The sequence below is a fragment of the Coregonus lavaretus genome (assembly GCF_964263955.1).
Source record: "Coregonus lavaretus genome assembly, chromosome: 6".
In the NCBI taxonomy this organism is placed as follows: Eukaryota; Metazoa; Chordata; class Actinopteri; order Salmoniformes; family Salmonidae; genus Coregonus; species Coregonus lavaretus.
The window spans coordinates 55,286,627-55,358,715 of record NC_139993.1 but is presented as its reverse complement, the minus strand read 5'-3'; the positions used below and the strand labels follow the sequence as shown (position 1 = coordinate 55,358,715).

The window sequence follows — 72,089 nt, the reverse complement described above, 5'->3', positions numbered from 1 at the left end:
TGCGGATGTTTCCTGTAATCCATGGCTTCTGGTTGGGGTATGTACGTACGGTCACTGTGGGGACGACATCATCGATGCACTTATTGATGAAGCCAGTGACTGATGTGGTGTACTCCTCAATGCTGTCTGAAGAATCCCGGAACATGTTCCAGTCTGTGCTAGCAAAACAGTCCTGTAGCTTAGCATCTGCGTCATCTGACCACTTTTTTATTAACCGAATCACTGGTGCTTCCTGCTTCAGTTTTTGCTTATAAGCAGGAATCAGGAGGATAGAGTTATGGTCAGATTTGCCAAATGGAGGGCGAGGGAGAGCTTTGTATGCGTCTCTGTGTGTGGAGTAAAGGTGGTCTAGAGTTTTTTTCCCTCTGGTTGCACATTTAACATGCTGGTAGAAATGAGGTAGAACGGATTTAAGTTTCCCTGCATTAAAGTCCCCGGCCACTAGGAGCGCTGCATCTGGATGAGCGTTTTCCTGTTGATTAATGGCCTTGTACAACTCATTCAGAGCAATCTTAATGCCAGCATTGGTTTGTGGTGGTAAATAGACAGCTATGAAAAATATAGATGAAAACTCTCTTGGTAAATAGTGTGGTCTACAGCTTATCATAAGATACTCTACCTCAGGCGAGCAAAACCTCGAGACTTCCTTAGTATTTGATTTTGTGCACCAGCTGTTGTTTACAAATATACACAGACCGCCGCCCCTTGTCTTACCAGAGTCAGACGTTCTGTCCTGCCGATGTAGCGTATAGCCTGCTAGCTGAATGTTATCATTGTTGTCGTTCAGCCACGACTCCGTGAAACATAAGATATTACAGTTTTTAATGTCCCGTTGGTAGGATAACCGTAATCTTAACTCGTCCATTTTATTCTCAAAAGATTGAACGTTGGCTAGTAGGATTGATGGGAGAGGCAGTTTACTCGCTCGCCGTCGGATCCTTACAAGGCACCCGGATCTGCGTCCGCGATATCTCCGTCTCTTCCTCACGCGAATGACGGGGATCTGGGCCTTGTCGGGTGTCTGTAGGATATCCTTCGCGACCGCCTCGTTGAAGAAAAAATCTTCGTCCAATGCGAGGTGAGTAATCGCTGTCCTGATATCCAGAAGCTCTTTTTGGTTATAAGAGACGATGGCAGAAACATTATGTACAAAATAAATTACAAATAACGCGGAAAAACACACATAATAGTACAATTGGTTAGAGGGCTGTAAAACGGCAGCCATCTTCCCCAGCGCTGTTCTCTGCAGTAATCCAGATGGGAGATGACAAGTGCCTGGATTAGGACCTGTGCCGCTTTCTGTGTAAGGTAGGGTCGTACTCTGCGAATGTTGTAGAGCATGAACCTGCAGGATCGGGTCACCGCTTTGATGTTAGCGGAGAATGACAGGGTGTTGTACAGGGTCACGCCAAGGTTCTTTGCACTCTGGGAGGAGGACACAATGGAGTTGTCAACCGTGATGGCGAGATCATGAAGCGGGCAGTCCTTCCCCGGGAGGAAGAGCAGCTCCGTCTTGCCGAGGTTCAGCTTGAGGTGGTGATCCGTCATCCACACTGGTATGTCTGCCAGACATGCAGAGATACGATTCGCCACCTGGTTATCAGAAGGTGGAAAGGAGAAAATTGTGTGTCGTCTGCGTAGCAATGATAGGATAGACCATGTGAGGATATGACAGAGCCAAGTGACTTGGTGTATAGAGAGAATAGGAGAGGGCCTAGAACTGAGCCCTGGGGGACACCAGTGGTGAGAGCACGTGGTGCGGAGACAGATTCTCGCCACGCCACCTGGTAGGAGCGACCTGTCAGGTAGGACGCAATCCAAGAGTGAGCAGCGCCGGAGATGCCCAACTCGGAGAGGGTGGAGAGGAGGATCTGATGGTTCACAGTATCAAAGGCAGCAGATAGGTCTAGAAGGATAAGAGCAGAGGAGAGAGAGTTAGCTTTAGCAGTGCGGAGAGCCTCCGTGACACAGAGAAGAGCAGTCTCAGTTGAATGATCAGTCTTGAAACCTGACTGGTTTGGATCAAGAAGGTCATTCTGAGAGAGATAGCAGGAGAGTTGGCTAGAGACGACACGCTCAAGAGTTTTGGAGAAAAGAAAGAAGGGATACTGGTCTGTAGTTGTTGACATCGGTCTCTGTCTCAACAACTGTCCTTAACAACAACCCCCCCTTCTCTCTTCCTCTATCCTCCCCCCCAGGTCCCTGTCCCCCCACCGAGGTCCAGACCTCTCTGCATTGTGAGAGTAACGTGGGTTCCGTGTCCTGGGTCGCCGCCCGTACCTCCCAGATGTACGTTGCCACGGCAACTGGCCAGGACGGCCACGCCCACACCTGCATCACCAATGGGACGGCGGGTTGCTCCTTCAGTGACCTGAAATGTGGCGAGACCTACACCGTCTCAGTGGTAACCATGGAGAGGGGATGCCAGAGCAAGCCCAGCGCACCATTCCCCCTCAAAGCAGGTGAGAGGAGAGAGTAAATCACTATACTAATGGCTGTACTCATTAGCATTAACTTAACGATAACGATCTGCTAACTGTATATCTCAGTTTAAGTCTCCATATAATCTTTTCATCAAACCTTGACACTGAATGCATTTAGCAAAGTAATGATAATTATTGGGTGGGTTTGATACAGTGAGGGGAAAAGAGTATTTGATCCCCTGCTGATTTTGTACGTTTGCCCACTGACAAAGACATGATCAGTCTATAATTTTAATGGTATGTTTATTTGAACAGTGAGAGACAGAATAACAACAAAAAAATCCAGAAAAACACATGTCAAAAATGTTATAAATTGATTTGCATTTTCATGAGGGAAATAAGTATTTGACCCCTCTGCAAAACATGACTTGGTGGCAAAACCCTTGTTGGCAATCACAGAGGTCAGACATTTCTTGTAGTTGGCCACCAGGTTTGCACACATCTCAGGAGGGATTTTGTCCCACTCCTCTTTGCAGATCTTCTCCAAGTCATTAAGGTTTCGAGGCTGACGTTTAGCAACTCGAACCTTCAGCTCCCTCCACAGATTTTCTATGGGATTAAGGTCTGGAGACTGGCAAGGCCACTCCAGGACCTTAATGTGCTTCTTCTTGAGCCACTCCTTTGTTGCCTTGGCCGTGTGTTTTGGGTCATTGTCATGCTGGAATACCCATCCACGACCCATTTTTTTCAATGCCCTGGCTGAGGGAAGGAGGTTCTCACCCAAGATTTGATGGTACATGGCCCCGTCCATCCTCCCTTTGATGCGGTGAAGTTGTCTTGTCCCCTTAGCAGAAAAACACCCCCAAAGCATAATGTTTCCACCTCCATGTTTGACGGTGGGGATGGTGTTCTTGGGGTCATAGGCAGCATTCCTCCTCCTCCAAACACGGCGAGTTGAGTTGATGCCAAAGAGCTCGATTTTGGTCTCATCTGACCACAACACTTTCACCCAGTTCTCCTCTGAATCATTCAGATGTTCATTGGCAAACTTCAGACGGGCCTGTATATGTGCTTTCTTGAGCAGGGGGACCTTGCGGGCGCTACAGGATTTCAGTCCTTCACGGCGTAGTGTGTTATCAATTGTTTTCTTGGTGACTATGGTCCCAGCTGCCTTGAGATCATTGACAAGATCCTCCCGTGTAGTTCTGGGGTGATTCCTCACCGTTCTCATGATCATTGCAACTCCACGAGGTGAGATCTTGCATGGAGCCCCAGGCCGAGGGAGATTGACATTTATTTTGTGTTTCTTCCATTTGCGAATAATCGCACCAACTGTTGTCACCTTCTCACCAAGCTGCTTGGCAATGGTCTTGTAGCCCATTCCAGCCTTGGCCATGGTGGAGAGTTTGGAATCTGATTGATTGATTGCTTCTGTGGACAGGTGTCTTTTATACAGGTAACAAACTGAGATTAGGAGCACTCCCTTTAAGACTGTGCTCCTAATCTCAGCTCGTTACCTGTATAAAAGACACCTGGGAGCCAGAAATCTTTCTGATTGAGAGGGGGTCAAATACTTATTTCCCTCATTAAAATGCAAATCAATTTATAACATTTTTGACATGCGTTATTCTGTCTCTCACTGTTCAAATAAACCTACCATTAAAATTATAGACTGATCATTTCTTTTTCAGTGGGCAAACGTACAAAATCAGCAGGGGATCAAATACTTTTTTCCCTCACTGTATGTGTGCGATTTCAAAACCAAAAAGCTCACACTCTTTCCCTCTTCCTGTTTTTTCCTCTCTTTCCCTCCCTCTCTCAGCCATCTGTCCTCCTACCAGGCTGGCTGGAGTGACGGCCTGTGGCACCAACGACCTGACCATCACCTGGGACCAGAACCCCGAGACCGGTGTCACCTATTTCCTGTATTCCCAGAAAGAGGGCGGAGCCAACACCAGCTACTCCACCGTAGACCCGTCCCATGTGATCTCAGGGCTGCAGTGTGGAGAACACTACAGCTTCAGGGTCATGGCCAAGGACTCTGTCTGCACCAGCAGCCTCAGCTCAACCATGGAGATAGACACAGGTACCAACCACAGGCAGGGTCTCTTTCCTACCTATTATCACATTAAAACAATGAGTCTTCATCCACTTTTTCTTATACAGTATTTGTATTTATTATGGATCCCCATGGCAGCAGCTACTCTTCCTGGGGTCCAGCAAAATTAAGGCAGTTATACATTTTAAAAACATTACAATACATTCATAACAGATTTCACAACATATTAAGTGAATGCCCTCAGGCCTCTACTCTACTACCACATATCTATAACACACAATCCATGTGTACATGTGTGTATAGTGCGTTTGTTATAGTGTGTGTGTATGCATGTGTCTGTTTGTGTTGCTTCACAGTCCCCGCTGTTCCATAAGGTGTATTTTTACCTGTTTTTTTAAAATCTGATTCTACTGCTTGCATCAGTTACCTGATGTGGAATAGAGTTCCATGTGTCATGGCTCTATGTAGTACTGTGTGCCTCCCATAGTCTGTTCTGGACTTGGGGACTGTGAAGAGACCTCTGGTGGCATGTCTTGTGGGGTATGCATGGGGGTCCGAGCTGTGTGCCAGTATTCCAAACAGACAACACGGTGCATTCAGCTTGTCGACACCTCTTACAAAAACAAGCAGTGATGAAGTCAATCTCTATTCCACTCTGAGCCAGGAGAGACTGACATGCATGTCATTAATGTTAGCTCTCCATGTACTTTTAAGGGCCAGCCGTGCTGCCCTGTTCTGAGCCAACTGCAATTTTCCCAAGTCCTTCTTTGTGGCACCTGACCACACTACTGAACAGTAGTCTAGGTGCGACAAAACTAGGGCCTGTAGGACCTGCCTTGTTGATAGTGTAGTTAAGAAGGCAGAGCAGCACTTAATTATGGACATACTTCTCCCCATCTTAGCTTCTGTAGCTCAATTGGTAGAGCATGGCGCTTGTAATGCCAGGGTAGTGGGTTCGATCCCCGGGACCACCCATACCTAAAAATGTATGCACGCATGACTGTAAGTCGCTTTGGATAAAAGTGTCTACTAAATGGCATATTAATATGCTTTGACCATGACAGTCTACAATCCAGGGTTACTCCAAGCAGTTTATTCACCTCAACTTGCTCAATTTCCACATTATTCATTACGACATGTAGTTGAGGTTTAGGGTTTAGTGAATGATTTGACCCAAATACAATGCTTTTAGTTTTGGAAATATTCAGGACTAACTTATTCCTTGCCACCCATTCCGAAACTAACTGCAACTCTTTGTTAAGCGTTGCAGTTATTTCAGTTGCTGTAGTAGCTGACGTGTATAGTGTTGAGTCTTCCGCATACATAGACACACTGGCTTTACTCAAAGCCAGTGGTATGTCGTTAGTAAAGATGGAAAAAAGCAAGGGGCCTAGGCAGCTGCCTGGGGAATTCCTGATTCTACCTGGATTATGTTTGAGAGGCTTCCATTAAAGAACACCCTCTGTGCTCTGTTAGACAGGTAACTCTTTATCCACATGGGGTGTAAAGCCATAACACATACATTTTTCCAGCAGCAGACTATGATCGATAATGTCAAAAGCCACACTGAAGTCTAACAAAACAGTATGTCACTCAAAGTCACCAAATACTGTGAATGTGTATAACAGGCATACAGTTGCTACTTACTTAAACCTTTTACCGTTTTCTCCTGGAGCATAGGCCATCGACAACCGTTCCACCATTGTATAATCTATAAAGAACTTGTTTTGTACTGATTCACAACGTCCTTCCTTGTTCTGAAACTGATTTCCAATGCTCTTTCTGGTTCCCGTCCACAGCTCCTTGCCCGCCCACCAACCTAACAGCCCAGGCAAACTGTAGCACCAATGGGGGCATCATCACCTGGGACTTGAGTGCAGGTGGCGTCACCTACACTGCCACGGTAACCGGTACCACCCACAGCCTCACAGCTTCCTGTACTTCCAACACCACTTCCTGTTATGTGAAGCTGGACTGCGGACACCCTTACTCAGCCTCCGTGGTCGCCTCCACTGGGACCTGCAACAGCACCATGGACACCATCCAGTTCGACTCAGGTAGTTAACAAAATAATGAACTAACTAACTAACCAACCAACTGACTGACTGACTGTCTAACTGACTGACTGACTAACTGACTAACCAACTGACTGACTAACCAACTAACAGACTGACTGACTGACTAGAATTGAAGAGAATCGAATGGAATCTAACTTTTATTATAATTATAAACTACAGGTGAAATGTTCAATTAGTGAACAGATTAAATGTTATAAAGCTATTACTATCCTTCAGTGTAGACCTTCACTTGTAGTTGTCTTACATTAGATGACCATACTGTTACTCGACCCTGTTTTGATTCACTACAGATAATGCACCATGCACTATGCTACAGTAGCACCAGTCCCACGGTTATGTCTCTCTCCCACCTCCACCCCGGTCCCCCTCCACAGCCCCCTGTCTACCCGGCAACATAGCAGCAGCCCTGGACTGCAGTGCCAACACGTTTGCAGTGCAGTGGTCAGAGAGTGAGGGGAAACGTGACTCCTACACGGCCCTGGCCATCGGCAGCGACGGGTCTAATCTGAGCTGTGGCACCAGCTCTACAACCTGCACCATCAACAGCCTGGCCTGTGGCATCATATACAGCATCACTGTCAGCACCGCCAATGTCAACTGTGCCACCATCGAGGGATCAGACTACCAGATCCAGTCAGGTAAGGCGCTGGTTCAGAGTCAGACAACCACCCATCTTACTGTACACCTCAACTGCCTAGACCCAAGATCAATCAATCTATCCAAATTCTCAAGGAGTTCTGGTATTAAACCCTCATAAAGTTAATGTATTTTACTTCCTGTATGTATACTCTTTCTCCCCTCCTGTCCTCTCTCCACCCTTCCATCCCTCTCTCCACCCCTCTCTCCACCCTTCCATCCCTCTCTCCACCCTTCCATCCCTCTCTCCACCTTCCATCCCTCTCTCCATCCTTCCATCCCTCTCTCCGTTCTTACATCCCTTTCTCCATCCTTCCATCCCTCTCTCTCCATCCTTCCATCCCTCTCTCTCCATCCTTCCATCCCTCTCTCTCTCTCCATCCTTCCATCCCTCTCTCTCTCTCTCTCTCAATCCTTCCATCCCTCTCTCCATCCGTACATCCCTCTCTCATCCTTCCATCCCTCTCTCTCTCTCTCCATCCCTCTCTCTCTCCATCTCTCTCTCCATCCTTCCATCCCTCTCTCTCACCATCCTTCCATCCCTCTCTCTCCATCCTTCCCCCTCTCTCGCTCCATCCTTCCCCCTCTCTCGCTCCATCCTTCCCCCTCTCTCGCTCCATCCTTCCCCCTCTCGCTCCATCCTTCCCCCTCTCGCTCCATCCTTCCCCCTCTCTCGCTCCATCCTTCCCTCTCTCTCACTCCATCCTTCCATCCATCTTTCCATTCTTCCATCCCTCTCTCTCTCCATCCTTCCCTCTCTCTCCATCCTTGCATCCCTCTCGCTCTCCATCTTTACATCCCTCTCTCTCTCTCTCTCCATCCTTCCATCCCTGTCTCCATCCTTACATCCATCTCTCTCCATCCATCCTTCCATCCCTCTCTCTCTCTCTCCATCCTTCTCTCCTCCTCTCCCCTCAGCTCCCTGTAAACCAGAGAGCCCTGCGGTGAGCCTGGAGTGCAGTACTAACGTAGCCGAGGTGACTTGGGACAACGCTGGACCTGACCAAATCCACATGGTGTCAGCAGTGGACTTGCAGGGAGTGAAGAGCTCCTGTAACAGCACTGGCTCCAACTGCACCTTCAGCTCTCTGAGTTGTGGACAGGCCTATACACTCACTGTACAGGGCCTCACCGACACCTGCAAGAGCGAACGCAGCACCAGCATGAACCTGCTCACAGGTGACACACAGACAGATATGGTAGAGAGAAACTTTACAATGGAATGCCGTTCATTGGGTCCTACCATGTATATAAATAAATGTGTCATACTTAACAGTAGTGTAGTGACTCTAGGTTGAATATGCTTTGTATAAGAAAACATGCTTCATTTTGTATAGCATATGGTGTAAGCAGCATGTAGGCTACTCTCCTTGGATGTCACAGTGTAATCTTAGTTAAGTAGGGCATGGATCCATCTTTGGTTTTCCAGTCATTGGTCACACCTCTTTAATCCTCGTAACCCTGGACACAATGGAAGTGTGCTCATAGAAATAGAATCAAGTCAATAGGTCTGTGACGGGTGGATGGGTAGAATTCTCTCTCACTGTATCAGTATTAAAACCCAACACACACCCAGATCCAACACACACCTCTCTGTCCCACTGAGTGTGTATATTAACAGATATTAATCAAATATAATAGTGTTGCAATCATGTCAGTTGGTCTTTAAAGCCCAACACACGCACCCTCCTGATCAACACATCCCTCTGTCCCCTTTCCAGCCCCCTGCGTCCCCACCCACTTGACAGCCGATGTGAACTGTGAAGCCGGCATCACGTCTGTGACCTGGGACTCAGCCCGCGGTGCCACCGGCTACACAGTACATGCAGAGGGAAGCGGTGGGCACAATGCCACCTGTACCAGCTCAGACACCAACTGTGCCTTCCTTGATCTGATGTGTGGACAGGACTACACTATGGTGGTGCTGGCTAACCACGACAGCTGTGTCAGCCTGGCCAGCGAGTCCATCACCACTACCACTTGTAAGAACACCAGCACACTGGTAACCTTGAAAAACGATCTCGATCTCTCAGATCAACCAACCAAGAACCTTTTATCAGACAGTTATGAAGCCTCATTCACTGTAATTCACTAATAATGGTTAACTAAACCCATCTCTCTCTCTCTAAAACATATACACAACAACGTGTTTCTCTCTCTCCTCTCCCTCCAGTCCCCTGCCGTCACACTGGCCTGCAGGCCTCTCTGGACTGCAGCACCAACACAGCTCAGATCTCTTGGACGTCTGGTAATGGCATTCTGATCTACAAAGCCTTGGCCGAGGGCTTTGACATCAAACACCAGCTCACCTGCTCCAGCCCCGGCTCCGGCTGCAATATCAGCAAGCTGCAGTGTGGAGAGAGCTACAGGGTCAGCGTCAGGGGAGAGGGACGCACTTGCCCCAGCCCCGCCCGCGACTGGGTCATAGTCAACACAGGTAAAATACAGTCCTACCATCATACCAACAGTCCTACCATCATACCAACAGTCCTACCATCATACCAACAGTCCTACCATCATACCAACAGTCCTACCATCATACCAACAGTCCTACCATCATACCAACAGTCCTACCATCAAACATCTACACACACCTACATACATGCATAACCCAATACTGTACATCCAAAGACCAACTCAATCGCACACAAAAGCCTGGCAAACTACTTGAGTAAACCCCTAAACTCAGATCGTGAAATCCTTCACACACTCCGTACTGACACATCCTCGTCTCCCCTCTCCCTTCTCTCCTCAGCTCCCTGCCCCCCTACGGCCCTCAGCGTTCAGTCCTCCTGCAGCTCCGACAACATCTCTGTTTCCTGGGCAGCATCCCATGGTTCCGTCTCCTACACGGCTGTCGCCGAGAGCAATGAGGGCCACTGGTTGTCATGTAACACCAGCACAACAGCGTGTGATATCTCAGGACTGTTGTGTGGACAGGAGTACGAGGTCTACGCTGCCGGAGTGGATGACAGCTGTGTAGGAGCCAAGAGCAACATCCACATTGTCCATACTGGTGGGTGTTTTTCTGAAGACTGGGACAAGATCTTGGGATACAAAAATCCCACCACTTGTCACTGTCCACTTCTTACTGTTAAGAACACATCATAACACAGCTATATTATTGGAACAGATACTGTACAGCTCTTTCAAATAAACTTTGGATCCAACATACAATTCAATAGACAATCCCTTTGGTGATCCCCCTCTCTGACCTCTGACCCTCCTCTTTCTCCTCCCAGCTCCCTGTGTTCCCACGGATGTCCAGAACGACCTGGACTGTCTATCAGGTGTCCTCACCATCACCTGGCAACAAAGCGGCGACACCCCCAACCACTACCACGCCGAACTGACGAGCGGCGAGGGTTTGCTGACCGTGTGCGACACGAATGTGACCACGTGCGTGGTTCCCAGAATGCAGTGCGGTCTGACCTACAGTGTTGTGGTGGTGGCTCACGACAATGCGTGCAACAGCTCCTACAGCCCCGCACAGCAAGTCACAGCAGGTAGGACTCACCTCTGGTCAATACTTATTGGCCATACATAGAAATAGTGGCATTCAAGAATATAATGATGATGACTAGATAAATTGATATTTCCTTGAGATGCATCATAAAGTACTTATAATAATCCTTCTACACTACATTACCAAAAGTATGTGGACACCTGCTCATCAAACATCTTATTCCAAAATCATGGGCATTAATATGGAGTTGGTCCACCCTTTGCTGCTATAACAGCCTCCACACAGCTTTCCACTAGATGTTGGAACATTGCTGCAGAGACTTACTTCCATGCAGCCACAAGGGCATTAGTGAGGTTGGGCACTGATGTTGGGCGATTAGGCCAGGCTCGCAGTCGGCGTTCCAATTCATCCCAAAGGCGTTCAATGGGGTTCTGGGTTCTGTGCAGGCCAGTGAAGTTATTCCATACCGAACTCGACAAACCATTGCCACAAAGTTGGAAGCACAGAATCATCTAGAATGTAATTGTATGCTGTAGTGTTAAGATTTCCCTTCACTGGAACTAAGGGGCCTAGACCAAATCATGAAAAAAAAACACCCCAGACCATTATTCCTCCTCCACCAAACTTTACAGTTGGCACTATGCAATCGGGCAGGTAGCGTTCTCCTGGCATCCTCCAAACCCAGATTTGACTGTCGGACTGCCAGATGGTGAAGCGTGATTCATCACTCCAGAGAATGCGTTTCCACTGCTCCAGTGTCCAATGGCGGCGAGCTTTACACCACTCCAGCCAACGCTTGGCATTGCGCATGGTGATCGCGCATGGTGATCTTAGGCTTGTGTGCGGCTGCTCGGCCATGGAAACCCATTTCATGAAGCTCCCGACAAACAGTTATTGTGCTGACGTTGCTTCCGGAGGCAGTTTGTAACTCGGTAGTGAGTTTTGAAACCGAGGACAGACGACTTTTATGCGCTACGCACTTCAGCACTCGGCAGTGCCGTTCTGTGAGCTTGTGTGGCCTACCATTTCACGGCTGAGCCATTGTTGCTCCTAGATGTTTCCACTTCACAATAACAGCACTTACAGTTGACCGGGGCAGCTCTAGCAGGACAGAAATTTGACGAACTGACTTGTTGGAAAGGCGGCATGCTATGACAGTGCCACGTTTAAAGTCACTGAGCTCTTCAGTAAGGCCATTCTACTGCCAATGTTTGTCTATGGAGATTGCATGGCTGTGTGCTCGATTTTATACACCTGTCAGCAACGGGTGTGGCTGAAAGCCGAATCCACTCATTAGAAGGGCTGTCCACATACTTTTGTATATATACAGTGCCTTGCAAAAGTATTCATTCCCCTTGGCGTTTTTCCTATTTTGTTGCATTACAACCTGTAATTTAAATGGATTTTTATTTGGATTTCATGTAATGGACATACACAAAATAGTCCAAATTGGTGAAGTGGAATGAAAAAAATAACTTGTTTCAAAATATTCTAAAAAATAAATAACGGAAAAGTGGTGCGTGCATATGTATTCACCCCCTTTGCTATGAAGCCCCTAAATAAAATTTGGTGCAACCAATTGCCTTCAGAAGTCACATAATTAGTTAAATAAAGTCCACCTGTGTGCATTCTAAGTGTCACATGATCTCAGTGTATATATACACACCTGTTCTGAAAGGCCCCAGAGTCTGCAACACCACTAAGCAAGGGGCACCACCAAGAAAGTACATATCAGGGTTGGGTTAAAAAAAGCACCATTAAATCCATTAATAAAAAATGGAAAGAATATGGCACCACAACAAACCTGCAAAGAGAGGGCCGCCCACCAAAACTCACGGACCAAGCAAGGAGGGCATTATTCAGAGGCCAAAAATAACCCTGAAGGAGCTGCAAAGCTCCACAGCGGAGATTGGAGTATCTGTCCATAGGACCACCTTAAGCCGTACACTCCACAGAGCTGGGCTTTACGGAAGAGTGGCCAGAAAAAAGCCAATGCTTAAAGACAAAATAAGCAAACACATTTGGTGTTCGCCAAAAGGCATGTGGGAGACTCCCCAAACATATGGAAGAAGGTACTCTGATCAGATGAGACTAAAATTGAGCTTTTTGGCCATCAAGGAAAACGCTATGTCTGGCGCAAACCCAACACCTCACATCACCCCGAGAACAACATGTTTTTCATCGGCAGGGACTGGGAAACTGGTCAGAATTGAAGGAATGATGGATGGCGCTATATACAGGGAAATTCTTGAGGGAAACCTGTTTCAGTCTTCCAGAGATTTGAGACTGGGACGGAGGTTCACCTTCCAGCAGGACAATGACCCTAAGCATACTGCTAAAGGAACACTCTAGTGGTTTAAGGGGAAACATTAAAATGTTTTGGAATGGCCTAGTCAAAGCCCAGACCTCAATCCAATTGAGAATCTGTGGTATGACTTAAAGATTGCTGTACACCAGCAGAACCCATCCAACTTGAAAGAGCTGGAGCAGTTTTGCCTTGACGAAAGTTCTGTTTTTCTGTCTTATTTCTTGTGTCACAATAAAAAATGTGAATAGGGGGGTGAATACTTTCGCAAGCCACTGTAGTGTATCTTCACTTCTCTTCTCTCTTCACCTCTTCTTCTCTTCTCTACTCTCTTCTGTTCTCTTCTACCCCCTCTCAGCTCCCTGCCCTCCAGATGCAGTCAGTGCCGTGGTGGACTGTGCCACCAACATTGTCACGGTAACCTGGGACAACAGCGTTGCCAAGGTGCTGTACACAGTTACTGCTGAATGTCCCAGTGGTCAGCACTACACCTGCAATGTCACGGGAATGGGCTGTGACCTCAGCACCCTGTCATGTGGCACAGAGTACAATGTGACTGTCACCCCGTCACTCGGCGGCTGTGTCGGTGTCAACACACCTTCTCAGCTGGTCAAGACAGGTAGGGATCAATCAATTAGTAAATCAGTTAATGTCTGTAATTACATGTCAGTTAAATGTCTGTAAATCTGCACAAATACTCATGAACCCGACACACACACAAAGACACAGACACACTGCTCTCTCTCTCCTTCTAGCGCCCTGCGTACCCCGCCTCACCGAGGTGGTGATGGACTGTCTATCAGATTCCGCCTGGGTGAAGTGGGAGGAGTCGGCGGGCGCCGAGCTTTACGTTGCCGTGGCGACGGACAGCCAAGGGCAGACGTTTGAGTGCAACACAACTGACATTAACACGTGCGCTGTGCCAGACCTGCACTGCGGACATCACTTTACCTTTACCCTCACCGCCTCAGACCAACAGTGCTCCAGCGCACCTAGCAACACTGTGGTGTCCGAGACAGGTGAGAGACTGTCGTACTTGAAGCATGAGGGTTGTTAACATTTATATTAAAGTAGCTAAAATAGATATGTAGCAGTATATTGTCCTAGTGAAATTTCTACACTGCTCAAAAAAATAAAGGAAACACTTAAACAACACATCCTAGATCTGAATGAATGAAATAATCTTATTAAATACTTATTTCTTTACATAGTTGAATGTGCTGACAACAAAATCACACAAAAATTATCAATGGAAATCAAATTTATCAACCCATGGAGGTCTGGATTTGGAGTCACCCTCAAAATTAAAGTGGAAAACCACACTACAGGCTGATCCAACTTTGATGTAATGTCCTTAAAACAAGTCAAAATGAGGCTCAGTAGTGTGTGTGGCCTCCACGTGCCTGTATGACCTCCCTACAACGCCTGGGCATGCTCCTGATGAGGTGGCGGATGGTCTCCTGAGGGATCTCCTCCCAGACCTGGACTAAAGCATCTGCCAACTCCTGTACAGTCTGTGGTGCAACGTGGCGTTGGTGGATGGAGCGAGACATGATGTCCCAGATGTGCTCAATTTGATTCAAGTCTGGGGAACAGGCGGGCCAGTCCATAGCATCAATGCCTTCCTCTTGCAGGAACTGCTGACACACTCCAGCCACATGAGGTCTAGCATTGTCTTGCATTAGGAGGAATCCAGGGCCAACCGCACCAGCATATGGTCTCACAAGGGGTCTGAGGATCTCATCTCGGTACCTAATGGCAGTCAGGCTACCTCTGGCGAGCACATGGAGGGCTGTGCGGCCCCCCAAAGAAATGCCACCCCACACCATGACTGACCCACCGCCAAACCGGTCATGCTGGAGGATGTTGCAGGCAGCAGAACGTTCTCCACGGCGTCTCCAGACTCTGTCACGTCTGTCACATGTGCTCAGTGTGAACCTGCTTTCATCTGTGAAGAGCACAGGGCGCCAGTGGTGAATTTGCCAATCTTGGTGTTCTCTGGCAAATGCCAAACGTCCTGCACGGTGTTGGGCTGTAAGCACAACCCCCACCTGTGGACATCGGGCCCTCATACCACCCTCATGGAGTCTGTTTCTGACCGTTTGAGCAGACACATGCACATTTGTGGCCTGCTGGAGGTCATTTTGCAGGGCTCTGGCAGTGCTCCTCCTTGCACAAAGGCGGAGGTAGCGGTCCTGCTGCTGGGTTGTTGCCCTCCTACGGCCTCCTCCACGTCTCCTGATGTACTGGCCTGTCTCCTGGTAACGCCTCCATGTTCTGGACACTACGCTGACAGACACACAAACCTTCTTGCCACAGCTCGCATTGATGTGCCATCCTGGATGAGCTGCACTACCTGAGCCACTTGTGTGGGTTGTAGACTCCGTCTCATGCTACCACTAGAGTGAAAGCACCGCCAGCATTCAAAAGTGACCAAAACATCAGCCAGGAAGCATAGGAACTGAGAAGTGGTCTGTGGTCACCACCTGCAGAACCACTTCTTCATTGGGGGTGTCTTGCTAATTGCCTATAATTTCCACCTGTTGTCTATTCCATTTGCACAACAGCATGTGAAATTTATTGTCAATCAGTGTTGCTTCCTAAGTGGACAGTTTGATTTCACAGAAGTGTGACTGACTTGGAGTTACATTGTGTTGTTTAAGTGTTCCCTTTATTTTTTTGAAAAGTGTATTTTGTTGATGGCATTTTTCACAGTGTTTGGTTGCTACCACCTGTGAACTGTATACTGTATGTGCACCTCACTGAACCTCTCTGTTTCTCCCCCCGTCCTCAGCCCCTTGCCCTCCCCAAGACATGCAGACCAAGGTGGGTTGTGGGAACAATACGGTGAGTGTGTCCTGGACCCCCAGCATGGGAGCTCTGATGTACACAGCCACCCTGGAGCACACAGACAGAGAAACCACCTTCTGCACCACTGATGGCACAGGATGTGACATCACACAGCTGCCCTGCGGAGCGATGTACGTCCTGGTGGTGACCGCAGAGGGACGCACCTGTAACACCTCCCAGAGCATGCAGACCTTCGTCAGAACAGGTACACACACACTCACAGACGTTTTTCTATCCTTGTGAGGATCTTGACGAAACACCTACTAACGGAGGACCAACGTATCTATCTCACACATATTAAAACACATACACACACCTCCTAAAATTTACATAAAAAAAACAACATTTAAGTCATTTAGCAGATGCTCTTATCCAGAGCGACTTACAAATTGGTGCATTCAACTTAGGATAGCAACCACTCCCTTTTTTTTTTTTAATGGGGAGGGTGGGGTAGAAGGATTACTGTTATACTATTCCAGGTATTCCTTAAAGATGTAGGGTTTCCAGTGTCTCCGGAAGGTGGTCAGTGACTCCGCTGTCCTGGCGTCGTGTGGGAGCTTGTTCCACCATTGGGGTGCCAGAGCAGCGAATAGCTTTGACTGGGCTGAGCGGGAACTGTGCTTCCGTAGAGGTAGGGGGGCTAGCAGGCCAGAGGTGGATGAACGTAGTGCCCTCGTTTGGGTGTAGGGTCTGATCAGAGCCTGAAGGTAAGGAGGTGCCGTTCCCCTCACAGCTCCGTAGGCAAGCACCATGGTTTTGTAGTAGATGCGAGCTTCAACTGGAAGCCAGTGGAGTGTGCGGAGGAGCGGGGTGACATGAGAGAACCTGGGAAGGTTGAACACCAGACGGGCTGCAGCGTTCTGGATAAATTGTAGGGGTTTAATGGCACAGGCAGGGAGCCCAGCCAACAGCGAGTTGCAGTAATCCAGACGGGAGATGACAAGTGCCTGGATTAGAACCTGTGCCACTTTCTGTGTAAGGTGGTGTCGTACTCTGCAAAGTCTTTTGCCACTCCACTGTCAGAGCTATTAGAATGTCATTTTGTAGTCAAAACAGTTACATGTCTGACACAGACAGAGTACGTATTAAGAAGTAGTATGGGTACTCAACACTTCATATCCCATTATAAACATCTCTCAGTCAAGACTTTACAGTGTTGCTGAATGAAAGTGACTTTAGTGCTATTCTTCCCCACAGTCCCCTGCACACCCCAGCGTCTGCAGGCTAGTGTGATCTGCAGCAGTAATGTGGCCAATATGACGTGGAACATCAGCCGTGGGGGTCAGCTCTACTCTGTGGAGGCTACCGGCACCGACGGCCACGTTGCAGGATGCATGTCCCATGAGAGCCGCTGTGACCTCACCGGCCTGCACTGTGGCCAGCACTACACCACCACCGTGGTGGCACGAGACAACGACTGCACCAGCCCTGTGAGTGACACCGTGGAGCTTAAGACAGGTGAGCTCACAACACACATATGGGAAAATGTAGCGGCACTTTATAAGCATAGATATTCAGAAACACACACAGCAATGTAACAAAATCCAGCCCATTGCCTCTAAGAATGGTGAACAGTCATACAACACGCATACACTGCAAAGTATACCTTGCACTAAGCCCTTACGTATCACCCTAAACCTAACCATGTCCCTGTCTATCCCTCTACCCCTCCAGTACCCTGCATTCCTGCCCGTGTGTCCACTGTGATGGACTGTGCTGCCAACGCCATGTCTGTGTCGTGGTCTAAGAGCTTGGGGGCTGACTCATACATAGCCACCCTGCAGGACAGCGACGGAAGCTCCATCACCTGCCAGGCCCTGAGTGGAGCAGCCTCCTGTAACGTCACCGCACTCAGCTGTGGTCAGACCTACCATGTCACTGTAGCTGCCTCCGACGGATCCTGCAGCAGCCCATCTACTGATGTTACCGACACACACGCAGGTAGGAAGGGAGTCTTTCACACACATTCCCTCTATCTAGAGGGACCCATACTTAGGTCAGTCTGTAGTCAAACATCCATTTTCCTGAATATCACCAAAGGCTCCATTTTAGGGCCTGTTTTGTTCACCATTTATATCAATGTTATAGGCAAAGCATTGAAAAACTGTAAACTTAACCTATATTACTTGTATTTGCACTAACTTAGTCTACTCTCATCCTCTATCCTTCTCTCTCTCCCACCAGCCCCCTGTGCACCTCGTAACATAGAGACAGTAATGGACTGCGAGGCCCGTGTTGCCATGGTGTCCTGGTCTATGAGTAGCGGGCCTGTGTCCTACGTGGCTACAGCCACCACCCTGTCCGGCCACGCAGTCACCTGTGAGACCAGCAACACCTTCTGTGAGCTGGGAGGCCTGGCCTGCGGAGAGAGCTACTCTGTGTCTGTACAGGCCCAGGGAGAGAGCTACTCTGTGTCTGTACAGGCCCAGGGAGAGAGCTGCAGCAGCATGGCTACCATGACAGGACAACTGGTCACTGGTGAGTTGATGCTTCCTCCATGTTACTGTATATCACCCTGATATAAAATACTTTAGAATGTAATGATATATACCGTAACTGCCAAAATAAAGGAAATACCAACATGAAGTGTCTTAATAGGGCATTGGGCCACCACGAGCCAGAACCGCTTCAATGCACCTTGGCATAGATTCTACATGTGTCTGGAACTCTATTAGAGGGAAGCAACACTATTCTTCCACAAGAAATTCCATCATTTGGTGTTTTGTTGATGGTGCTGGACAACGCTGTAGTGCTGAGCGATTAACTGACATTTGTTATTTTTCGTTTTTTAAACAACTAATTGACCGACGTCAGTTCAATTATTTGAATTCCACTTCGCTCTGTTTTTTTTCAGTGAGCTCGATGTGCAGATCAAGCCTGAACTGTGCAATGTAGTAGAGAGTTGTAGTTTTCAACAGGCTAATATTCTACACAGTTTAGTACAGAAAACGTGGTAATTAACTACAATGACCATAATCCACTGCATGTCCACTTACTGTGATGAGGTGTGAATGAAGGAGTCAGGCGCAGGAGGTAAAACACCAAAGTCCAGAGTTTATTCTGTTTACATATAAAACGCACCAAGCGTCAATACGAAACTATCACAAGGGAAATATTCCACCTTGGCAGTAACAAATGGAAGAGTAGCTCAACCGAGCTACTCGCTCTCACAATGAAACAATTACTCACAAAGACAAGGGGAACAGAGGGAACACTTATACACATACTAATTAGGGGAATGAGCACCAGGTGTGTGTGATTGACAAGACATGACAAGTGGAGTGATGAGAATGGGATCGGCAGTAGCTAGTAAGCCGGTGACGACGAACGCCGAAACCTGCCCGAACAAGGAGGGGAGGCAGCCTCGGCGGTAGTCGTGACAGTACCCCACCCCCTTGACGCGCGGCTCCAGCAGTGCGCCGACCCCGGCCTCGGGGACGGCCAGAAGGACGCGGAGCAAGGCAAGTCGGATGGCAACGGTGGAAATCCCTCAACAGGGAGGGATCGAGGATATCCCTCCTTGGGACCCAGCACCCAGCACCCACATTGGTGCCACGTTGCCAGGACCGGTTGGTAACCCAAAACACATTGGAAGGGTGTTAGGTTAGTAGAGGAGTGGCGGAGAGAGTTCTGAGCATATTCTGCCCATGGCAGGAACACCAACCACTCCCCCGGCCGGTCCTGACAGTAGGTCCGCAGGAACCTACTCACATCTTGATTCACCCTTTCCACCTGCCCATTACTCTCTGGGTGAAATCCAGAGGTCAGGCTGACCGAGACCCCCAGACGTTCCATGAACACCTTCCAGACTCTCTGGGGACCTCGGTCGGACACTATATCCTCTGGTACCCCGTAGTGCCGGAAGACGTGAGTAAACCGAGCCTCCGCAGTTTGTAGGGCCGTGGGGAGACCGGGCAGAGGAAGGAGGCGGCAGGACTTCGAAAAGCGATCCACAACGACCAGGATAGTGGTGTTACCTTGGGAGAGGGGAAGAGCAGTAAGAAAATCAATACTAAGGTGGGACCATGGTCGTTGTGGAACTGGTAAAGGTTGTAGCTTACCCGCTGGGAGGTGCCTAGGTGCCTTACTCTGGGCACACACTGAGCAGGAGGAATACTACCGGCGCCACAATGCATGAGGCCAGGAGTATGGGGGTATTGTCTCTGGGCCTCTCCTCTGTGTCATACAGCCGAGACAGTGCGTCTGCCTTAACGTTCTTCGTACCCGGGATGTATGATAGAGTGAAATCAAACTGGGTGAAGAATAGGGCCCACCTGGCCTGGCGAGGATTCAGCCTCCTCGCTACCCGAATGTACTCCAGGTTACGGTAGTCTGTCCAGACGAGGAAAGGGTGTTTCGCCCCTTCGAGCCAATGCCTCCACACCATCAACGCTTGGACAACAGCCAGCAGCTCCCGATCACCAACGCCGTAGTTCTGCTCTGCCGAGCTGAGCTTCTTCGAAAAGAAGGCACAGGGGCGGAGCTTCGGTGGCGTGCCCGAGCGTTGGGATAAGACAGCGCCTATCCCTACCTCGGACGCATCCACCTCCACTACCAACGGTAGTGATGAATCGGGGTGAGCCAGTACTGGGGCTGAGGTGAACAGACCCCGCAATCTACTGAAGGCCAAATCAGCCTCAGCAGACCAGCGGAGCCGGGACGGCCCACCCTTCAACAAGGAGGTAATGGGAGCTGCGACCTTGCCAAAGCCCTGAATAAACCTCTGATAGTAGTTGGCAAAGCCAAGGAAGCGCTGCACCTCCTTCACCGTGGTTGGAGTCGGCCAATTACGCACGGCTGAAATGCGATTTCCCTCCATCTCCACACCTGTGGTAGTAATGCGGTATCCGAGGAAGGAGATTGACTGCTGGAAAAACTCTCACACTTCTCAGCCTTGGCATAAAGATAATTCTCCAGCAGTCGGACCAGTACCTTGCGAACCAGGGACACATGCTCGGCGCGTGTAGCGGAATACACCAGGATGTCATCGATGTAGACCACCACACCGCGACCAAGCATGTCCCGAAACAACTTGTTCACAAAGGACTGGAAAATGGATGGAGCATTCATCAAACCGTAGGGCATCACCAGGTATTCATAATCCCCCGAGGTTGTGCTGAATGCGGTTTTCCACTCATCCCCTTCCCGAATACGCACCAGGTTGTAGGCACTCCTGAGGTCTAATTTGGTGAAAAAACGGGCCCCATGCATTGACACAATCACTGAAGGAATGACGAGAAGAGGATAACTAAATCGTACAGTCACCTTATTCAGTGGTCGATAATCAATGCACGGGCGTAAACCGCCATCTTTCTTCATCACAAAGAAGAAACTCGAGGAAGCAGGTGAAGTGGAGGGACGTATATACCCCTGGCGCAGGGACTCTGTGACGTATGTTTCCATAGCCTCTGTTTCAGCCTGTGACAGAGGATACACATGACTCCTGGGAGATACAGCATCTACCCGAAGGTTTATCGCGCAATCCCCCTCCCGATGAGGTGGTAATTTAGTCGCTTGCGTCTTGGAAAACGCGAGTGCCAGATCATGGTATTCGGGGGGAATGCGCACGGTGGGGGTGCCGTCTGGACTTTCCACCGTGGTTGCACCAACGGAAAAACCTAGACACCTACCCGGACACTCACGCGACGACCCCGTAAGAACCCTCTACTCTGATGGGGAGTGGAATGGATAGGGGAACCAATGAAATGCCTTGACGTCGTGCAAATGCCCTGTCCATAAAGTTCCCAGCTGCGCCTGAATCGACTAGCGCCTTACACTGGGGAAACTACCAGGTGATCGGGAAAGGAGATAGATAAGGTACAGTGCGCCGCAAAGGGCTCTGAACAATTTTGGGTGTTCGTTACCTGGGGTGATGCGTGAGTACCCTGCCTACCGCCTCCAGACCCAAAAGAACGTTGACTGCGATGTGAGGTGGAATGTCCCTTCGTTCCACCAGAGTGGCACTGTCGCTGTCCTCCTGCGCTCTCTCGACCGGCGGCTCCCCCCAGCTCCATCTGCTCAGGGTCAGAGTCGTCCGGAGTGGGAACGGGCAGACCCCTACCAGGATGTCCTCTGGCTGCTAGCAGATTGTCCAGCCGGATGGCCATGTCCACCAGTTGGGAGAACGATAGCATGGCATCACGGCAGGCTAGCTCCCGTCGGACGTCCTCCCTTAGGTGGCACCGGAAATGGTCGATCAGGGCCCGCTCGTTCCACCCGGACCCCGCTGCCAGCGTCCGGACCTCCAGCGCGTAGTCCTGAGCGGTCCTCGTCCCCTGCCTCAGACCAGTAGTTCGCCCGCCTCTCGACCCTCAGGCAGGTGATCAAAAACGGCCCGAAAGAGGTGAGCAAACTCTCCGTAGTTCTCCAACGCGGCACCTCCCTCGTTCCACACCGCGTTGGCCCACTCCAGGGCTCTCCCACAAAGGCAGGAAACGAGGACGGATACCTTCTCCCGCTCCAGTGGCGCCGGCCTGATGCTGGAGAAATACAACTCTAGTTGGAGCAGAAATCCCTTACATCGCACTGCCGTCCCATCAAACGCCGGTGGTCGGAATATCTGGATCCCTCCAGGGGCTGGGGTGTAGGTGGCTGGATCCAGTTGCCCAGCTGGTCTCGATAGATCGGGTCCTCTCCTCTCCAGGCGTTGTACGACCTGAAGAACCCGATCCATCGCTTCCACCAAGCTGGCCAGCATCGAGGAATGCTCCTGGACCCTTGCCACAACTCCAGGCATGCGTTCTTCTCCTGCTGACTCCATTCAGCGGGTGAGTGATTCTGTGATGAGGTGTGAATGAAGGAGTCAGGCGCAGGAGGTAAAACACAGAAGTCCAGAGTTTATTCCATTTACATATATAAAACGCACCCAGCGTCAATACGAAACTATCACAAGGGAAATATTCCACCTTGGCAATAGCAAATGGAAGAGTATACTTGCTCTCACAATGAAAAAATCACTCACAAAGACAAGGGGAACACTTATACACATACTAATTAGGGGAATGAGCACCAGGTGTGTGTGATTGACAAGACAAGACATGACAAGTGGAGTGATGAGAATGGGATCGGCAGTAGCTAGTAAGCCGCTGACGACGAATGCCGAAACCTGCCCGAACAAGGAGGGGAGGCAGCCTCGGCGGAAGTCGTGACACTTACACTTGTCTGTGCGGAGCAGACACGGAGACTGAGAGAAGAAAGAACGCATGATCGAGAGGGAAAGAAAGCAGTTGCTTCACAAGTGATTGATCGTTGGTATTCAGCAGTCATAAAAGTATGTCTTATTTACTTAGAAGAACTACTAAAATAGTGATTTAGTCAGACAGCATAAGCAGCAGCTCTATAGAGATGAGATGATGACTTGGAATTAAATAATAAAGTCATCAGATAAAACAAATGTAATATACAGAACAATTAATATTTTATTAAAGTAAAGTAATGTGAATAAATGATGGTTGATAAGTGCTAAGCAGTAATGGGCAGTCACTGCCATCATGGGACTTTTGTTTTATTCAGTGTTGTTCCAGCATTCAACCCACATAATGCATAGTGCATTTAATGTCTAAAAGAAACATTGAAACCAAAATCGATAAAAGTGATAAAAAATATAAATAATCAAACCGAAACCGAACCGACCTCAAAAATCACTAATCGCTCAGCACTAAAACACTGTCTCAGGCACCACTCCAGAATCTCCCATAAGTGTTTAATTGGGTTGAGATATGGTGACTGAGACGGCCATGGCATATGGTTCACATAATTTTCATGCTCATCAAACCATTCAGTGACCACTCGTGCCCTGTGGATGGAGGCATTGTCATCCTATGGGGGCATAATAATAATAATATAATATGCCATTTAGCAGACGCTTTTATCCAAAGCGACTTACAGTCGTGCGTGCATACATTTTTGTGTATGGGTGGTCCCGGGGATCGAACCCACTACCTTGGCGTTACAAGCGCCGTGCTCTACCAGCTGAGCTACAGAGGACCACGTGGCATAGCCATGGTAGCCAAAATAATGGGCTGCCCAGCATTTTTATATGACCCTAAGCATGATGGGAAGTTAATTGCTTAATTAACTCAGGAACCACACCTGTGTAGAAGCAACTGCTTTCAATGTACTACTGTGTATCCCTCATTTACTCAAGTGTTTCCATTATTTTGCCAGTTACCTGTACACTAAACCTTCTACATGTGGTATAATATTGCAATTAGATCTATGCGATGGGACCTCCCCGCTCCCCAGTCTAACCTATCCTGTCTGTTCTCAGAGCCCTGTGTGCCTATCCACCTGAGTGCTGAGTACAGCCTAACCATAGGCCAGGTGTTGTGGGACGTGAGTCAGGGTGCTACCCTGTACAGCGCTGAGGCAGTGACGGAGGAGGGTCACCCTATTAGCTGCAGCACCAGCGACACCTACTGTCCCCTCTACAACATGGCCTGTAGCCAGGTGTACAACATCACTGTCACTGCACACAACAACGTCTGCCAAGGCGTGGCTACGTCCAAGTCTATCAACCTCAAGACAGGTGAGTCCCTCTCACCTAGCAATGCACGGCACATAATAATGTATCATTGCCCTCCCATAATATCCCACCCATCTAGAATAACACAAAGAACAGTATAATGTACTGTACCACTGTGGCTACTGGATACACTCCAATACCAATTGCACTCATATCTTCATATCATATTTTCATTTGAAACAATAGTTAGAAGTTTATCGAAGCAGCCACACCATCTGCACCGTTAACCATGTGTGTCCCTTGTGTGTTTCAGAGCCCTGTCCTCCCAACTATGTGGAGACAAGTGTTGACTGCGAGACTGGAACAGGTGCTATTTCCTGGGAGATGAGCGTTGGGGCATTGGGATACATGGCGCTCTTCAACGAACAAAATGGAGCCTCTCTGTCCTGCCACACCATGGCACACCACACTTCCTGTAGTGTAGAGGGACTGAACTGTGGCACAGTTTACTACGCCCGCGTCAGAGCCCTGGGAGAGACACTTAATAGCACCGACTCTACCACTGTTCTGCTGGCCTCAGGTCAGTAACATAGCAAGGAAACATTCCTTTAGTGGTGAGTACAGTAACACATCTGAGATCAGGGACCGTATGTTTCAAGCATCTGCTGATTTAGGATTAGGTCCCTCGTGTCCATATAATCTTATTGATTATGATCTAAAAAGGCCAAACTGATCTTAGATCAGTACTCTGAAACACTTGATACATAAAGCCCCAGTGCAATTGCCATTAAGAAAATCGACTGGATATAGTAGACAATAGAAAAAAAGATAAAGTACTAAGTGAGTTCCTCCCTTCCCTGTCTCCAGCTCCCTGTGTCCCCGCCAGCGTGAAGGCAGAGGTGGACTGTGATAACGACTCGGCCCTGGTGACCTGGGGCTGGAGCGATGGAGCCCAGTCCTACATCCTCACTGCCATGGGCAGCGACGGGCACGAGGCCTCCTGCCACACAGAGGAGAACTACTGCAACATGACCGAGCTGGTCTGCGGTCAGGACTACGACCTCACCCTGACCACCATCAACCACAACTGCCAGGTGGAGACCATGACTGGGGTCAGCTTCAGCACACGTGAGTAGAGCGCAGAGACACAGGATCCTCAAACACTATTTATAAATAGCTGATTATTGAGGAAAGTTTTTATTTTTATTTATTTTTTTACTTGCAATGACTGTGATATATGTTGTTGTTTATCTACCTTAGTTGAATGCACTGACTGTAAGTCGCTCTGGATAAGAGCGTCTACTAAAATACCAAAATGTTAATTTAAAAAATAGAGTTGTGGGCACTAAATAATTTGGCTGTGTCACAGAATTGGCAGAACAATTGCCGGATGCATGTGCAACACAGTGCTCTAGCATCTACAGCGATAGTGTGTCACAGAAACCTGTACTACGGTGCAGTTCTTTAGTGCCCGCAACTGTAATGCCTGTAAGGTAATGTAAATAAGTTCAACTACTGTACAAACTCTCACATGGTCTGTATACCGACTCAATCTGACCTCTGACCCTTAGGTCCCTGTGCCCCCCTGCATGTGGGAGTGGACCTGCAGTGTGGGACCCACACTGCCACCTTGTCCTGGGAGCAGAGAGAAGGGCTGCAGTTCTACGTGGCTAGCGCCACCTCCAGGGCTGGAGGATCTACTGGGTACTGCAACACCAGCAGGTCTAGCTGCCAGTTCCCTGCTCTGGACTGTGGGGAGACCTACAGCTTCACTGTGACCGCCCACAGCAGCCTGTGTCAGAGTGAACTCAGCAGCACTGTCGTGATCAAGACAGGTAAGACTTTTCTCTTGGTCCTTCTATGTCAATCTACCTGTCAATCCCCTACACTTCTACAATCTCTCACTGTTGTCATGTCCCTCTTGTATGTGCCTTATGTTGCACAATTCTGTGTACGTTTGATCAATTACCCCCCTCCCAGTGCTGACAATTCTATGATCAAAGAACAAAAGGTACATCAATTTATGTAGCATAATTGTTCATGCTATCAACAATTCTAAATTCAATTCAATAAAGTCACCAAACCAAAACTTCCCCTTTACCTCCGTAGAACCTTGCCAGCCAGACCAGGTGACAGCTACAGGGCCTTGTGACAGTGAGACAACGGTGGTTGTGGCGTGGGCCGAGGCCGAGGGGGCGGCGGTCTACGTGGTGACGGCCATGGGAGACCTGGGATACATGACAGCGTTCCAGACCAATGACAGCAGCCTGGAGGCGGAGCTGCCCTGCGGACAGACCTACAGCTTCACTGTGATTGGCCAGGACGAAAGTTGTGATAGTCCAATCAGTGATGCTGCAGAGTTCAGGACTGGTACGTGGAGATATTTTATTACTTCACAGAAATACACTCCTTATGTTTAGTGTTAAGTAAAGCAGGCTACGTATAATCTACTATCATGCTATGCATCTCATGATCTAGCCTATGTCTGTGCAGGTGCACAGCTCAATTCAGTGTCTCCATGTGTGGGTCTTGATTATGGAAGCAGATTCATGCCGAAACAAATCCTTTGCATGAATCTGTTTACATCCCCTGTCTCCTCCTCCAGCTATGACAGTCTGTTGTCTAGGGCCAGGCTATATCAGTGTAGTGGATTGACTGTTGTGTTTATGTCCCCAGCCCCCTGTGTGCCCCAGCATGTGGAGAGCTACACTGTGTGTGAGAACAGCCTGGGCTCAGTGAGCTGGGCCGAGAGCGAAGGGGCGGAGTCCTACACCGCTGTCGCCGTCGGAACAGACGGCCACACCCACATGTGCACCACCAACTCTACCAGCTGCACCTGGGAGGACCTGCACTGTGGAGACCTCTACACCATCCACGTCATCTCCAACGACTACCTGTGCAGCAGCTCCCCTAGCAACAGCACCACCGTACGCACAGGTAGCCACTACACACCTGCTGGTTCCACACACACATACTCCTACTCACAGTCATACCATTGTCCCAGTTACCTCTTCTCTGTGGCACAGTTTTACCCACGTCTCCCCCAGTGCCCAAATATTCATCCTGTTGGTGTTTAACTGACTTGGTTGTTATCTTCCACAGCGCCCTGCGTGCCTCAGAACCTGGTGCCCACTCTGGACTGTGGCAGGAGGGTTGGCTCCCTGACCTGGGACCTGAGCCACGGTGCAGACTTCTACATGGTGACTGCAGAGACCAACGCCGGCCACAAGGTGGAGCTGAGCACCAATGACACCAACGCTTACATCTCGGAGTTCCAGTGTGGTCAGGAGTACTTCCTGTCTGTCCAGGCGGTGGATTCAGAGTGCAGGAGCGCACCCAGCCCCCCTGCAACACTCAGGACAGGTACATAACATCACACCCACCCACCCTGCAACACTCAGGACAGGTACATAACATCACACCCACCCCCCCTGCAACACTCAGGACAGGTACATAATATCACATCACACCCACCCACCCTGCAACACTCAGGACAGGTACATAACATCACACCCACCCCCCCTGCAACACTCAGGACAGGTACATAATATCACATCACACCCACCCACCCTGCAACACTCAGGACAGGTACATAACATCACACCCACCCCCCCTGCAACACTCAGGACAGGTACATAATATCACACCCACCCCCCCTGCAACACTCAGGACAGGTACATAATATCACACCCACCCCCCCTGCAACACTCAGGACAGGTACATAATATCACACCCACCCCCCCTGCAACACTCAGGACAGGTACATAACATCACACCCACCCCCCCTGCAACACTCAGGACAGGTACATAATATCACACCCACCCCCCCTGCAACACTCAGGACAGGTACATAACATCACACCCACCCCCCCTGCAACACTCAGGACAGGTACATAATATCACATCACACCCACCCCCCCTGCAACACTCAGGACAGGTACATAATATCACATCACACCCACCCCCCCTGCAACACTCAGGACAGGTACATAACATCACCCCCACCCCCCCCCTGCAACACTCAGGACAGGTACATAATATCACATCACACCCACCCCCCCTGCAACACTCAGGACAGGTACATAATATCACACCCACCCCCCCTGCAACACTCAGGACAGGTACATAATATCACACCCACCCCCCCTGCAACACTCAGGACAGGTACATAATATCACACCCACCCCCCCTGCAACACTCAGGACAGGTACATAACATCACACCCACCCCCCCTGCAACACTCAGGACAGGTACATAATATCACACCCACCCCCCCTGCAACACTCAGGACAGGTACATAACATCACACCCACCCCCCCTGCAACACTCAGGACAGGTACATAATATCACATCACACCCACCCCCCCTGCAACACTCAGGACAGGTACATAATATCACATCACACCCACCCCCCCTGCAACACTCAGGACAGGTACATAACATCACACCCACCCCCCCCCTGCAACACTCAGGACAGGTACATAATATCACATCACACCCACCCCCCCTGCAACACTCAGGACAGGTACATAACATCACACCCACCCCCCCTGCAACACTCAGGACAGGTACATAATATCACACCCACCCCCCCTGCAACACTCAGGACAGGTACATAATATCACACCCACCCCCCCTGCAACACTCAGGACAGGTACATAATATCACACCCACCCCCCCTGCAACACTCAGGACATGTACATAACATCACACCCACCCCCCCTGCAACACTCAGGACAGGTACATAACACCACACCCCCCCCTGCAACACTCAGGACAGGTACATAACATCACACCCCCCCCTGCAACACTCAGGACATGTACATAATATCACACCCACCCCCCCTGCAACACTCAGGACATGTACATAACATCACACCCCCCCCCCCCTGCAACACTCAGGACAGGTACATAATATCACATCACACCCACCCCCCGTGCAACACTCAGGACAGGTACATAACATCACACCCACCCACCCTGCAACACTCAGGACAGGTACATAACATCACACCCACCCCCCCTGCAACACTCAGGACAGGTACATAATATCACATCACACCCACCCCCCGTGCAACACTCAGGACAGGTACATAACATCACACCCACCCACCCTGCAACACTCAGGACAGGTACATAACATCACACCCACCCCCCCTGCAACACTCAGGACAGGTACATAATATCACACCCACCCCCCCTGCAACACTCAGGACAGGTACATAACATCACACCCACCCCCCCTGCAACACTCAGGACAGGTACATAATATCACATCACACCCACCCCCCCTGCAACACTCAGGACAGGTACATAATATCACATCACACCCACCCCCCCTGCAACACTCAGGACAGGTACATAAAATCACACCCACCCCCCCCTGCAACACTCAGGACAGGTACATAATATCACATCACACCCACCCCCCCTGCAACACTCAGGACAGGTACATAACATCACACCCACCCCCCCTGCAACACTCAGGACAGGTACATAATATCACACACACCCCCCCTGCAACACTCAGGACAGGTACATAACATCACACCCACCCCCCCTGCAACACTCAGGACAGGTACATAATATCACACCCACCCCCCCTGCAACACTCAGGACAGGTACATAACATCACACCCACCCCCCCTGCAACACCCAGGACAGGTACATAACATCACACCCACCCCCCCTGCAACACTCAGGACAGGTACATAATATCACACCCACCCCCCCTGCAACACTCAGGACAGGTACATAATATCACACCCACCCCCCCTGCAACACTCAGGACATGTACATAATATCACACCCACCCCCCCCTGCAACACTCAGGACATGTACATAATATCACACCCACCCCCCGTGCAACACTCAGGACAGGTACATAACATCACACCCACCCACCCTGCAACACTCAGGACAGGTACATAACATCACACCCACCCCCCCTGCAACACTCAGGACAGGTACATAACATCACACCCACCCCCTCTGCAACACTCAGGACAGGTACATAATATCACACCCACCCCCCCTGCAACACTCAGGACAGGTACATAATATCACACCCACCCCCCCTGCAACACTCAGGACAGGTACATAATATCACACCCACCCCCTCTGCAACACTCAGGACAGGTACATAATATCACACCCACCCCCCCTGCAACACTCAGGACAGGTACATAATATCACACCCACCCCCCCTGCAACATTCAGGACAGGTACATAATATCACACCCACCCCCCCTGTAACACTCAGGACAGGTACATAACATCACACCCACCCCCCCTGTAACACTCAGGACAGGTACATAACATCACACCCACCCCCCCTGTAACACTCAGGACAGGTACATAACATCACACATACCCCCCTGCAACACTCAGGACAGGTACATAATATCACACCCACCCCCCCTGCAACACTCAGGACAGGTACATAACATCACACCCACCCCCCCTGTAACACTCAGGACAGGTACATAACATCACACATACCCCCCTGCAACACTCAGGACAGGTACATAATATCACACCCACCCCCCCTGCAACACTCAGGACAGGTACATAACATCACACCCACCCCCCCTGCAACACTCAGGACAGGTACATAATATCACACCCACCCCCCCTGCAACACTCAGGACAGGTACATAATATCACACCCACCCCCCCTGCAACACTCAGGACATGTACATAATATCACACCCACCCCCCCCTGCAACACTCAGGACATGTACATAATATCACACCCACCCCCCGTGCAACACTCAGGACAGGTACATAACATCACACCCACCCACCCTGCAACACTCAGGACAGGTACATAACATCACACCCACCCCCCCTGCAACACTCAGGACAGGTACATAACATCACACCCACCCCCTCTGCAACACTCAGGACAGGTACATAATATCACACCCACCCCCCCTGCAACACTCAGGACAGGTACATAATATCACACCCACCCCCCCTGCAACACTCAGGACAGGTACATAATATCACACCCACCCCCTCTGCAACACTCAGGACAGGTACATAATATCACACCCACCCCCCCTGCAACACTCAGGACAGGTACATAATATCACACCCACCCCCCCTGCAACACTCAGGACAGGTACATAACATCACACCCACCCCCCCTGTAACACTCAGGACAGGTACATAACATCACACCCACCCCCCCTGTAACACTCAGGACAGGTACATAACATCACACCCACCCCCCCTGTAACACTCAGGACAGGTACATAACATCACACATACCCCCCTGCAACACTCAGGACAGGTACATAATATCACACCCACCCCCCCTGCAACACTCAGGACAGGTACATAACATCACACCCACCCCCCCTGTAACACTCAGGACAGGTACATAATATCACCCCCACCCCCCCTGCAACACTCAGGACAGGTACATAATATCACATCACACCCACCCCCCCTGTAACACTCAGGACAGGTATATAATATCACACCCACCCCCCCTGCAACACTCAGGACAGGTAAATAACATCACACCCACCCCCCCTGTAACACTCAGGACAGGTACATAACATCACACCCACCCCCCCTGTAACACTCAGGACAGGTACATAACATCACACATACCCCCCTGCAACACTCAGGACAGGTATATAATATCACACCCACCCCCCCTGCAACACTCAGGACAGGTACATAACATCACACCCACCCCCCCTGCAACACTCAGGACAGGTACATAATATCCCATCACACCCAACCCCCCTGCAACACTCAGGACAGGTACATAATATCACCCCCACCCCCCCTGCAACACTCAGGACAGGTACATAACATCACACCCACCCCCCCTGCAACACTCAGGACAGGTACATAATATCACATCACACCCACCCCCCCTGCAACACTCAGGACAGGTACATAATATCACCCCCACCCCCCCTGCAACACTCAGGACAGGTAAATAATATCACATCACACCCACCCCCCCTGTAACACTCAGGACAGGTACATAATATCACACCCACCCCCCCTGCAACACTCAGGACAGGTACATAACATCACACCCACCCCCCCTGCAACACTCAGGACAGGTACATAATATCACATCACACCCACCCCCCCTGCAACACTCAGGACAGGTACATAATATCACATCACACCCACCCCCCCTGCAACACTCAGGACAGGTACATAACATCACACCCACCCCCCCCTGCAACACTCAGGACAGGTACATAATATCACATCACACCCACCCCCCCTGCAACACTCAGAACAGGTACATAACATCACACCCACCCCCCCTGCAACACTCAGGACAGGTACATAATATCACACCCACCCCCCCCTGCCACACTCAGGACAGGTACATAACATCACACCCACCCCCCCTGCAACACTCAGGACAGGTACATAATATCACACCCACCCCCCCTGCAACACTCAGGACAGGTACATAACATCACACCCACCCCCCCTGCAACACCCAGGACAGGTACATAACATCACACCCACCCCCCCTGCAACACTCAGGACAGGTACATAATATCACACCCACCCCCCCTGCAACACTCAGGACAGGTACATAATATCACACCCACCCCCCCTGCAACACTCAGGACAGGTACATAATATCACACCCACCCCCCCTGCAACACTCAGGACATGTACATAATATCACACCCACCCCCCCTGCAACACTCAGGACAGGTACATAACATCACACCCACCCCCCCTGTAACACTCAGGACAGGTACATAACATCACACATACCCCCCTGCAACACTCAGGACAGGTACATAATATCACACCCACCCCCCCTGCAACACTCAGGACAGGTACATAACATCACACCCACCCCCCCTGCAACACTCAGGACAGGTACATAATATCCCATCACACCCACCCCCCCTGCAACACTCAGGACAGGTACATAATATCACCCCCACCCCCCCTGCAACACTCAGGACAGGTACATAACATCACACCCACCCCCCCTGCAACACTCAGGACAGGTACATAATATCACATCACACCCACCCCCCCTGCAACACTCAGGACAGGTACATAATATCACCCCCACCCCCCCTGCAACACTCAGGACAGGTACATAATATCACATCACACCCACCCCCCCTGTAACACTCAGGACAGGTACATAATATCACACCCACCCCCCCTGCAACACTCAGGACAGGTACATAACATCACACCCACCCCCCCTGCAACACTCAGGACAGGTACATAATATCATATCACACCCACCCCTCCTGCAACACTCAGGACAGGTACATAATATCACATCACACCCACCCCCCCTGCAACACTCAGGACAGGTACATAAAATCACACCCACCCCCCCCTGCAAAACTCAGGACAGGTACATAATATCACACCCACCCCCCCTGCAACACTCAGGACAGGTACATAATATCACACCCACCCCCCCTGCAACACTCAGGACAGGTACATAACATCACACCCACCCCCCCTGCAACACTCAGGACAGGTACATAATATCACACCCACCCCCCCTGCAACACTCAGGACAGGTACATAACATCACACCCACCCCCCCTGCAACACCCAGGACAGGTACATAACATCACACCCACCCCCCCTGCAACACTCAGGACAGGTACATAATATCACACCCACCCCCCCTGCAACACTCAGGACAGGTACATAATATCACACCCACCCCCCCTGCAACACTCAGGACAGGTACATAATATCACACCCACCCCCCCTGCAACACTCAGGACATGTACATAATATCACACCCACCCCCCCTGCAACACTCAGGACAGGTACATAATATCACACCCACCCCCCCCTGCAACACTCAGGACATGTACATAATATCACACCCACCCCCCGTGCAACACTAAGGACAGGTACATAACATCACACCCACCCCCCCTGCAACACTCAGGACAGGTACATAACATCACACCCACCCCCTCTGCAACACTCAGGACAGGTACATAATATCACACCCACCCCCCCTGCAACACTCAGGACAGGTACATAATATCACACCCACCCCCCCTGCAACACTCAGGGCAGGTACATAATATCACACCCACCCCCTCTGCAACACTCAGGACAGGTACATAATATCACACCCACCCCCCCTGCAACACTCAGGACAGGTACATAATATCACACCCACCCCCCCTGCAACATTCAGGACAGGTACATAATATCACACCCACCCCCCCTGTAACACTCAGGACAGGTACATAACATCACACCCACCCCCCCTGTAACACTCAGGACAGGTACATAACATCACACCCACCCCCCCTGTAACACTCAGGACAGGTACATAACATCACACATACCCCCCTGCAACACTCAGGACAGGTACATAATATCACACCCACCCCCCCTGCAACACTCAGGACAGGTACATAACATCACACCCACCCCCCCTGCAACACTCAGGACAGGTACATAATATCACACCCACCCCCCCTGCAACACTCAGGACAGGTACATAATATCACACCCACCCCCCCTGCAACACTCAGGACATGTACATAATATCACACCCACCCCCCCCTGCAACACTCAGGACATGTACATAATATCACACCCACCCCCCGTGCAACACTCAGGACAGGTACATAACATCACACCCACCCACCCTGCAACACTCAGGACAGGTACATAACATCACACCCACCCCCCCTGCAACACTCAGGACAGGTACATAACATCACACCCACCCCCTCTGCAACACTCAGGACAGGTACATAATATCACACCCACCCCCCCTGCAACACTCAGGACAGGTACATAATATCACACCCACCCCCCCTGCAACACTCAGGACAGGTACATAATATCACACCCACCCCCTCTGCAACACTCAGGACAGGTACATAATATCACACCCACCCCCCCTGCAACACTCAGGACAGGTACATAATATCACACCCACCCCCCCTGCAACATTCAGGACAGGTACATAATATCACACCCACCCCCCCTGTAACACTCAGGACAGGTACATAACATCACACCCACCCCCCCTGTAACACTCAGGACAGGTACATAACATCACACCCACCCCCCCTGTAACACTCAGGACAGGTACATAATATCACACCCACCCCCCCTGCAACACTCAGGACAGGTACATAATATCACACCCACCCCCCCTGCAACACTCAGGACATGTACATAATATCACACCCACCCCCCCCTGCAACACTCAGGACATGTACATAATATCACACCCACCCCCCGTGCAACACTCAGGACAGGTACATAACATCACACCCACCCACCCTGCAACACTCAGGACAGGTACATAACATCACACCCACCCCCCCTGCAACACTCAGGACAGGTACATAACATCACACCCACCCCCTCTGCAACACTCAGGACAGGTACATAATATCACACCCACCCCCCCTGCAACACTCAGGACAGGTACATAATATCACACCCACCCCCCCTGCAACACTCAGGACAGGTACATAATATCACACCCACCCCCTCTGCAACACTCAGGACAGGTACATAATATCACACCCACCCCCCCTGCAACACTCAGGACAGGTACATAATATCACACCCACCCCCCCTGCAACACTCAGGACAGGTACATAACATCACACCCACCCCCCCTGTAACACTCAGGACAGGTACAGAACATCACACCCACCCCCCCTGTAACACTCAGGACAGGTACATAACATCACACCCACCCCCCCTGTAACACTCAGGACAGGTACATAACATCACACATACCCCCCTGCAACACTCAGGACAGGTACATAATATCACACCCACCCCCCCTGCAACACTCAGGACAGGTACATAACATCACACCCACCCCCCCTGCAACACTCAGGACAGGTACATAACATCACACCCACCCCCTCTGCAACACTCAGGACAGGTACATAATATCACACCCACCCCCCCTGCAACACTCAGGACAGGTACATAATATCACACCCACCCCCCCTGCAACACTCAGGACAGGTACATAATATCACACCCACCCCCTCTGCAACACTCAGGACAGGTACATAATATCACACCCACCCCCCCTGCAACACTCAGGACAGGTACATAATATCACACCCACCCCCCCTGCAACACTCAGGACAGGTACATAACATCACACCCACCCCCCCTGTAACACTCAGGACAGGTACATAACATCACACATACCCCCCTGCAACACTCAGGACAGGTACATAATATCACACCCACCCCCCCTGCAACACTCAGGACAGGTACATAACATCACACCCACCCCCCCTGCAACACTCAGGACAGGTACATAATATCCCATCACACCCACCCCCCCTGCAACACTCAGGACAGGTACATAATATCACCCCCACCCCCCCTGCAACACTCAGGACAGGTACATAACATCACACCCACCCCCCCTGCAACACTCAGGACAGGTACATAATATCACATCACACCCACCCCCCCTGCAACACTCAGGACAGGTACATAATATCACCCCCACCCCCCCTGCAACACTCAGGACAGGTACATAATATCACATCACACCCACCCCCCCCTGTAACACTCAGGACAGGTACATAATATCACACCCACCCCCCCTGCAACACTCAGGACAGGTACATAACATCACACCCACCCCCCCTGCAACACTCAGGACAGGTACATAATATCACATCACACCCACCCCCCCTGCAACACTCAGGACAGGTACATAATATCACATCACACCCACCCCCCCTGCAACACTCAGGACAGGTACATAACATCACACCCACCCCCCCCTGCAACACTCAGGACAGGTACATAATATCACATCACACCCACCCCCCCTGCAACACTCAGGACAGGTACATAACATCACACCCACCCCCCCTGCAACACTCAGGACAGGTACATAATATCACACCCACCCCCCCTGCCACACTCAGGACAGGTACATAACATCACACCCACCCCCCCTGCAACACTCAGGACAGGTACATAATATCACACCCACCCCCCCTGCAACACTCAGGACAGGTACATAACATCACACCCACCCCCCCTGCAACACCCAGGACAGGTACATAACATCACACCCACCCCCCCTGCAACACTCAGGACAGGTACATAATATCACACCCACCCCCCCTGCAACACTCAGGACAGGTACATAATATCACACCCACCCCCCCTGCAACACTCAGGACAGGTACATAACATCACACCCAACCCCCCTGTAACACTCAGGACAGGTACATAACATCACACCTACCCCCCTGCAACACTCAGGACAGGTACATAATATCACACCCACCCCCCCTGCAACACTCAGGACAGGTACATAACATCACACCCACCCCCCCTGCAACACTCAGGACAGGTACATAATATTACACCCACCCCCCCTGCAACACTCAGGACAGGTACATAACATCACACCCACCCCCCCTGCAGCACTCAGGACAGGTACATAATATCACACCCACCCCCCCTGCAACACTCAGGACAGGTACATAATATCACACCCACCCCCCCTGCAACACTCAGGACAGGTACATAACATCACACCTACCCCCCTGCAACACTCAGGACAGGTACATAATATTACACCCACCCCCCCTGCAACACTCAGGACAGGTACATAACATCACACCCACCCCCCCTGCAGCACTCAGGACAGGTACATAATATCACACCCACCCCCCCTGCAACACTCAGGACAGGTACATAACATCACACCCACCCCCCCTGCAACAATCAGGACAGGTACATAACATCACACCCACCCCCCCTGCAACAATCAGGACAGGTACATAATATCACACCCACCCCCCCTGCATCAATCAGGACAGGTACATAACATCACACCCACCCCCCCTGCAACACTCAGGACAGGTACATAACATCACATCACACCCACCCCCCCTGCAACAATCAGGACAGGTACATAACATCACACCCAGCCCACCTGAAACACTCAGGACAGGTACATAACACCACACCCAGCCCACCTGCAACACTCAGGACAGGTACATAACACCACACCCACCCCCCCTGCAACACTCAGGACAGGTACATAACATCACACCCAGCCCACCTGCACAACAGATGTCATACATACACTCTGTGTAGACCAATGAGTTACAGACAGGTACTGTGACAGGTGCTACACTGTTATTTATTAAGCACACCAGTATACCCATAAACAAACGCAGGTTGCCATTTATTGGGATGAATCTTGTCCTGGAAGCAGCTCTGCAGGGTGGTCACTAGCTGGCCTAGCCACAAAGTCATAAACCTAACCCTAAACGTAACCACAGAGCTAACCTTATGCCTAACCCTAAATTAAGAACAAAAAGCACAATTTTTGTTTTCATGGATTTTTTACAATATAGCCAATTTTGACTTTGTGGCTGGCCCATCAAGCGGAAACCGCTCAGCTCTGACTCCAGAACAATATTAATCCCAATAAATGTCAACCTGCTAAACAAACATGTCCACTTTCACCAAGCACACCTGTATGCCTTCTTAAAGATTTTAATCTGTGCGTATTCTTTTCATCTTCCCTCCTTCAGAGCCCTGCACTCCCACCTCCATCTCTAGCGCAATGGACTGTCTCTCCAACATCGCCGTGGTAATGTGGGCAGTGTCCGAGGGCGGAGCCGAGTACTACACTGCCACGGTGGAACACGAGGACGGCCAATCAAAGAGCTGCATGTCGTCCAGCTTCCAGTGCGGCATGCCCAACCTGCGCTGTGGCCAGAATTATACCGTTACCGTCACCGCATCCAACCAACACTGTCACTCCGACCCCAGTGTCGTCAACACCCTGACCACAGGTGAGACAGACCACCAGACACTTCAACAGAAGAGAGAGAGACCAGACTAGCACAAGAGAGGTCCTTGCACCACTAACTAACAAACAGACCATGCTAACCCGTGATAGAAATAAACATGTCAGAAATAAACATATCACATATGGACCAGAGACCAGAGACCAGGCAGGGTACAGAGGTCTCTGAATCCACATCCAAAGGCTACCAAAACGCAAATTTTCCCTCTGAAAAGATGAACCCTTCTCGGTCCATCTCCACAGTTCCCTGTGTCCCTACCCATGTTGTGGCCGTGATGGACTGTTCTGACAACACAGCCGCAGTGACCTGGAGCCCCAGCCAAGGCGCGCTGTCCTACAGAGCCATGGCTCAGAGCCCCCGCGGCCTCGACTCCTCCTGCGAGAGCGCTGACCCACAATGCACCCTGGCCAACCTGATCTGCGGAGTGCCCTACACCGTGCAGGTGGTGGCGGTGGACGAGAGCTGCTCCAGCCTGCCCAGCCACATGGCAGAGTTCCAGACAGGTGAGATACTGTACACACCTGGTAGTACCTGTACACACCTGGTAGTACCTGTACACACCTGGTAGTACCTGTACACACCTGGTAGTACCTGTACACACCTGGTAGTACCTGTACACACCTGGTAGTACCTGTACACACCTGGTAGTACCTGTACACACCTGGTAGTACCTGTACACTGTGTACACAGTCAGATCACAGAGCACATAGTAGCTCTAACTGTACTCTACAACAGGTCAAACAGCCCAGGTTGATACTGTAGAAATTCAGACTGAAAGAAATATCACCTCATCTCACCTAAACACCTTCTATTTAATTCTCTAATTTCCGGTAGGTCTTCCACACTCTAGTGTCTACCAGTGTACCATTCTCCCTGTATCACTTTCCCACTCATTCGAACGCTCCTCTCCCCTGCAGTCCCCTGTACCCCTGAGATCACTGCGGTCCTCCTGGACTGCTACACAGACTCAGCTCTGCTGGAGTGGGCCTACGCTGAGGGAGCTGTGTCCTACACCGCCACGGCCCAATCCGGGCATGAATTTACAGCCACCTGCAACACAAACCACACCAACTGTGAACTTATGGAGCTAGCCTGTGGACAGACATTCACTGTCACCTTGAGGGCATCTGATGGCCAGTGTGACAGCTTCCAGAGCCCCAGCGTGGAAGTGTCATCAGGTGAGTTAACTATACTAGACACAACAAGTGTCTCATTATATAATGCAGATGCCAGAAGGAGACAATTATGCGAGAGATATCACTGATACAGCATACTGTAATAACTGATCGGCATCGAGTTGAAAATTATTAGTATATTCCTCATCCCCTATTGATAGCATACAGTTCTCATTTCAAGTGAACGCATCATAAAAGTTAACGTTAGCAATGTGATTAATGGTCTCTCTCTCTCCTCCTCTCCTCTCCCTTCCCAGTCCCCTGTCCTCCCCAGGCTGTTGTATCGCAGCTGGACTGTTTAGCTAACTCAGCCCGTGTTGAGTGGGAGGCCAGCAGTGGAGCAGACTCCTACACCGTCCAGGCTACGAGCATGGAGGGAGACGTGACCATCTGCGAGACCGACGGAAACGTCTGTTCCGTATCGGACCTCATCTGCGGCTCCATCTACAACATCAGTGTCATCGCCGTAAGCAACGAGTGCAACGTATCAGAGAGCGCCATCATACAGATGCAGACAGGTTAGTCCCGCCCCTGATGATAACCCACCCTCTCCTGTGACCTGTCACCCTCTCATTCCAACTGTGTGTATTTATACTGGATGTGTATGGTCTGTGTAACTGTATACTCGCTCTCCCTCTCTCAGTGCCCTGTGTAGCTGAGCAGTTGGAGGCCAATGTGGACTGTGACTCTGGCTCTGTGTCTGTCTCTTGGGAGCCTAGCAACGGTGCCACCTCCTACACAGCTGTTGCCCAGGGCAACGGTGGCTACGGGTCATCATGCAACAGCAGCGACACCTCTTGCCAGTTCCCTGAGCTGCTGTGTGGCCTGTCCTACAGCATCACCGTCCAAGCCTCTGACGATGTGTGTAACAGCGCAGACAGCAGTGCCGTACAACTCAACACATGTAGGTCATCACTCTACCTCTACATGTAGCATTTAGTGCACCTGGACACAGATTCATTATAATAGAGAACAGCTGGACACACCTACTGGTGGGTAACTTAATGTAGCCAGACACTCAGCTTCAATGCAATTGATTGAATGTTTGAGCAACGTTTGGGCAGCAAGCTGCCATTGTTAGGGTTTCGTCTGGGTCCTCACACACCACAGATGATTGACCCAGTATTTCCAGAGCCCTATATTCCCCTCTAACTGGGTGTGTTTTCTGCAGGAGATTCCTTTCTAACCTCTAACGGTTTCTCTGTGTGCAGTGCTCTGTGAGCCCCAGAATGTCAGTGCTAAGATGGAGTGTGGCAGCAACGCTGGCCTGGTGTCATGGGAACAGGGAGAGTTTGTGTCTTCCTACTTGGTGCGTGCGGTCGGCCCCGACGGCCACTGGACCCAGTGTGCCAGCAACGCCACCAGCTGCAGACTACCCAGGATGCACTGTGGCCAACGCTACAACCTAACCGTCACAGCCCAGGATGGGAGGTGTGACAACAGTAACGCATACCTCACCCTGCAGTCTGGTAGGTTATTGATTGATTGACTGATTGATTGATGAAACTATCAGTGTCCATTAACCAAAAGATGCCACAATACACAAGAGTACATCAGAATACGAAGACAATTCAAATGTTCTTACATTCTCTCTCTCTTTTCAGTCCCCTGTAACCCCACCAATGTGCAGGCATCCCTTCAGTGCCTCTCTAACTCTGCGGTGGTGACATGGGAGCAGGCCAGCGGCGCGGTGTTGTACCAGGCTGTTGGTACAACAGATGGAGGTCACCAAGCGATGTGTAACAACAGTCAGACACACTGTGTCCTGAGCGGCCTGCAGTGTGGACAGACCTACAACGTCACTGTGGTCTCTGAGGACGACACCTGCAGCAGCGTAGACAGTGACACGGCACACGTCAGAACAGGTAAAGGGAGAAGTGACCTCTACAGATTGGTGACCTCTAGTGACACGGCACACGTCAGAACAGGTAAAGGGAGAAGTGACCCCCTTATATCAGATTGGAGTTCTCCTTATTCAATCTTGTTCTGAGGGCAGCTCTGCCTTGATGCAGAAACAAATGTGACTCCACTATAGGCATCCAAACCTCCCGTTGTAAGAATGCTATTCCTATGATTATCACTAGCCTCCTCCTCTCTCTCCTCACAGCTCCCTGCCCTTCCCAGGACGTGGCTGTGGATGTACAGTGTGCTGCCGGCTCCATGATGGTCACATGGAGAGCCAACCCCAACGCCGAATCCTTCCATGTGACGGCTGTGACCAGCAGCTCCGCCGACCTGTCATGTGACTCCAGGGGTCATCCAATAAGAACCGGGTGTTCCATTGAGAACCTTCCGTGTGGAAACAGCTACAGCGTCACGGTTACCTCCATCAGAGGTGGCTGTAATAGCAAAGTCAGTGCCGCCGTAGCGGTGTCCTCAGGTAAGACCAGACCACAGGTGACCCCCGCACTGCATTCATAGGGTGTTAGACACACACTGTCTCCAGGAGGAACGAGATTATTCCATCCACACCTGTTGTGTAGAACAGAACGGAAAGAAACACTCATTTTTATGCGTGTGCTTTTCCCTTTTCTCCATGGAAGTAGAAAAGTAGAACAGTGGAACAGTAGAACAGTAGAACAGCAAAACCATAGAACAGTACCATAAAAACCTTTCTTGCTCTCCTTCCACAGCTCCATGTGTCCCCCAGAATGCTAAAGGTAGTCTGGACTGTATTACTAACTCTGTCTGGGTGTCTTGGGATGCCTCCACCGGGGCTCAGACATACACAGTCATGGCCAACGGCGGCGGAGGTGTCAACTCCACCTGCACTTCTTCTTCTACTACCTGTAATGTGCCTGACCTGGCCTGCGGAACCCAGTACACCTTCCATGTGACTGCTGTCAACACACACTGCCAGAGCTCACCCAGTAAGACCTTCCAGATCGAGACAGGTACGTTACATACTGCCAGAGCTCACCCAGTAATACCTTCCAGATCGAGACAGGTACGTTACATACTGCCAGAGCTCACCCAGTAATACCTTCCAGATCGAGACAGGTACGTTACACACTGCCAGAGCTCACCCAGTAATACCTTCCAGATCGAGACAGGTACGTTACATACTGCCAGAGCTCACCCAGTAATACCTTCCAGATCGAGACAGGTACGTTACACACTGCCAGAGCTCACCCAGTAATACCTTCCAGATCGAGACAGGTACGTTACATACTGCCATAGCTCACCCAGTAATACCTTCCAGATCGAGACAGGTACGTTACACACTGCCAGAGCTCACCCAGTAATACCTTCCAGATCGAGACAGGTACGTTACATACTGCCAGAGCTCACCCAGTAATACCTTCCAGATCGAGACAGGTACGTTACACACTGCCAGAGCTCACCCAGTAATACCTTCCAGATCGAGACAGGTACGTTACATACTGCCATAGCTCACCCAGTAATACCTTCCAGATCGAGACAGGTACGTTACATACTGCCATAGCTCACCCAGTAATACCTTCCAGATCGAGACAGGTACGTTACATACTAACTTATGATTTTGTGCTCAGACTCAGGTGCAAATCAAATTCCGTTCAGTTCAAGGGCAATAAAATATTCATTTATAAATGTCCTCACAGTACTCTTAACTGTCCTATCTCCAGACTGTTCTCTGGCGGTGTACCGTCTGTGACTCTATAAATGAACTACCTTTCTTCTCTTCAGGTCCTTGCGCCCTGAAAACCATCACCGCGGTGACCACATGCCATAGCAGCAGTATCGTGGTTAGCTGGGAGAATACAGAGTTATCTCCAACCATCGTGGCGACGGCAGAGGGACAAGACCAATCCATGTTCACCTGTAACAGCACGTCCACTTCCTGTGAGCTTACGGGAGTGCGCTGCGGCATGCACTACACCATCATCGTCTCCGTCCCCGCCGACAAGTGCAGCACCTTGAGGAGCCCACCCCAAAATATCAACACAGGTAGCTAGACCACTCCACCACTAGGACACCTTACTCATGGTTAACACAGGTAGCTAGACCACTCCACCACTAGGACACCTTACACATGGTCAACACAGGTAGCTAGACCACTCCACCACTAGGACACCTTACACATGGTCAACACAGGTAGCTAGACCACTCCATTACTAGGACACCTTACTAATGGTTAACACAGGTAGCTAGACCACTCCACCACTAGGACACCTTACACATGGTCAACACAGGTAGCTAGACCACTCCATTACTAGGACACCTTACTCATGGTCAGCACAGGTAGCTAGACCACTCCATTACTAGGACACCTTACTAATGGTCAACACAGGTAGCTAGACCACTCCATTACTAGGACACCTTACTAATGGTTAACACAGGTAGCTAGACCACTCCATTACTAGGACACCTTACACATGGTCAACACAGGTAGCTAGACCACTCCACCACTAGGACACCTTACTAATGGTCAACACAGGTAGCTAGACCACTCCATTACTAGGACACCTTACACATGGTCAACACAGGTAGCTAGACCACTCCACCACTAGGACACCTTACACATGGTCAACACAGGTAGCTAGACCACTCCATTACTAGGACACCTTACTAATGGTTAACACAGGTAGCTAGACCACTCCACCACTAGGACACCTTACTAATGGTTAACACAGGTAGCTAGACCACTCCACCACTAGGACACCTTACACATGGTCAACACAGGTAGCTAGACAACTCCATTACTAGGACACCTTACACATGGTCAACACAGGTAGCTAGACCACTCCACCACTAGGACACCTTACTCATGGTCAACACAGGTAGCTAGACCACTCCACCACTAGGACACCTTACTAATGGTTAACACAGGTAGCTAGACCACTCCACCACTAGGACACCTTACACATGGTCAACACAGGTAGCTAGACCACTCCATTACTAGGACACCTTACACATGGTCAACACAGGTAGCTAGACCACTCCACCACTAGGACACCTTACTCATGGTCAACACAGGTAGCTAGACCACTCCACCACTAGGACACCTTACTAATGGTTAACACAGGTAGCTAGACCACTCCATTACTAGGACACCTTACACATGGTTAACACAGGTAGCTAGACCACTCCATTACTAGGACACCGTACACATGGTCAACACAGGTAGCTAGACCACTCCATTACTAGGACACCTTACTCATGGTTAACACAGGTAGCTAGACCACTCCACCACTAGGACACCTTACACATGGTCAACACAGGTAGCTAGACCACTCCATTACTAGGACACCTTACACATGGTCAACACAGGTAGCTAGACCACTCCATTACTAGGACACCTTACACATGGTTAACACAGGTAGCTAGACCACTCCACCACTAGGACACCTTACTAATGGTTAACACAGGTAGCTAGACCACTCCACCACTAGGACACCTTACTAATGGTTAACACAGGTAGCTAGACCACTCCACCACTAGGACACCTTACTAATGGTTAACACAGGTAGCTAGACCACTCCACCACTAGGACACCTTACTAATGGTTAACACAGGTAGCTAAACCACTCCACCACTAGGACACCTCACTAATGGTTAACACAGGTAGCTAGACCACTCCACCACTAGGACACCTTACTAATGGTTAACACAGGTAGCTAGACCACTCCACCACTAGGACACCTTACACATGGTCAACACAGGTAGCTAGACCACTCCACCACTAGGACACCTTACTAATGGTTAACACAGGTAGCTAGACCATTCCACCACTAGGACACCTTCCTAATGGTTAACACAGGTAGCTAGACCACTCCACCACTAGGACACCTTACTAATGGTCAACACAGGTAGCTAGACCACTCCACCACTAGGACACCTTACTAATGGTTAACACAGGTAGCTAGACCACTCCACCACTAGGACACCTTACTAATGGTCAACACAGGTAGCTAGACCACTCCACCACTAGGACACCTTACTAATGGTCAACACAGGTAGCTAGACCACTCCACCACTAGGACACCTTACACATGGTTAACACAGGTAGCTAGACCACTCCACCACTAGGACACCTTACTCATGGTCAACACAGGTAACTAGACCACTCCATTACTAGGACACCTTACACATGGTCAACACAGGTAGCTAGACCACTCCATTACTAGGACACCTTACACATGGTCAACACAGGTAGCTAGACCACTCCATTACTAGGACACCTTACACATGGTCAACACAGGTAGCTAGACCACTCCATTACTAGGACACCTTACACATGGTCAACACAGGTAGCTAGACCACTCCACCACGATAGAAGAATCAACACAGGAAGCTACTACCTTGAGTACTCCACTACGACAATAGGACATATTAGGACACATTACTCATGGTCAACACAGGTAGTTAAAAGTGCCCCACCACTATATTGCGACGCATAAAGATACATTACTCATGGTTAACACGAAACAGAACAAAATAAAGCAAACAACGATTGTAATCAATACTGATCAACACACAAAGTGCTCTACACCAGAAATACTACAGAGAGACTGTATTACTGAGGGGGTAGCTACTAGCTATCCCAATATCCTGACACTTTCCCTCTAACCTCTGCCTCTAGCTCCCTGTGTCCCTGAGGATGTGACAGTGGTAGCGTCCTGCGAGGCAGAAGGTACCGTGGTGTCCTGGGCTCACTCCTTGGTGGCCCAGTCCTACCTCCTCACCGCCACCGGCCGAGGCGGTGACATCCGCACCTGTAACAGCTCTGTGAACAACTGTACCCTGGCCAAGCTCCACTGTGGTCAGCCCTACACAATCAGCGTGACCGCCAGCACCAGCACCTGCACCAGCCAAGCCAGCCCCGACGTCACCTTCAGCACAGGTACAGGGACATTATGATACAGCAGGTAGCAGTACAGTATTCTCTGTTCGGTATATACAGTATACAAGAACATGGATCGAAGGGAACATTTTGTTCGAAGGATCAGACAATTTACATCAAATACCCAATCATTCGATCCAAATGTTCCTTTGATGCACTTCTCATCAAGTACACCATCCCTCCTTTTTCATTGAGTAAAATATAATGTAGAGGTCATCTGTAACATAACGTTGCTGTTATATTCAAGTAACCATTGCTGTAACATTGCATCTCTTCTCTCCTCCCAGTGCCCTGTGACCCCATTGGCCTGTCCATTCATGTCCAGTGTAAGACTAACTCAGGCGTGCTGTCCTGGTCCCCCAGCCAGGGCTCTGTGGGGTACTACGGCTTTGCCCAGTCTGAGGATGGGGACATGCTGTACTGTGACAGTATGGACACCTCCTGCACCATCCAGGGTCTGGACTGTGGAGCCATGTACAACTTCTCTGTGCTGGCCTCTGATGGAACCTGCAACAGCTCGTACAGCCAACCCCTGCTTGAGGGAGCAGGTAATAACCCATCCAGTTCTTTGAGATAGAGATGGTTGAGGAGTAGAGTTAGTGAATTAATGACATCAGGAGGACAGGGAACACTGCATACAGGACAATGTAATAAAACTGTCTAATCAGATACTGGTTAACTAATATAGAGATGAATGCAATAGTATAGATTCTAATGACGTGTACCATCTTGATTTCTTCTCCCTATCCTTTCTAACCTCCTTCCTCTCTCCCCCTAGCCCCCTGCGCCCCTGCCACCGTGCGTAACCGCATGCAACTGATCGGCAAGACCCACTTTGCCCGTACCTCCTGGAGTGCGGTCGTCTGCCCCAATGTCGAGTACCTGGTTGAGATTACCGGCAGTATCCTGGATGACCCGCAGGTCATATTCGAGGTCTCGTCCTATTGGACAAAGTACACCTTCTTTGAGTTGGCCCTGTCCTGTGGCTCCTCCTACAGTCTGACGGTCCGTACCAGGAACTCTGCCGGAACCAGCGAGCCCTCCACCCCCGTTACCGGGACAACAGGTATGTTAACTAAACATGGAGCCATAAGGGTTTGAATGTGGAAACTGATTTAATATTATAATGGAAATGCTAATGATCAGCAATGCTACTGATCTGCAATGCTACTGAATTCAGTCAATCTATTCTGAGGGCAATGTGACCTTAGTCTATAAAAAGGGAGTGACAGTTTTGGCTGGGAAGTAACTTCTGCCCTGAGGTGGGGGATGATCCTAAGAGTAGGGCTGAGGGATGTTTATTCCAGAGCTGACATTACTAAACCAACCCTTTCCCTTCCAGCGCCCTGCGCACCTCTGGCCGTGAGCTACACCGGTGCCGTGCTGTCCTGGGAGGCTGCAGTGTTCGCCACACAGTACACCGTCTACAACCTGACTGGAGCCGGCCGAACGCAGGTGTGTTCCACCACGGAACTGTCCTGTCAGCTTAACAACGTCCAGCCAGGCGCCATCGAGGTTACCTCTAGCAACGCCGTGGGAGAGAGCGTCCCCACCAAAGACATCAACGGTGAGATGGGAAAATATGAGACAGAAGGAAAATATTCATAGTAGGCAAATTAGGCTACATTTGGATATAATTGTTTTGCCTGTTTTTATCAGCGATTCCAAGTGAATCCAACCACACTGTGATGAATAAACCAATATGGATGATGATAAATATCTACCGCACAAGGTGTTGTGCTTGTATTCAAGCTTTCAATAACACATTCTCGCTTTGATCCTGTTTCTCAGGGCCATCAAATCGCAACAGAAGAGATCTGGGGATGGCAGAGCCTGCAATGTTTGCTGACTTGTCCATTAGAGGTTAGCACATTCTCAAACTGCCACGCCATCTCGTCTTTCCACCATATATGCATAATTATATTACTCACACTCTCAAAATAGTTCATGTCTAGTCTACAAATATTCAAAAGGTCAAACAAATAGTGAAATCAATGGTTCATATCAATAACATTACTTTTCCTCCTTCCCTTCAGAGGAGCTGTCCAAACCCATGGTGCTAGTCGCTATGGTAACAGGCGTTTCCCTGCACATGGAGTGGGCACCGGTGAGGGACGCCACCCTCTACACCATTATCATCGTCCAAGAAGACACACCCTCCAGACGCCAGGTGTTGACCGTCTCTGATGAGCTGACCAAAGTGAATGACCTCGAGCCCACCACAAGATACTGCATCTTCGTCTCGGCCAAGAACGAACACACCCAGAGCAACTACTCCAAGGAGTGTGTCACTACTGGTGTCCCCATGTGATTGGCTTGACTTTCACCCCAACCAAATGGACATTACGGTTACCAGGGAAACCACCAATCGATGTAGGGTAAAGAGAATCATCAGTGACTGCTTCCTGTCTCCAGAAGTAAACACCCAAGGCAGAAGACAGAGGCTTTTCAACAGACTGAGGGAAAGGGAGGGGTTACTGTTGTTAAGCTTAAATAACTATCAATCACAAAAGGCAGTCTTTATCGCATAGATGATCCTAATAAAGCTATGTTGTTTTCGATTAACTTGTAAGCCGAAATGTGGTATATTTAAAGTTATTTTATACATCGAAAATAAATCTGCAAGTATCAATTGATTGAATGCTAGCGAATCTTTGAGAGTCACTTTTTAGAGCTAGGTTTCATTTTCTTGTTTTTTGTAGTCGGTAAGATAGCAGCATGTGTCTTTATAATGTTTAGTTATTTTTTTTTAAAGTTTTTTATTCCCCAAAAATGTTTTTTTTTATTTATCTTGAGACTGGCGCGAACAACACTTTTCTGTCCACTACATGCATTTTAGATTATTCTGCTGATTGTTTCAAATTCAATGAAATTATGTATACAAAGAAAAAGTAGATCTAGAGAGCAAATAAATGCTATCAAGCAAGTAGTAAAGAAGCAATATTTTTGTTAACCATACAGTATGTTTTCTATCTGATGTACTATAAGTCTTGTCTCAACACTATAGCTACAATAGCTCTTTTTTTATCAAGCACGGAAATGAAGAAATAAAAGTATGTGAAACATTAAAATAGTTATTTCTCCATAACGAGCATAAGATATCAAAGGCCTGGGTCATCTTTCATTTGGCAGCTATCATTGTATCCATTACATTGAACAGGCTCCTCAGCTACATTATCTACAGTAGTTCTATGGGAGTCTGAATGAGGCGAGTGAATACGTTTGGTTTCATGTACTGTAGAAAACATTTCTGCATGGACCCGAAAGACAAGTTAGAATTTTGGATCCGGACCCTTCGGGCAGACAGGTCTACTGATATCAGAGCATCAGCAGACTCTCAAACAAATGGACATGCCTGATACAACCCAGCAGCCTGTGAGACCCATGTGAACATCTGATTCTGATTCTGATTCTTCTTTCTTGTCATCGACCCAAGGCTATAGATAAAAGAAAAACAAACAATCAAATGTAACACAATCAATAACTGGGAATAATTAACATTTAATCCATGGAATAAAGTAAAAATAAAAGATAAAAGGCGAACTCAGCTGCAGCCTGTTATTTAGGCCAGGGTTTCCCAAACTCGGATTTAGGCCACTGGAACTGTCATTGCTTCAGAGAGATATTGCGCCAGCGCCATTCGACCTTGAGCAGCAGTGTTTCAAGTAGTAACTACTTAATTGTTTATGATGAACACGATATTTACTCCACCAATGTACATACAACGATACGAATTTGTCATCGACTTCGTCAAAAAGAACAAACCCAAAAAGGTACAAAACTACTTTGCGTGGTTGTTCAGTTGTGGCTGCTATCTAAACAACCCACATGTAACGTTAGCTAGCTAGCTAATCGCAGAACTACACGATTTAGATGCAGGACCGTCTTATCATATGTTAAGTATGTCCCCCTAATTGAAAATAAATGGGGGAAATTATTTATCAACTTATCTGTAATAGGCCCATTACAACTTACAACTGTCTTTTCCGTGTGCTTGTCCATTCTCTTCTTCAGGTGGTAGACTTGGGATGCAATGACTGCACTCTCCTGAGGAAGCTGAAGTTTCACCGAGAAATTGAACTGCTTGCTGGACTGGACATTGACAGTGCAGTTATCAGGGATAAAATGTGTGTCTGAAAAGTTTTTTATTAAGTTACTTCAACGAATAAAATATATTGTCCATTGATTTGTGAGATCCTATTCAATGACCTAGGCATACCAGTATGAGACTGTCTTAATTTATCACAACCTAAAAACTAAGGACCTTTACAATTAAATCCTGAGCAGGTATGAACTGGCGCCGATTCCAACTGACTACCTGCAGCCAGGTGATCATCCCCTGACCATTGAGCTGTACCAGGGGTCAGTCACAGAGAGGGATCCCCGCACCAAAGGATTTGATCTGGTGACGAGTATTGAGCTGTAAGTGACTGGAAGTCTGGGTGACTATGGGAGTGATTAGCCCTTAGACAATGATTTACTACTTTTTCAGATACTGCATTGTATGAGCACCGACATACCGGTACATCATGTGCCCTTGTGGTATTTTAAGTTAACCACAAATGTGCTCTCTCTCTACAGCATTGAGCACCTGCAACTTGAGGAAGTGGATAGGTTCACTGAGGTTGTGTTTGGCTACATGGCCCCAGTAGCAGCGATCATTAGCACCCCAAACGCTGACTTCAACCCCCTGCTCCCCGGGCTGACAGGGTTTAGACACTATGACCACAAGTTTGAGTGGACTAAAGCTGAGTTTCAGACCTGGTATGTGTACATTACCATGGAGTCAGTATGCCTGTATTAGAATCATCAATCTAAAAGGTATACATTTCTTTCTTTCTTATTTGTACTTTAAAAGTTTGCACTCACCCTCTCTCGGTCTTCTCCCTCCATCCCTCCCAGGGCTATGAAGGTGTGCAGAGAGTTTGGTTATGTGGTGGCGTTTACAGGTGTTGGACAGATACCAGCCCAGGAGGAGAGCATCGGGTTTTGCTCTCAAATCGGAGTGTTTCAGAGAGACAGGTCAGGAGGTGACGCAACACGTCTACAAAGTAATGTCACAGAGGAGCATCTCCCTTACAGACTGGTGAGGAGAGGCACAGATGTTGAGTCTACTCGTTGTTTAATCCTGTCTCATTACCTGTGCGATCAGAGGTTCAGTGTCACTTATTTTTTGCATGCGTTTCAGAAAGTGGTCAATGAGAATAAAATAGGCCCCTCTGTCCTAACCTATTCCTCACTTGGTCTTTCCCTTAACATTCCTATTTTCTCTCCATACTCCAGCTATACAACGTGGTCTACCCAAGCCTGTGTGACAGCAATATCTTCCAGAGGACCCTGGTGAATGAGGTCCTGTACTGGGCTGAGACCCTGAGGAGACAGTGGCTGGAGGAGACAACTGGAGAGGGGGAGGAAGAATCTAAACAGACAGATGAAGAAGAAGAGGATTGTTCGAGAGAAAGAATGGAAAGAGAGGAGAGTCAGACAGGTGAAGAACAGGACAGGGAGCGAGTGGAGGCGGATGGTAGAGGGTTTGAGGTAGAGAATGAGGAGGTAGAGGTACAGGGTAGAACAGACAGGGGACAGGAGGAGCCCTACAGAGAAGGGCAGTCTGTGTGTGTGTCCCTGGTCAGGTTGTGGTCCTGCCCCAGAGTGCAGGCTTTGAGTGGGACAGTCCAGCGTCTCACAGAGGTACTACTGGAGGACTCTAGAGTACAGCTAACCAACGATGGCACTGCCGTGGTGTTGGCGGACAGCGATGATGAAGATTTGGAGTGGGTTGAGACCTGTGATAACACAGGGACGGGTCAGTTCTTGGTCAGTAGTGTGGAGAACGAGGACTGGGAGACAGAGCTTGGGTGACCTTTGTCATATAAGGAGTGTATTCTTTGATGTACAAGTGGTGCAGATGTATGTTCTTTTTTTTTTTTACAATGGCAATATACAGTACTAGAACAAAGGGCCATCAGATAAGATTTGACCATATCCTTCAATGAGGAAGGAAAATGTTCCTAATAAAAATTTCATGAGAATATGGTCATTGCCTGGTTCACACACAATCAACATTTTTAAACATTTTAATTAACAGTGCATGGTACACAGGAAAAGCATACAGTACACCTGGTAAGGAAGCAAATGTTGGTCAAAAAGACAGGAACAATGGACACTGTCGACACTGACAGAAAACGTCACTTTTACAGGAGGATACGGGTTACAGCTCCTTAATACACACAGCTTCACAGAAGAGAAAAAGCAACCATGTTTGTTACATGTTAGGTACCGACTGAGATGGGGAACAGGAACTTATGCTGCCTGTCTAGCACAGGTACTGAGCGGATTTTACAGAAGGAAGGTAGTTACCAGGCTTCTTTCTACTCAAGAGGAATAGGGGTTTGGAATTACAACCTTTGGCTGTGAATGGTAATACAATACACCAAGTGCCTTGCTAAAGGACACAATACTCATATTATTAGTTTCTACCATGTTCTGGATCTATTCATCAGTTCTGTTCTTAAATTTGCCTCAAATGAGGCAGTACAGAGTTTGCCTCAAATGAGGCAGTACAGAGAACTTTCAGATAAGTGATGACACAACATAAATGAATCCCACAGGTATTTGTGCTCTTCTTACCAAACGTACAGATGTAAGAAACCTTGAACCACAACACTAGTTCAAACGTGTGATGGTGGAACCACGTGGAATTGTTGTTTTCAAGCTTTGTTTTAACTCGCTGAAGAAATACAAAGATCATGCAAACAATAAAACACGCAAATAGACATCTACACAGAGAGAAATAACACAGATTAATTCACAGTTATAATACCATACATTGATGACACACTGCAGAAATCAGCAAATGCTGGTACAGTAAAACTTATAGAGGTCAAAATATGGTTAACCTCTAGTATGGCTTAAGACAGGAGACGATCACATACAATACATGTATGTATGCCATTTTATCTTAACTTACTCTGAATATGTATTGTTATTTCTATTTAGTGAGACAGACCGATTAACAAGATTCATGATCACAAAATCGTGTAGTGTATACCATTTCTTTCCCAATGTGAGTTTGATAACAGTATATAACATAGATTATATTCAAGACATAGGGGGGCCAATCCATTACATAGTTCACAGACAACGAATAGCAGAGTCATCATCAGCCTCATCTGATGTAACTCCTGGCTTTTTGTCATAAAAGTATATCATCATCATACCATCTGATATGCTGCTGAGAGAGATAACCTTCATGGACCACACCATCTCATTCTTCTGAGTTCTTGTACTACAGAAGGTGACCAATAAGTGTGTACAATGGCAGTTTAATTGTTGACAATTTGTCCTTTAGCCTTCACCTTTACCTATATACGGAACGACGTACTGTACACCTACGTCAGCTTGGCAAGAATCACAACTGTTGACTTGCATCAGTTTCTAAACCGCAATGTCATCGATCATTGCAAAAAAAGAGCCATCCGGATTGGAACCCTGATATCTTAACCTGAGAGTCTGATTCTTTCAGAAGAAGCAAACACAAGCTTGACCTCACTCAAACAGAGCTTCTCTCCTCTGCCTCGCCATCTATTTTCCTCCCAACAAGCATCTAAAAAGAGCAGAGCAGTTAGATTCTAAGGCGGTTTCTATTTCTGCCAGTAATGAGATCAGTTCTCACTCAGACCGCAGCACCAGCAGAGGACAGGAGCAGGGTCACCTTCCATACCGAGTACATAACCTGCAGTCTCACTCCCAGCCCTGGCTCTGTATACTGCAGGATTAATGTAGGCTTACTATTATTACAACAGAATAGTGGCTTTAACACTTTACCAGAGACATATAGGTACGCACACAGTCATGCATACACACAAACACGTTGCACACACACACATGCACACCAGTGGAGGCTGGTGGGAGGAGCTATAGGAGGACGGGCTTATTGAAATGGCTTGAATGGAACAAATGGAACCGTATCTAACATATGGAAACCACGTTTGACTCTGTTCCATTCATTCCATTCCAGTCATTACAATGAGCCCGTCCTCCTATAGCTCCTCCCACCAGCCTCCACTGACGCACACACAAACGTACAAATGCACGCACACACACACACATTTTAGCAGCTTATTGGTGGACAAAAGTTAAAATCCTAAATTAAAAGGCAGTTCCAAATAAAAAACAACATTGTTGAAAAACCAAAGGACTGAAAACTAGGGAACTAGTGTTAACTAGGGAATGTATTGAAAAAGCATGGCATCATCCTCCTCTTCAGCTAAGGCTTCATTCATTCTGGTGACAAACACAGAACCAAATCACTTTGATCTCCAGTTGAAAAGGTCAGGTTTTCCTGTGACCTCAAACTGCAGGTTTTAATAGTCTGAATCCTTTCCCAGATGGAGGCGTGGTGATGTTCTTCTTGACTTCACTGAGCTAATCTAACAGGACTACAGCCAGTGCACATAGTCTGTACGCACACCAGAGGGCGCTGTTGCAGTCCATTTCTGACAGGCCAGTTCAGTTGGATAAAATGTGCTTGCTGGAATTAAAGAAAGATAAAAACCACTGATGGTTCTTTTGGACTTCAGCTGTGCCACTCATCCTCCTGGTGGGGTTTAGGCCTAACGCTTAATCACCACCTGTTCATATGCACCAGCACCAACCCTAAAACAAACAGGACAAATTAGCAATTACAATCCATCATCTAAGTAAGTACCTGAGTGAGGGGTGAAAATGGGTTGAATTTAAATAAGCATTTTATGTAATAATTTAATAAACAAATCTATAAATGAATAAATGTGATATATCCTATTTTAAGTTTAAGTTATTGTGAGCGTAACTGTGTTAAAGACTTAGGCTACCTGGTAGGCAGGTGATGGCTTCCAAGGGCAGTGCTTCCTCCGGGACCGACAAACAACCGCAGGCCTTCCTCTGAAACACACACAGAAACAGACACACAGAAACTTTGAGTGGCATTTGTGGTCAACACTCCTCATCAGGAGCCTGGTTGCTAGGCGATCCAAAAATGAATCCAGTATTGACAGGAGCATTCTAATTCAAGCAGCATTGTGCTCGTTGTAGAGGAGGCCGGCACCTTGAAGAGTATCAGCAACACAATCCTTCCTCAGTAGAGATACATTAAAAACATGCTGATAGAAACCCCATCAACCCCCTCTGCATAGGGTATTCTCACACCCACCAACCATGGTAAGAAACTACTCTACCACTGAGGTCACCAAGGTGGAGGCAACTTCATTACTATTACTTTATTTTTACTTTATTATTATTATTCATATAATTTATTATTATTGCAGCTGCTACTTCATTAAAGCCATTAGATGCAGTTTAACATAGCGCACTGCGCTTTATTACGGAAGACAATTTTAGTGCTCATCACTGCATTCTCTACCAGAAAGTTGGTTGGCCCTCTTTGATGTCACGTAGGTGGATACAATGTTATGTTTTCATTTATAAAGCCCTTTTACAAAAAGTCCCACTGTACCTAACATCTTTACTAAACTTTAGACATATGAGTTACCACACCCAGTCTCAGGGATGGCTAACTCTGGAAATTCCTTTGGTCTCTACTGAGTTAGGTAAATCAGCTTTTAGTTTTCTTGCACCTTATTTGTTTAACGATCTTCAAAATGTTCTGGTTCCTCTAAGGCAATTCAGAAAGCTGATTGAGGACCTTATTACTGATCAATGTGTTTGTTTTTTATGACCCTGCTTGCATGTTGTATTTATATTTTGATGTGTGTATTTTCTGTCATTTATGTAATTCAGGACTCATCTGTAAAAGAGACCTTGGTCTCAGTATGACTCCCTGATAAAATAAAGGTTAAATTATTTAATATTTTAATTACAACTAATTTGTATTGACAATTTTCCCGGTAACTTGTATAAAGTATTTGAATTAATCACTGATAAATACTGGTGTAAATGTTATTGGAATGGAGTGTAATTTAACTTCATGAATTCTAATACCACATCTCAAACATGCTTTCAACTTTATTTGTAGACCCAGACTACAATTTCAGAGGTAGAACTGCCTGTAGAGGTAGAACTACCCCTCTAAGATCAAACTATAACCTGCCTTGATCTCTGACTGGCTCTGTAACTTGGTCTCTGACTAGGTCCTTAGGTACCTTCATGGCTGGAGTCCAGCAGGCTGGGGGTGAAGTCTTGACTCTGAAGGATCTTCTCCACCACGTCATCAGCATCCACCCTCGATGCCTCCACCCTCATCATCTGACCTTCCATGGAGCCTTGCTTCACCAGGTGTCTGGTGGTGAGACATACAGGATCAAGTTACAACACCTAGGTTACATGTAGTCTCTTCAGATAAAAAGTGGTATCTTATTTTTGTTATTTTTGTGTGACATCCGTGATGCTGAGAATGTTGTGTAACAAGAGTGACTAGTCCAATAAGTCAGAAATGTCATTGAGATACAGTAATGTACAGACTGTTGCTGCCTTAGGCTACCTCTCTGGTATCTCAGTACAGCAGCTTGCTCAGGTGTGAGGTCGTTTATTTATTAATCCTTTGTTTAATTACTAAGTCAACATTGAGATTACAGAATATTTTTTTCAAGATAGCATTAGCATCAGGATCATTGATCAGGGGAGTCTCTCAGAGTCACCTGTTGAGGCGTTCGCAGGACGAGGCGCTCTTCACCGGGGTGTCTGTACAGGAGCCAGTGGTACTGGTGGGGGTGCGGTGTTCAGGCAGGGCTGTGCAGGCTGATGCCCCAGCAGTAGGGGGCATCATCCCCATCCTGGCTTCCCTGTCTCCTCTCTCCCCCCTCTCCCGGTCCCTGCTCTCCCTCTGGTCCCTGGTGTCCCTAGTGTCGTCAGAGGGCTCCAGGATACTGGCGATGCCGGTGGAGGCACTGCCCACAGAAGTGTTCCTGCGGTGGGTACACTCTGACAGGCTGGAGGAGCGGGAGTGACCTGTGCTGTAGCCTGGGGTGGAGAGGGCCAGAGGGACAGAGGGACAGAGGGACAGAGGGCCAGAGGGACAGAGGGACAGAGGGCCAGAGGGCCAGAGGGACAGAGGGACAGAGGGACAGAGGGCCAGAGGGCCAGAGGGACAGAGGGGTAATGGCAAGGAGGTTAGAGCCCATACAAGCATTCAGACACATAGGCAGGCTACTTCAAAATATTGATAATTAGTATCAATAAGCATTAACATAAAGGCATAATGCACATACTCACACACTAAGTGCATGGTCACTCATATACACACAAACACAAAAAAAGAGTCACAAGCTTGCATACACCATGTCAATTAGGTGACATCAATTATTCACCATTTTAGAGAACAGTTTTGTGTTATGGAAAAGGACTCAGTGTGGAGCAGATTGAAGCCTTGCGGCGTGATCAATGATTTAACAGCAGAGAGATGGATGCTAGCCTAGCGCCCACACACTCACATGGCATTGATGTCTGCAGGAAACTGTTAATGCAGAGACACTGCAGTCTCAATGTACCGCTAGCTAGTTAGGTTACGGTGAAGAGAACAAATCACCCACATACTAATACTCCCCACAGGATCACAACAAGCCAACCACTGTGTGTCTGAAATGACTCTCAAAACGAACCAATATAAAACCAACTCTCCAAACTAAAAAGAAAATAGACTTTTCTCTTGCTTTAATGTCTGTAGGAAGCTACCTCCTTAGAAATGGTAGGAGCGGGTTTATCAGAGTGAGTTGGCTATCAGAGGAGTTGAGTGAACTCCTCACTTCCCTACAGACCCTTCATTATAGGGGATCTGATCTGCCTGTAACAGTGTCTTCATTCACTAGCCAGACCACCTGTGTGTCTGGTTATAGGATACTGATGTCAAGGATTTTATTTGTATTAGTTTACCACAATAAACTAGGTTTCTGATGCAACATAGTTTATTTTTTAATTATAGAGATATATTACCACAGCAAAATAGGTTAAGGTTAGATCATAGACATCAGGCATGCAGACAGAGGAATTCAGCAAAGTAAAAATTGAGAAAAAGAAAAGAGTGAAAAGACGGCGAAAAGCAAAATGCTAAGACAGACAGTTGTACAATGGGCTGTATGGAAGTGACAATAGCCTTACTGGGACTTTGTGTGATGACTAGCTATTTTGTACGTTAGCATGGTTGAGAATGAGACACACAACAGCTAGATCTCCACGCTACATGTTGCATTGTACATTAGCACGGCTGTGTTGGGAGTATTAGGAGGGCCTACCTGAGACTTTAGACTGCTGACTAGCGTAGCTGGATGTTCGGGAATGGCAGGAGCCCCCAAGTTCATCGGAAACAGAGGGACACTTTCCTTCCCGGCTCTCTGTCAGGTTTTTAAAACAGGACATAGGGGTTGGGAATGGGTTGAGAGTGGACTAGGATTACAGTAATATTCCTATAATAGTATTCAGAGTGAAGAGATGAACTAGGGCCAGCCCACTGTGAAAGGGGACCATGTCTATGTTCCCTCAGTCCTGTGCTCACAGGGTGGACCACTGTGATAGCATCCAAACAGACAATAGTAAAGTGGAAACCGATAGTCATCTGTCATCCCGTTACTTACACAACTTAAATCAAAATCACTTTCACTGTGGACCTCCCCTCCCACACACACGTGTGTTCCTATTTTTAACCAATAACCATGTGAGGGTCGGCGGCAGAGAGATCAGAGAGAGCATCAAAGAACCAGCCTGAATTATACATGAAAGAGCAGTGCTTTCTGAAGCCTCCTGGGGATGAGAGTACACATCACTTCATAGACAGAGAGGGAGAGAGAGAAAGAGCGAGGGGAGAGGAGAAGAGTGGTCTTCTCTTCTACACATGTTGGATATGACACGTTAACAGCAGCTGAATCACACCGAGACAGATTCACATTCCTATATCAGCTGAGGCTTGGATTAAAGATTGAGAGAATCTATAGGTGCAGCTCGTTATACAGCAAGTCAGTCTGCCATTCAATTATGACTGAAGTGAGTCAACGAGAGAATATTATTATTAGTACAGGAACAAATCATCTCAAAGTTACTGCAGCCAGGGAGAAAAGCAGATTTAGATTAATCACAAGAATCAATCACAGAGACTGAGAGGAACAATGGTCAGTAACTAATGCTCCATATACAGTCATTTATATCCAATCATTTTACTTCTGGTTTTCCTCACTCCGGGTCTGTATTTTCTGAGGCATACAGCTCAGCAGCTGGCAGGGTTTCTTTAAGCCAATGACTCTTAATTGTCAAACAGAAGAAGAAGCAAGTGCCTTGATTAATAGGCCTACAGATGTAGGATCTTAATTTGACCTGAATTGTCGCAGCAAAATAATCCTGCAGCAACAGGATTTGAACGTTTGGTCCATAATGTTGCTTGATCGGTGGTTAGGCTATTAGCTGGTCAAAATGAGGCTACATGAAAAGTGGAATACTGTTAATATAACAGTGTATTAGTGCAGGTTTTCAGTGAATTGATGTAAATCACAAAGCTCATCTGCATTTCCTGCGGTGCAGGAAAACTCTCAGCAATGAACAAAAGAGTGATCAACTTAAGTTCCAACATCTATATATACTCTTGCCTCTGATTTGCCAGAGATGTATTATACCGGACATTTGCCAGACATGTGTTTGTTAAAAGCTGCTATATTTGATGATGCACTGAGGAACGCTGACTGAGTCATATAAACCCACTGTGGTGAGTTCTGTGGGAGAAGAGGAGTCCTAAGGAGTAGTTAGACTCGTCTCGTTTTACCCATGAAGGCCTTCTGGTTGTCCCCTCCCTTCCTCTCCTCCAGAAGGCTCTCTGCATCTCCCTGGACGCCGATGAATGTGCCTGTAGAAGGAGGACTGTGGAGGACAAACAGAGGGGATTGGTTCATGCACAGCAACACAAATGACTGAAAATATGATTACGGAAAGAGTCGTAAGTAAATTCAAGCACCATCACTACATGCAAGTGGTTTTTAATGAAAGCTCTGTCAGTGATTTGCTCTGGTTCTCAGTGTTTTTATGAAACCTTCCAAGACAGCCTGCTTTCCTCCCTTTTCTCTCTCTCTCAGTGTTTGATACTGTCATCTGCCCAAGGCAATAGCACATAATACATTTTGGGGTCATCTCCTGCTCCAGGGGCAGTTGGCGTTCCTTGCCATTTTCCAACACAGACTGGGGCTGAAATAACATATTGTCCACTCTACTTTATCCCAAATATCACCCCGGCCTCTTCAATGCCTCTGCCTCACCCGTCCGCCCCACTCTTCTCTCCTCTCAAAGCGGCCTGATTAGAGTATCAGTCAGTCAGGTAAGCTCTGGCATACAGTGGGGAAAAAAAGGATTTAGTCAGCCACCAATTGTGCAAGTTCTCCCACTTAAAAAGATGAGAGAGGCCTGTAATTTTCATCATAGGTACACGTCAACTATGACAGACAAATTGAGGAAAAAAAATCCAGAAAATCACATTGTAGGATTTTTTATGAATTAATTTGTAAATTATGGTGGAAAATAAGTATTTGGTCACCTACAAACAAGCAAGATTTCTGGCTCTCACAGACATGTAACTTCTTCTTTCAGAGGCTCCTCTGTCCTCCACTCGTTACCTGTATTAATGGCACCTGTTTGAACTTGTTATCAGTATAAAAGACACCTGTCCACAACCTCAAACAGTCACACTCCAAACTCCACTATGGCCAAGACCAAAGAGCTGTCAAAGGACACCAGAAACAAAATTGTAGACCTGCACCAGGCTGGGAAGACTGAATCTGCAATAGGTAAGCAGCTTGGTTTGAAGAAATCAACTGTGGGAGCAATTATTAGGAAATGGAAGACATACAAGACCACTGATAATCTCCCTTGATCTGGGGCTCCACGCAAGATCTCACCCCGTGGGGTCAAAATGATCACAAGAACGGTGAGCAAAAATCCCAGAACCACACGGGGGGACCTAGTGAATGACCTGCAGAGAGCTGGGACCAAAGTAACAAAGCCTACCATCAGTAACACACTACGCCGCCAGGGACTCAAATCCTGCAGTGCGAGACGTGTCCCCCTGCTTAAGCCAGTACATGTCCAGGCCCGTCTGAAGTTTGCTAGAGTGCATTTGGATAATCCAGAAGAGGATTGGGAGAATGTCATATGGTCAGATGAAACCAAAATATAACTTTTTGGTAAAAACTGAACTCGTCATGTTTGGAGGACAAAGAATGCTGAGTTGCATCCAAAGAACACCATACCTACTGTGAAGCATGGGGGTGGAAACATCATGCTTTGGGGCTGTTTTTCTGCAAAGGGACCAGGACGACTGATCCGTGTAAAGGAAAGAATGAATGGGGCCATGTATCGTGAGATTTTGAGTGAAAACCTCCTTCCACCAGCAAGGGCATTGAAGATTAAACGTGGCTGGGTCTTTCAGCATGACAATGATCCCAAACACACCGCCCGGGCAACGAAGGAGTGGCTTCGTAAGAAGCATTTCAAGGTCCTGGAGTGGCCTAGCCAGTCTCCAGATCTCAACCCCATAGAAAATCTTTGGAGGGAGTTCAAAGTCTGTGTTGCCCAGCGACAGCCCCAAAACATCACTGCTCTAGAGGAGATCTTCATGGAGGAATGGGCCAAAATACCAGCAACAGTGTGTGAAAACCTTGTGAAGACTTACAGAAAACGTTTGACCTGTGTCATTGCCAACAAAGGATATATAACAAAGTATTGAGAAACTTTTGTTATTGACCAAATACTTATTTTCCACCATAATTTGCAAATAAATTCATTAAAAATCCTACAATGTGATTTTCTGGATTTTTTTTTCTCATTTTGTCTGTCATAGTTGACGTGTACCTATGATGAAAATTACAGGCCTCTCATCTTTTTAAGTGGGAGAACTTGCACAATTGGTGGCTGACTAAATAATTTTTTCCCCCACTGTATCAGTGTGGCTGCCTGTGACACTGGGCATGTGTTCTCAGAATAGATGGCTGAAACAACTTCACAGTCATCCAGACCCCCTAGAGACAGTGAGACTATAGACCTACCCTGAATGTTAGTCTGCTGTTATAGCCCTGTACAGGATGTGGTACTTGGCCAGCCAACTCAGCTGTGACCACTGTTTCATCGCCCCACCCTGGTCTGCTCTAGTTAAGTTTACACAGGCACAGCAGCTGGGTGCAATCCTCCTCACATTCTTGGAACCGCTCCCACACGAACATGGACATGGGCCAAAATGGCCCTGCGTTAGTGTTGCAGGGATGGAGAGATGAGCACGTCCCCCTGGCTTCATCCCATGTAAAGCCTTCTCTAACGCTGTGCTGATCCCTGACTCCACATGCTACACACTCCTCACACAAACAGTCTAACAGGAAAGCCCTCAAGACCTGGAGTTTATTCAGAAGGATGCAACACCACAGAAATAACTGATACATATCTAAGAACAGACATGATTCTCTGTCATGTCCAAGAGGGACATCTCTCTGTGCAAGATTAGGCCACATTTCTATTTACAACATTGCAACCAACTGAATACGCCCTTGGTTTGAAAGAGTATTTGCAAACCTTTTCCTTTTGCTAGACTTTACAGTATAACACAGTATTTACTCTAAAGTGGTGGTGACAGTTTTATGTAACCTGAAATGTAGGACACTAAATCAGTGAGGACATGAATTGCTTTCATGGTGAATGCTTAGTTTGAAATGTTCTTTCTCTCACCTACAATCTAAATGACTCCCACTGTGTTCCTACTCTGTATTACAAATAAATACTATAGAATTATTCTCCTTTCTTAAACCCCCCACACAACTGTAGCCTATCAGAGAGAAGCAGGAAGGAACCCTTGCTGCAGTGTAGGTGGGTGGATAAACATTGGTCTCAAAGGGAAATGCTATGCAAATCTGAATGTGTTTGCTTTACTGTAGGGGGAAATCTGACTGCATTTTCTTCAATTGCATTTTAAACGTTTCTCGTATCTAAACACCACCAAATCATAATAGGCCTTCATTTTATTAGGCCTTCAGTATTATGAAGGCACCACTTACGTTTTAAAACAGGGGTCCCCGGACATCAGTTGTGTGCTGATGATAACCTGTTACAAAAAGAAAGAGGTTTGAGCTCTCTTGACACTGACAGACAAAACCTAGCCTGGTTCCAGATCTGTTTGTGCGGTTTAGCCAACTCGCTTGACAATGACCATAAGATAAGAATTGGCAAGACAGCACAAATAGATCTGGGACCAGGCTAGAAAAAAACAGCTAAGACTGATATGATATACTGTAATTGATAGAAACCCATCTCTCCCATCAGTACCTTGAGTATAGAATTGTCCTGCCGGGTGTTCTTGGTGTCGTAACCTTCTAGTAGACATCTGCGTGTCGTGTTCCCAGAACCAGCAAACTCAGCCAGGTTCAGGTCTGCAAAGCCAAGCTGAGGAGAGGATCAGGTTAACTTCCAGACAGAGCTGCAGGGTGGTGTTGTGTGCTTTGTTGTTTTTCTCCTATGAATCTCTTTCTGTACCTCAACCTTTCAGTGTCTCTATAGAGAAACCAGAGGAAGAATCTTTGGCTAATCAATTTTCTCTGACTTTATTGATTTAAACCTCTAGGAGAAAATAAAAACCTAATTTACAATTTTTAGTCTCTGGAGCGTAAACTTTAATTGGATATACTGGCTATTATCTAGGTAATTTCCCTTTTAATGTAAAAGCTAATCATTCAAATTTTAATTGTTTAACACCGTAATAAATTAGTGTTTTTTCACTTCCTGTAGGCCTAAGTGTGCATGATGAGAATATTTTTTAGAGGGTAAATATTTTACCACTAGAATAAATAATTGACAGTGTACCACATGGACAGAGCTTAACTGTGACACCAACTCTAGACTACCTGCAGGCAGAGAAGGCAATCTGTTCACTAAGCATAAATGATTCAATGTAACTATGTGTTGGGAAAGAAAGCAAGAAGAGTGTAAAAAGGAATCAATCTGAAACAGTACCTTTGCGTACGTCTTCCCACCCTTCAGCTCCTACCAAATAAAATAGTGAAATCATGAAATCATTTGAATGTAAACAGTGACAAAGCAGCTACCAGTAAACTTTAGAGACATGCCTTATGCCAATCTATTTGCCAGATGAGGTTTTACAACATTAATAGGAACAGAATGTACAGGTTGAATAGGAGTCTGAGGGTCATACCTTCCTGACAGACACGCGGCACACACAGGGGTCAAGCACGCCCGTCCCAGCGGTGGCACTCATCTTACAGGGGAAGGAGAATCTCTTCTTCCAGCGTACACAGTTAGCATGGACCGGCTCCCTGTAGGAGAAATACATAAACGGTCACATATTGATACACAACATCAGCACCACTCGCATGGCATAGGTGATAGTATCACAGACTGTATGCAAGCGAGGCTAGTCAACTGGAAACATGGGATGTGCCAACTAAGGACATGGTTCAACTTGACAATCCTAGTCCATTCCAGAGGGATAGTTTTATCTTAAGGGCTGACTGTAATGGCAACATTATGATCATTAAACATGGGCCTAATAGGTTATTGATCCTCACTAGAACCCATCCCTACATGTTAATGGAGACCAACTCTACAGTACTTAACCATGTGGTCCACACAAACACTTGATAGTCCATTGAAATTGATTATTGTCCTGTCCAATCATGTCAGTTTACTAACCCTACTCAGCATAGGCCTAAGTGTCGAGAGAGAGTGAGAGAGATGAGACAGGTAGGAGGGGGAGAATGAAATTGAAAGAGAGAAAGAGAAAGAGAAAGAGAAAGAGAGAGAGAGAGAGAGAGAGAGAGAGAGAGAGAGAGAGAGAGAGAGAGAGAGAGAGAGAGAGAGAGAGAGAGAGAGAGAGAGAGAGAGAGAGAGAGAGAGAGAGAGAGAGAGAGAGAGAGAGAGAGAGAGAGAGAGAGAGAGAGTGAGAGAGTGAGAGTGAGGGGGGTAATATTCCAGTTCTCCAGATGGCTCTTCTTCCTCTGGCATCCTCTCCGACTTCACCCACTCAACGTTCTTACCATCTCCCTTCTGTCCAATCCCCCTGATCTAAATGGACCACTACACTGACAACTCTCACTGACAATTCTCCTCTATAGTGAACAGCTGATGATGTCCATGGAAATAAAATGATAAATTAATCATCCTTACAAGACATCTTATGAAAAAAAAACTCCTTACATAATACTCAAACAGATTCGTTTTGTTTATGAATTATTAAGTGATTAAAACTCAAAATTCTGTTACCAAATTGGTAACGGAATTTCAGAAAAATCTGTAACGGAATCTCTGCAATTTAATTGGCTACAATGGGAAATTATACAGTAGTAGTCGCAAACCACAGTTGGGTTCACAAGTTTGGACAGTACAGCATAGTACAGCACAGTAAAGAAGAGTACAGTATAGTACAGTACAGCACAGTAGAGTACAGTACAGTAAAGAAAAGTAGAGTATATTTCAATAAAGTAGAGTTGAGTACACTATCATGTACTCTACTGTACTCTGCTGAACTCTCTACTCTGTACTCTACTCTGTACTGAACTGTTCTGTCACTGAGCTCTACTGTGCTGTACTTTGATGTCCGTTACCGGGTGTAAATCCACTTCACTTACTGTAGTTCCAAGTCAATGTGTCGTGTCATGTCATATCTGACACCCCATTCCTTCTGCAGACATTGTCAAATCTTAATTTAGTTTTTGGATAATGTGGACACAAAAAACTGAGGGAGATTTTAACAAAATTATTTTACCATGTATCTGCACGGTTCTTCCAGTAAATGTGTTTTAGTAAAAGTTTCAGTGTTAACTATTAAAAGTAGACCATGAGCATAGAGTTGTATGGTTTGTTAAACTTGAAATCAATGGTTTTTGTTGGGTATACATTTTAAGTGAGAAATCTGAGTCATAGTGCAATTCTGTTACCGTGGATTTGCCCTTTACAAAAAAGGTCCATTTGTCAGCAAGATGCATAAATTAATTCAGGCTACAAGAGGGTAGGCCTAATGACAATCGCCGAATGTCATTACACTTTTTGGTAACAGACGTCTCTTTCCCTTCATCAAATGGCAGGTGCACAGTGCACTGTTTGGATGCTGGAATTATTTTGGAGTGGACGAACGTGCGCAGGTAGCCTACTTTTTGAAGTGATTCGTTTGGCAATCAGATGAAAACATCATGACTGGTTTGTGTTGATGCCACATTAAAAGGTAATACATGTTTACCATTCAAATGCATGTCTTTGATTTGATTTACTATTAGGCCCAAAAATAATCTCTATCTCTCTCAAATAGGAAGTCCCGTGAATAAAACCTTGAACTTGTGTTTTTTTGTTCACTGAGTCAGAGGCATCATCCGGGGACTGGGTTTTGCCGGAGAAAACGTTGCTTTTAGGCTACATTGTTGATTTTCTATTCTTCTCAGCAACTTCATGAACTTTGGTAACCATAGAGACCTAATAAAACTGGCAGACAATGCAGAAAGAATGACACGCCTTCAGAGAAGGAAAGCTAGAAAAGAAAGCAAGACCGAGAGAAAATGTTTCCCCTACACAGGGACACAAGATGAATCATAGATCTGGTTCTTCTCCCAGGAACGAAACACGTTCTGTTTAGATAAACAAGTTAATGAGACATTTTTTTATTTCAACGAGAAACACCAAAAGCACTGAGAACTGTTCACTCTCTGTTTAAAAATACCAGCCTGGAGAATGGTGCATTGTGGTTCTCCCCTCACAGATCTAACAGAGAAGGCATTTGTCTTTCACATGATTTATTTACTTAGAAATAATCTCACAGGGAATCATATACACTGGCACTTACTGTAGGATACATTACAGTAGAGCATCAGTTTATAATTTCTCCCCTCTATCCTCCAGTATAAAATATGGACTAGTAGTGGGCCTATCCATGTCAATTGATTGAGCCGTAAATATTGGACTATAAATGGTGCCTTCCTGTATTATACTAATGCTAAAATGTTTATTCTATTCTACTGAGACATTTACTTCATGTTCATATTCTTATCTTGTATTATTTCTTATTGTTGTTGCATTGTGGAGAAGGAACCTGCAAGTAAGCATTTCGTTGGACGGTGTATACCATGTCTATCCTGTACATACGACTAATAAAACTGGAAACTTAAACTCATTCCGAAAGCCTTGCCTCTCCATCCATCATTAGCGCCCTCGCCCATGCTCACATCGTTCAACGTTCCCCCTGCCTACTCTGCTTCTCTTGCTTCCGATGTTTCACCCCGCAATGCCGCTTCCTAGTGTAAATGGGGGTGTGGTGGCATTGCAGTGTTTCCACTGCAGTCATTGCTGCCACACCCAAAACATATTTCTGCCGAGGCGCACTTTGAAGATGCTAGAACCGTCCACATTTACTTTTCCTCTGCAAAACAAAACAAGTAATGAATAGAAATATCTGACAACCCCATAGTGTACATTAATGTGGATGCTACCATGATTACGGCTAATCCTCAATGAATCGTTAATAATGATGAGTGAGAAAGTTACAGACGCACAAATATCATACCGCCCAAAAATGGGAACCTCCCCTGTTATTGTAATGGTGAGAGGTTAGCATGTCTTGGGGGTATGATATTTGTGCGTCTGTAACTTTCTCACTCATCATTATTCACGATTCATTCAGGACTATGCGTAATCATGGTAGCGTTCACATTAATGTAGAAGTGTTTAGAAACATATTCCATTCTTATTTAGTGACTCCAAAATGACACAATACATTATTTACCATTTATTTCTATTGGGCACAAAATAATCTGAAACACAACCAAAACAAACAGCAAATGCATCCAACAAGTCTGTAGAGTCCCAATCTTAGTGTAATCATTGCATGCTGGGAATATGGGACCAAATACTACACCTTGACTACTTTAATACACATCAGTGAACTTGTCCCAATCCTTTTGGTCCCCTAAAATGGTGGGACTATGTACAAAAAGTAATTTCTAAACGGTTCACCTGATATGGATGACAATACCCTCATATTAAAGCTTACAGTGCACTTTAACCTCATAGTCATTGTATCACTTCAAATCCAAAGTGCTGTAGTACAGAGCCAAAACAACAACAAAATTGTCACTGTCCCAATACTTTTGGAGCTCACTGTATCTTTAAGATTTTTTCTAATTTCTCTCCCTCATGAGGATGGAGGATAATAAAAGTTCCAGAAGTAACAAGTAATGGTAGACCTACCAATTAGTTATATACAATGGGAATGGGATCTCTCTCTCTCTCTCTCTCTCTCTCTCTCTCTCTCAGCTCTTACTGACACCTACCCATGAGCCCCATCTCTTTCCATTTACTGTAACCAGCATCCTCACCCACTGAGCACCGACCGACACCGAATGTCGAAAAGTATTTAAAATTTGGTCAGTCCACCCTGGCCTTGATCTTAACGTCCATAGACGGACCAGACTGGACCAAATCTGATCAATAGGCATATGTTTCAGTTCGGATAGCACAGTACAGTACAGTGGGTAAAGCACATTAGAGTACAGTATAAAACAATAGTACAGTACAATGCAGTACATTAAAGAAAAGTACAGTATAATACAGTGCGGTATATTGTACTGCACTGAACTATACTCTACTGTACTGAACTCTACTGTACTCTAATGCACTGTGATGTCCAAACTTGTGAAACATGAAAATGTCATTTATATCCATAATTATGTGTAAATCCACTTCACTTACTGTAGTTCAATTTCAAACTCAAGGTGCCATGTCATAGCTGACACCCCATTCTTTCTGCAGACATCTTTGATTCTTAATTCGGAGCCCCTATTTATTTATAGCCACTATGCTGCATCAGTTGGGCTACAGGTTATAATGCTTATTGCCAATAGTATACCTGATAATATGGACCACGCACAAGCTATATGCATGGTCCAATATGTTAAAAATAATTTTACAATATTTTAGATGGTGTCATCATAATTTTTATTCATTTTGGAGTAGAATGTCCTTTAAAAAGTCACCAGAACTGAGCTTCTCAGTCCTTCTACATACAAATTCTCCGGAGGGGACCCCGGATGCCGAAAACAAGGGGGTCAACACCTTTTCCCCCAAATGCTACAAATTCTTCTAGAGGAAACACTGTGGCACTGACAGACTGGTAAATATCCATTACTGAGGCCACTTCAGACGCACCCGCACACACACAGGCTACAGGAATCAGCGATGGCATCAGGGAGGCTGGCGTGGTGTGGCCTGGCTTAATCACAGTGAAAGGAACCCAAACAGACAGAAACACATAGAGGCTCTCTATTCATACACTGGCCTACCACTCAGTCAGAGGAAGTTTTCAGCAGATTAATAGAAGGATTTGCCAAAGGCAAAGCATTTCGAAATTAAAGTATCAAGCTTGCACACAACCCCTGCATAGCGCATAGGCTAAGCTCCATCTCATGTCCGCAAATCTGACAAGCTTATCCGGGCCTGGGGACGTGTGCGGTGCTACGGACAGGCTCCAGAGTCCAGATGTTGGGTAGGCTAATCTGACCCAAGCCAGCCCTTTTCGGATACCCAGACTCAAGCCCTGTATTCTGCCTTGCACAGAGAGATGCAGCATCATGCCCATAAATCAGGAAGAAGCTGCTGTCACATCACTGCTGAATGGGTGGCACTGTGAAATCTAAGATTCGTATCTATCAATGGAAAGAGAAAGCAAAAAAAGTTGATGTAAATGTATGATGTCATAGTGAATGCTGGAGGCTTGGACTGACAACAGCAAGCCACACTGACTTTGCTTATGGATTGTTGTACATGTTTAGCCTCCTCAGCACATTTCCTCTCTCCTCCTCAGGAATCAGGTTAATGTGGAGTTAGAGCTACAGTAGGAGATGGCTTTCAGAGGCAAGGAGATTGGCTACCTGATTAGCTAAACATGATGAAATCTAATATAATCCACTCTGGGAAAGGAACTCACATCATTCATCATAAAACCAAACGAGTGCACTGTGCACCCTATGAACCCAGTCAGTGGTTGTCACACTCTACTTAGAGGAATAATTACACAGTAATACAGACACTAATGTAAAGTTTTGCCTCTTTATTTATTATTTATCTATCACCCATTTACTGAGCCTGGACTTTGACCATGTCATGCACCATGTAGTGCGATACTGACACTGTTCTCAAATGTAACACTTTTTTTTTTCTTCTACTTGTGACTCTCTCCACTCCATCATCTTTGCAGACAGACATTTATTGTGCATGCTAACGACAGGGTTAGGCAGTAACTTCCTTGCTAACTATACATGCCGATCCTGCCTGGCATTGTTTACAGCCGAAGCTGTGCACTGATGTGATGATGGTGCTAGTCAGATGACGGTTGCTAGCCTGGCAGCTAGCTAACGTTATCTAGGTTACGGTAACAATGTTATACCTAGCTAGCTATCAATGTATGGCTATTGCCTAATGTTGAAAAGTCTGAACGTAACAGATAATAGACACAGGTACAAGATAATAAAACATTATCTAGCATTGAGTTGCTTGCTAGCTAGCAGTTAACGTTAGCATTCTTACCGAGACGACTCCTCGGAGAAACCTCCGTCAAGGAGTCGGACTTTACAAAACAGGACACCGTTGACAAAGGGGACGGAGGAGAGCTCATCCAGCTCGAAATCCACTTTAAACTTGAATTTCTTTTTCTTCATCATCATGAAATCCATAAACCGTTAGTTGAGCCTGATAATGTGTCTTTCTTCTAATCTCAACACACCCCCATAGCAGCGGCGATGATTTGTGAGTGACAATGTTCGTGCTACGGTCAGCCGCCGAGGAAGTCTTCGGGCTCGTTCCAGGTCACCTATATTTATAGGGGACTGCATGGCGCGTTCCAGGTCACCTACATTGTAAGCACTGCGGTCAATCTGTTTTCTTTCTTTTGGTTTACTTGTTTGTTATTGATTTTAAAGTTGGGATCTATTCTGCTTCCATATTTTATTAACTACCCAGCCAATAAGTA

General features: G+C 47.5%; 2 protein-coding genes across 2 annotated transcripts; one reads left to right on the top strand and one right to left on the bottom strand.

The window, feature by feature from the left end:
• Positions 1–50,808: 50,808 nt before the first annotated feature.
• On the top strand, positions 50,809–52,981 carry henmt1 (HEN methyltransferase 1; the record flags this gene model as incomplete). Its single annotated transcript, XM_084164355.1, has 6 exons — positions 50,809–50,892; positions 51,134–51,246; positions 51,407–51,541; positions 51,701–51,883; positions 52,022–52,205; positions 52,403–52,981. The coding sequence occupies 6 exons, from the start codon at positions 50,809–50,811 to the stop codon at positions 52,979–52,981; spliced, it is 1,278 nt and encodes a 425-aa protein (XP_084020481.1).
• A 2,209-nt stretch (positions 52,982–55,190) lies between these two features.
• Positions 55,191–71,874, bottom strand: LOC311130859 (EEIG family member 2-like). Its single transcript, XM_084163667.1, has 11 exons — positions 71,648–71,874; positions 65,277–65,397; positions 65,078–65,107; positions 64,394–64,510; positions 64,126–64,172; positions 60,861–60,955; positions 59,347–59,445; positions 57,757–58,078; positions 57,262–57,398; positions 55,975–56,044; positions 55,191–55,777 (listed from the first exon to the last, which is right to left on the bottom strand). The coding sequence occupies exons 1-11, from the start codon at positions 71,791–71,793 to the stop codon at positions 55,735–55,737; spliced, it is 1,227 nt and encodes a 408-aa protein (XP_084019793.1). The 5' UTR covers positions 71,794–71,874; the 3' UTR covers positions 55,191–55,734.
• Positions 71,875–72,089: the final 215 nt, after the last annotated feature.

What these genes read in the sequence shown, in the direction of transcription:
- LOC311130859 (XM_084163667.1), bottom strand. Translation starts at nt 71,793, where the DNA reads ATGGATTTCATGATGATGAAGAAAAAGAAATTCAAGTTTAAAGTGGAT. An exon ending in GGGGACCCCTGTTTTAAAAC is followed by an intron (nt 60,956 to 64,125) that starts GTAAGTGGTGCC and finishes TGTCCTCCACAG; the next exon opens with TCCTCCTTCTACAGGCACAT. An exon ending in CAACCAGAAGGCCTTCATGG is followed by an intron (nt 59,446 to 60,860) that starts GTAAAACGAGAC and finishes AAAACCTGACAG; the next exon opens with AGAGCCGGGAAGGAAAGTGT.